General features: G+C 52.0%; 15 protein-coding genes across 15 annotated transcripts; 6 read left to right on the top strand and 9 right to left on the bottom strand.

Annotated features, from left to right (window-relative positions):
* Positions 1-1920: 1920 nt before the first annotated feature.
* Positions 1921-2745, bottom strand: GCG54_00002716 (Cytochrome b-c1 complex subunit 6; the record flags this gene model as incomplete). Its single annotated transcript, XM_045402799.1, has 4 exons — positions 1921-1985; positions 2069-2185; positions 2380-2491; positions 2659-2745. 4 exons carry the CDS (start codon positions 2743-2745, stop codon positions 1921-1923), a joined length of 381 nt encoding a protein of 126 aa, XP_045269417.1.
* Positions 2746-2769: 24 nt separating this feature from the next.
* On the bottom strand, positions 2770-4792 carry GCG54_00002717 (UPF0664 stress-induced protein C29B12.11c; the record flags this gene model as incomplete). The annotated part of the gene is made up of 5 exons (XM_045402800.1): positions 2770-2833; positions 3446-3936; positions 3994-4263; positions 4468-4604; positions 4651-4792. Coding segments are annotated over 5 exons (1104 nt in total), but the record flags the coding sequence as incomplete, so codon positions are not given.
* Positions 4793-10178: 5386 nt separating this feature from the next.
* GCG54_00002718 (uncharacterized protein) lies at positions 10179-10932 on the top strand (the record flags this gene model as incomplete). The annotated part of the gene is made up of 2 exons (XM_045402801.1): positions 10179-10592; positions 10657-10932. The coding sequence occupies 2 exons, from the start codon at positions 10179-10181 to the stop codon at positions 10930-10932; spliced, it is 690 nt and encodes a 229-aa protein (XP_045269419.1).
* Positions 10933-13150: 2218 nt separating this feature from the next.
* Positions 13151-15768, bottom strand: GCG54_00002719 (GTPase-binding protein rid1; the record flags this gene model as incomplete). Its single annotated transcript, XM_045402802.1, has 2 exons — positions 13151-14114; positions 14165-15768. 2 exons carry the CDS (start codon positions 15766-15768, stop codon positions 13151-13153), a joined length of 2568 nt encoding a protein of 855 aa, XP_045269420.1.
* A 1274-nt stretch (positions 15769-17042) lies between these two features.
* GCG54_00002720 (uncharacterized protein) lies at positions 17043-19157 on the bottom strand (the record flags this gene model as incomplete). The annotated part of the gene is made up of 3 exons (XM_045402803.1): positions 17043-17786; positions 17839-18187; positions 19147-19157. 3 exons carry the CDS (start codon positions 19155-19157, stop codon positions 17043-17045), a joined length of 1104 nt encoding a protein of 367 aa, XP_045269421.1.
* A 180-nt stretch (positions 19158-19337) lies between these two features.
* Positions 19338-21860, bottom strand: GCG54_00002721 (putative acyltransferase; the record flags this gene model as incomplete). The annotated part of the gene is made up of 2 exons (XM_045402804.1): positions 19338-21383; positions 21636-21860. 2 exons carry the CDS (start codon positions 21858-21860, stop codon positions 19338-19340), a joined length of 2271 nt encoding a protein of 756 aa, XP_045269422.1.
* A 5430-nt stretch (positions 21861-27290) lies between these two features.
* Positions 27291-28100, top strand: GCG54_00002722 (uncharacterized protein; the record flags this gene model as incomplete). Its single annotated transcript, XM_045402805.1, has 1 exon — positions 27291-28100. The coding sequence occupies one exon, from the start codon at positions 27291-27293 to the stop codon at positions 28098-28100; it is 810 nt and encodes a 269-aa protein (XP_045269423.1).
* A 4094-nt stretch (positions 28101-32194) lies between these two features.
* Positions 32195-34382, bottom strand: GCG54_00002723 (Fatty acid amide hydrolase; the record flags this gene model as incomplete). The annotated part of the gene is made up of 3 exons (XM_045402806.1): positions 32195-33956; positions 34004-34081; positions 34213-34382. The coding sequence occupies 3 exons, from the start codon at positions 34380-34382 to the stop codon at positions 32195-32197; spliced, it is 2010 nt and encodes a 669-aa protein (XP_045269424.1).
* Positions 34383-36548: 2166 nt separating this feature from the next.
* On the top strand, positions 36549-38291 carry GCG54_00002724 (uncharacterized protein; the record flags this gene model as incomplete). Its single annotated transcript, XM_045402807.1, has 3 exons — positions 36549-36581; positions 36657-37296; positions 37345-38291. 3 exons carry the CDS (start codon positions 36549-36551, stop codon positions 38289-38291), a joined length of 1620 nt encoding a protein of 539 aa, XP_045269425.1.
* Positions 38292-39421: 1130 nt separating this feature from the next.
* On the top strand, positions 39422-40404 carry GCG54_00002725 (uncharacterized protein; the record flags this gene model as incomplete). The annotated part of the gene is made up of 2 exons (XM_045402808.1): positions 39422-40161; positions 40221-40404. 2 exons carry the CDS (start codon positions 39422-39424, stop codon positions 40402-40404), a joined length of 924 nt encoding a protein of 307 aa, XP_045269426.1.
* A 213-nt stretch (positions 40405-40617) lies between these two features.
* Positions 40618-41744, bottom strand: GCG54_00002726 (uncharacterized protein; the record flags this gene model as incomplete). Its single annotated transcript, XM_045402809.1, has 2 exons — positions 40618-41495; positions 41696-41744. The coding sequence occupies 2 exons, from the start codon at positions 41742-41744 to the stop codon at positions 40618-40620; spliced, it is 927 nt and encodes a 308-aa protein (XP_045269427.1).
* Positions 41745-42331: 587 nt separating this feature from the next.
* On the bottom strand, positions 42332-43939 carry GCG54_00002727 (NADH-ubiquinone oxidoreductase 51 kDa subunit; the record flags this gene model as incomplete). The annotated part of the gene is made up of 3 exons (XM_045402810.1): positions 42332-42504; positions 42580-43567; positions 43667-43939. The coding sequence occupies 3 exons, from the start codon at positions 43937-43939 to the stop codon at positions 42332-42334; spliced, it is 1434 nt and encodes a 477-aa protein (XP_045269428.1).
* Positions 43940-44338: 399 nt separating this feature from the next.
* Positions 44339-44968, top strand: GCG54_00002728 (uncharacterized protein; the record flags this gene model as incomplete). Its single annotated transcript, XM_045402811.1, has 2 exons — positions 44339-44728; positions 44777-44968. 2 exons carry the CDS (start codon positions 44339-44341, stop codon positions 44966-44968), a joined length of 582 nt encoding a protein of 193 aa, XP_045269429.1.
* A 1721-nt stretch (positions 44969-46689) lies between these two features.
* GCG54_00002729 (Zinc metalloproteinase nas-7) lies at positions 46690-48009 on the bottom strand (the record flags this gene model as incomplete). Its single annotated transcript, XM_045402812.1, has 3 exons — positions 46690-47448; positions 47510-47656; positions 47710-48009. 3 exons carry the CDS (start codon positions 48007-48009, stop codon positions 46690-46692), a joined length of 1206 nt encoding a protein of 401 aa, XP_045269430.1.
* Positions 48010-55365: 7356 nt separating this feature from the next.
* GCG54_00002730 (Digeranylgeranylglyceryl phosphate synthase) lies at positions 55366-56322 on the top strand (the record flags this gene model as incomplete). Its single annotated transcript, XM_045402813.1, has 1 exon — positions 55366-56322. The coding sequence occupies one exon, from the start codon at positions 55366-55368 to the stop codon at positions 56320-56322; it is 957 nt and encodes a 318-aa protein (XP_045269431.1).
* Positions 56323-61431: the final 5109 nt, after the last annotated feature.

Here is a 61431-nt window from a genome sequence, read left to right on the forward strand (position 1 = left end):
GTATAATAAGTAGTATATTAACTATTAACTAAGTACTAGTAAACTAGAAAGAGTTATTAATAATATTAATACTAATAGGATTATAAAAAAACTTAATTAGAGGGTTAAATAGCTTAAATTTATTATAATAGTTAACTTTAGAGTTATATAGATTAAATAATTTAATTAGTTAATCTATTATAGTAAATTTTAGTAGATTTTTTAATATATAAAGTGAGGGGTAATTATAAGTTATAGTAATAATAGTAGTAGGATTAATCCCTATATTATTAGTACGTAGATATCTCTAATAGGCTTAAAAAAATAGGTAAGTATTACTAAGTCTAGTTAGAAGTACTTAGTATTTAAAAAATATAGTTTTAATAGCAAAAGAGAAGTACCTATACTAATAATGCTAACTAGTTATAATTTAGTGGCTTTTTTTCGTAGGTACTGTGGGGCGGGCCAGAAAAACCTATATCTCAGGGACTAAGGAGATAACTGAGGCGGAACGGCTTTAGGGTAGGTTGTTCATGTTCATGCGAAAGGGGATGGACCATGATCGCTGACACGAACCGGTGCATAAAGACACTCGAACCGCTGCCAGAAACCCAAAATGCTTGACATTCTTTCGTATGGTGTGGCGGGCTGGAGAGGGAGAGAGAGAGAGATAAGATGCTCACGCTTCACATGTCGTGTAATGAAACCACCTGCAGAACAATCCAACCACCACCAGCACACTCAGGGCCGAGGAGATTGGGGCGTCAGATGGCCCGTCGCAGAAGACGTCCGTTGGCTGGAACCGAAGTCCTGCGACGGGCCTAAACGGGCATAACCAGCTCGACGTTGCGGGGAACGAGACCGGGGGCCGGCTTGCGTGATTGGCCCGCTTCTCGGCCGATTTGATCGCTTTTGGGGAGGGTTCCGGGCGGAGGGACGGACGGAACCTGGAGGGAGGAGGGTCAGCAGGGAACGGCAGGCTTGCCGAAGACTGAAGTTCTTTTTTGATGTGCCTGGTCTGGACCCTGTGCGCCATTGCTACGACGGCAACTGCATGGTGCTGTCGATATGGAGTTGCTTTATTTTGGAGGTCGTTGCAGAACGATTGATATCAGGAACGAATATGTCCCATATCTGAAGACGTTTTGGGAGGACTTTTGGTGTGAGATTTCTCTTGATAGAGGCCGCTGTTGCGGTGCTTTGCCGCAGGGCAGCAGATGCCCTAGCATCGACTCCATTGCTTCACTCCTTCATCGCGCCATTCTTGCTCGTTAGGCTTGCTCTGAATGGATCTACCTTCTGCAGCTACTCCAGGTAATCATACGAGTTTCCAGATTCGGTTTTGCGGTCGTGATGTCTCGAGCTCTGATATCTCATGGCGAATAACGTTTCTGGCCAGATCGAAATCTCACGAGTCGTCACTCTCAATCTGTAGTTGATCGAGTGATCACTGATAGATCATCATCTCATCTCACCAAAGCCTGCCGAGCAACCCTGATTCAAGCCTGACGGGGGGGAAAAAAACCATTGCTCTCGACGACAGTGCTTCTCACCATGCACATGGCCGCGAGTAAATCAAGAGGAATCTATTGCGGGCGATGCCTATGGTACAAAAGACAAGGGGGTTCTGGCGCCGCATCAAGCCGGCCGGGCCCGTAACAGAGCCGCAGGCCAAGCTCGACGCACACACCTATTGCGATACAGATTTGTCGATCCCGCCGGCGGGGGGAGGGGAGGAGGCGGGACCGACGATTGTGCTTTGCTGAAACGGTCGTCTCCGTCTCGTCGCGGCATCAGCCACCACGTCTTCACATCGTTGCGGCCCACACCTTCTATCAAGATCTAAATGCCGATGCCGCTCCCGTTGGTGTCGTTATGACCGACACCGTGACACGAAACTTCGCCGACGACCGCTGATTATCGTGACATGCGAAGGCACGTTTACTTGAGCTGGGCCCAGAGCTTGGGGGCGGCGCATTGGGTGGCGCAGTGGGCGAGGTGGAAGACTAGGGAACATGTCAGCCATGGTCCTGTTCGACGGCCCTTTGATGTTCTGGGGATGCTGGCGAGCATCCGTCTCGCAACTTACACTCCTCAACGCAGTCCTCCTGGGCACCGTCCTCGGAATCGGCGGCCGCCGTGACGCGCTCGACGCACTCGTCGTAGTGATGCTTGGCCGGTGCGCAAGCCTTGGACTCCTTGCACGCTGCACACGCCCAAACGTCAGTATTTCTTATATTCTCCATTGCGATGTTATTTCAGTCCGTCTGCGCGGTGATCCGATGACGTCCGCATCTATATTGCGGCATGTACGCAAAATTGCTCATGTGCGTCATCGACTGGTATATCGCGATGCGTAGATTCGGGTTCGACCGCGGGGGGCGGGGTAAGAAAACCGACCTTCCTCGATGGTGTCCTTGGGGTCGACAACCTCGTCATCGTCCTCCTCTTCCTCCTCCTCCTCTTCTTCCTCCTCCTCGTCCTCCTTGGCCTCCTCGGCGGGGGTCTCCTCCTGCGGACATGGTTAGCGGACGCCCTGTGGCACTGCAACTGCACAAAATAGCTGCCGCAGCCTGCGTGATCGAGATCGTTCGAGAACCGCAAGGGTCGCCCTTTCACCCCGGGCCACGGCAACAATTTGCGCAGAAGGCTCGTATCTTATTTTTTTTTTTCTCTCACCTCTTCGGCGGCAGGAGCCTCGGCCTCGACGGTGGCCCACGGCATGGCGGCCTCGGCGAGGTCGGTGATGGTGTCCCAGATACCCATTGTGGCAGAGGTTGTGCGGCTCACTCAATGGCTTGACGTGATGTCGTCGTAGATGGGGTGGATGGAAAAGGTGGTCGGGAGCTTTCGGCTGGTTGAGGACGAAAACTGGGTGTCTGAATCGGCTCGTAAGTTATTCCCAATTGGTCGCTTTTGATTGGCTGCGGTGGAATGGCTCATTGACGAATGACTAAGCGGAAAGCTGAGGTGCAGCCACATGCCAGCACCAGCAGCGCCAGCCACATCACTCGCCAGCTGCCACCACCTTCAGTGCACTGCATGTCGCGCCTCAGTTTTTTCGTGGTTCAAAGCTCCAAGCTATGTACTGTCACCGTCACATGAAAAACGCTGCGCAGCGCGGCCAGACAGGAAAAGTTATCGCGTGGTCGCGCATGCTTGCGTACAAGCTCCAACGTTAGAGCCGGTCGTGGCGGTCCCGACCAGCTATTTCTTACAAGTCACCGTACGTACAATAGAAGTGCCCGTTGCCCCTGGGCATGCACCGTCTGCTTGGCCATATCCATTCTCTACTTTGATGTTCGTTAAGAAACACAGGTTCCGCCGCCGCTAGTGTAGATGCTGTCAGGAGAAGGAAAGTAAAACGAAAAAAAGTACAATTCTGTAGGGAGCGGAATGCAGCAAGGTATCGATGCAAAACGTCAAGTCGTGAGCCGTCCCGGCAACCCATCATGATCTGTCCGACTCCTCGCGAATGTGGTCTTCGAGTCGCATGCTGAGCGTCTGCGCCTGCGCCTCGTCGTAATCTGGTGGCGGCTCGTCCGGTCGTCGGTTCTGGCTGCCCGAGCTTGCTGACCTGCTCACCGGCTGCTGAGGGGCGAGGTTGCTCGATGCTTCGGCGCCTCCGCCCTCCGTCGCCTCGTACGCTGGCAGCGGCTCGTCCGGGATGTTGACCGTTTGTCCCGTCTCCTGCTGTAGTCGCCTGACGTGCTCCAATCGCTCCTTCAGCTCCTCGAACCTCTGTCTGAACTCGCTGTGTCCTCCCTCCTTGAAGCTCAGCTTCAGCTCGACCCTCGGAATGTCGGCAGGTACGCCGCCTCCAGGGACCGGCACGACGGTGGCAGACCAGTACCAAGCGCCGAAGAATGGCGAGCCCACATACGTGTCGACACAGTTGAGAATAGGCGCGTGAAACGACTTGAACTCGGGGGTTGGCCTTGCGGGAATGTAGATAACCTGGAAAGAGCTCGTCAGCCAGCGCCATGTTTTGGGGGGCCATCGCGAATTACGTACCCGTTGCGTTGTGATGTATACCGTCCCATCACTGCTTTTTTGTGTGAATGGGGTCCGGCCTTGTTGCAAAGCCTTGGGTACAGACAGGTCGAGGCTGATTTTCGCATTGGACCTGTGTCTGATGTGCTCGTGAGGTAGAGGGTTGATATCACCCGTCTGGGTGATCATGACCCAACTATCACCATGGTCAGAATCCAGTCGGGCCTGGGCGAGCTCTCGTTCCCTCTGGACGGTGCGGGCAATGGTAAGGGCGTGCTGCTCTTGCAGATACTGGTCCGTCATGGTGGACGGGGACCGTGTGGGGTGGGAGAGCGAGCAGAAGAGGTCAACGGCGGGGTACCACGGATTCTGACCGGGATGCCGGCGTGATGATGGGGCTTGGGCGGCGTGGGACGGAAGGGTGAAGGGGAAGCAGAGGCAGAGGCAGAGGCAGGAGTAGAGGCATAGGACAGGACCGGACACGGAGGGACGTACTTTATTGACATTTTGAAGGGGAACGGCTCTCGCAGCTGCAGCGCAGAGCTTCCTAGTTCGTCTCAGCAGCGAGTTGAGGGTTGCGTGGGAGTGGGCAAGGTCGGTAGCGGCAGGGCTTGCAGAGAAGCTTCGGAGATCTGGATGCTTGTGGTGGGGTGGATCCCTGAGGCACAGGGGAGGTACCTAGTAGCAGTGGGCGTGGTGCCGCGTTCTGGGCAGCGGCGGAGGCGGCGTCGGCGGCGTTGGCGGGTGGTGGTGAAGGGCCTTGGACTCTGATACAGGTTGAGAGAGGGAGGAAGCAGAGGCCGGTCGATAGCGCCAGGTAGCTGCGGATAAAGAGGGCAAGGTAAGGCAAGGTGAAAGTCAGGTCGGCAAGGTAAGGTATGGTAGGGTTAAGGCCGGCAGGGTTAGTTGCGTGAGCCGTGAGCAATAGAGGTAGGCAGGTACACAGATACTTGGAGAAACAGCGCCAGTAGGAGTTGAGGTTGGAACAAGGCAGATGTTTGGATGAGGTACTGCTCTGCTCTGCCTGCTAGTAGGTGGTGTGTCTGTCTGCCCCTCTAGGCCTCAGAAGGGCGACAGTCCGAAGCTGCTAGTAAGACGACGGTGGCTGGGGAAGTTCGGATGCGTAGGTAATAGAGGTGGGGGCAGGTGCCGTGACAGACAAAACAATGGTGTGATGGGACGGTACGGCCAGGCGGGCGGGCAGGCTTGTAGCAGTCGACGCTCATCAACCTGAGGTGAGATGGGCGTGTATGCGGATAAGGTCGACAAGGTGACAAGGTGATGTACGAGTGCGTGCCCTTGTTGAAGGTGACGGGACTAGGTGAGGGAGGAGACGGGAAGTACCTGGCGGTACGAACGAATGCTGCCCGGATAGACAGCGGTAGCGGTGCCCGGACGGAAGACTGCACAGAACGGGCGGATCCAATGGGGACGGAGGGCGTGGTTAGTGCTCCTAGGTTGGTTGAGGTGACTGGCTGATGTCTCTGTATGGCTGAGTCTTTCTGATTCTGTTTGTCTTGGTCTGGGGTCTTGGTCTGAAGGTTCTGGGTTTGAGTCTGGGTCTGGTTCTAGGTCTAAATCTGGAGAATGTTGGCTGCAGCACCGTGCTCTGAATCTTTGCGGCATGGACGGCAAGTGACGACGACATTCATCGATTGGGGGTTGTTTGATGCCTGGTGTTTGGTTGTCACTTGTTTGCTCCCGACATATCGTCTTTCCCTCTCTCCCCCTCTACCGCTCTGCCTGCCTGCTTACTGCGTCCCAGAGTTTGTTTGGCAGTAGATGCTCTCTGAGAAGTGACTGACCCAACCTGTCCCCAACCTTTTTTCACGGATGAAGAATGATGGAGAGTTTGGTATCCGTGCGAATAGAATCCTTCTCGTTCGTCCACCAGCTGCAGCTGCAGCGAGAGAGGTGTGGACGAGGTGCCAGCGACATGGGCCCTGCTGGTCAGAACTGCTGCAGCCCAGAGAATCTGGACGAATAGGCTGGGCGCTTGGCCGGGGTTGGCTGGGCCGGTTCTGTGCGACCGCTGCACGCGCAGAACCTGGGAGACTTTACTTTTGTAGCGGCCACTATCCTGTGTCTCCTCCTGGGCTGGCTTCTGTGCCTGTGCGCGCACACTGCGTCTGCAGCTACATACATGGCGTCCCACGTCCGTTGTTAATGCAATTTTGGTGAGATGCGGAGCTTGAGGCGACGTCGTCCCTGCAGCTGGCCAATCGACAGCGCCCGTGGTCTGTACTTGATCTGATCCAGACGTCCCGCGTGGTAGTCGAACCGCAGCCAACCTGCCTGGCGGCGCATATGTGAAAAAGGTGCTCAAGTTGCCCCGTCCCCTCTCCCGGGGAGCCATGTCCATGTTGATTGCTTGCCGTGATAATAAGACGTGACTAAGGACCGAGGACGGCGTCATGACTTGGGGTTGGGATCTCTAATCTCCAATACCCAGCAGGCCTTGTCGCAACAATGACCGCAGACCGCAGAACCGGAGACAACATGTCGCGACTACCTATCCGCACCGACCGAAGGTAGGCGTCCTGTCGTGTATCCGTATCTGCAAAGGTACGATGGCCTGCGAACTAGGGACCTCGGGATGGACGCGCCGATCCTTTCGCACCCAACTTGAGCCAGGAACCCTCGTCTTGAAACAAGGTCTACGAGGGGCAGCCGTCATGTGCAGGCCGTCGCATGGCATAGCATTGCGTTGATGTCGCCGCCGCCACGTCTGGATTGGCTCGGTGAGCCGCACTTCACCGTGATTGCAACGACAAGTTAATGGAGGCTTCCCGTTTGTTGCTTCGTGCCAAGGCATGGGCGTCTAGCTTGTCTCGTCGGATTTCCCAGAATGGAAGTGAACCATGTCGCTGATGGACTCGCCGAGATGATGGCCGCCATGTGAATCCAGGGACGTCGTTGTCTTGGTGCCTAAAGCTCACGAAGTCCTAGGGCAGACAACAAGTACCCGACGCGGGAGGATGACGGCTTGATAGCGAGGGAAGATACCAATCTGGGGTGATGAAGAGACACCAGGAGGAATCTGATATTGGGCATGAGTCTAGTGCCAGACCTGAGGCTTCTGTAGCGGCCTCCGAGTGTAAGGTGGTGGCTATCGACGCCCCAACGCCTTCAAGGCGACGCAACGCGTGGCGCGGCTTGTCTCATGCGGACAACTCCCAGAGTTGTCAAATCGTCCCGCGTGTTTTGGAAAAAGAAAGAATTCGCGCGCATCTGAGTCCTGGATACTGACTCGTAAATTGAATGGCAGCGGTTCAGATGCAGGTCCAGCTTGAACCCTCGGCTCCCTTTCGACTCTTGCGGCTTCTCTAGGTCTCTAGACTCTCTAGTAGGGGTAGTGGGATATCGTCCAGTGTTTTGCCGTCAGGCACGAGGATGATCTTCAGCGGGCCGGGACATTCCTTGACATGTCGGTTGGCATTGGGACAGATGCACCATCGATGGACCATATGTTGGAGAGAGACTCCAATAACGGGGGCAGATTTGCGGTTGCGGTTGCAGTGCGAGGGCCATGCCATGGGCGACGCCAACGAGGTGTTTCGCTCGGCGACATGGCTGGCTGATCCAGTGACTGGTCGATTGGACTGGACCCTGGGCATGTCCAGCACCAAGGGCTTGTCCATGTCCATGTCCCTGGCGAGTGAGCGTGGGCGTCGTCCCGCTCAGAACCCGGCAACAAACGGAGATCTCTGGGGGCGTAAGCAGGCCCTAGATGAGTGGATGGAGGTCAAGGAGCAACAAGACTGGAGGTGGTTGACGGTACCAGACGGGACCTGGAGGAGAGGACGTCGATGGGGCCAGTGACGAGAGTCCCGTGTCATGTCGTTGGAGTCTCTGGCGACCTGGTATCTCCCGTCGATGCGCGATTGGTTGTGGTTGGTGAGGGGTAGGGCCAGAAATTGAGGCCAGTGTTGCATTGCCAATGATGGGCGAGGTCGATTTAGAAGACCAGGTGCAGCGGTTGCAGATTGCAGGCCGGTGAGGTGAGAGCGACAGCAATCGCATCACATTTGAGATCTCGGTCAGGAACTCTGTCTGGGTAGACCCTCCGCGGCAGGTCCAAGGAAGGGATTGGATTGGATACCACGCTGCACTTGAAGTTGCCTTTACTTTTTTGGCCTTTACCGAAGGTGTGCGTGCGCACCTGAGATACCTACGGAAGGTACCTTACTTCCAGACAGGCCCATTGAATCGTTGTTTCCGTTTGCTTTTGATTTCCTCAAATCACGGCAAGAACTACGGATACCTTACCTGCCCTGGGTATGTATGTACCTTATTCCATGAATGGCACGAAATGGAAGGGGCGGCACCTGGCCAACACCCGATGCAACCGCCTTCTTTCTGTGGAGGGAAAGGAAGGGAAGGGGAGAGGAGGAAGGGAAGCCGCTGCTCCTGCTGGTGGATGTGACAAGTGCAATTGCAACAGCAACTGCGACTGCGACTGCAACTGCCTGCACTCTGTGGTGACTTCCGCTTAGAATCATGAAGTGTGCGGTGAATGTGGAGCTGCAAGTGCGTCCGCCTATCGCCACGTGAGGCCGGTACGATAAGATTCTTCCTCTCGGAGGCAAGAACATGGACTCTACGGATGCGTATGTAGGTCTTTCCATGTCTAGAGGAGTAAGTGAGGCCGGAACCTAAGGCAGTCAGTCTTCTTCCCTGCCTTGCTTGCATCCCGTGATCCAATCCGTCCAATTGCTTTCTTGTTCCTGCACCGCCATGAGTTCAGCTCGCTCGGCTCGGCTCTGCTCTCGCACAGAAAGGAAGGGGCGACAAACTGCTCCTGGCCGCCAACGACGGGAATTGCAGGGTGTGTTGCTGCTCGTCTCCATCCAGCCGCAGCAACTCCCACAACCAGACGAGGTAAAATCTAATACCTCAGAGGTACCCGACTTTCACCAGCGGATCCAGACGAGTCCGCCCTGGACCAGCCAACTCATTCTTCGCCTCTTCATTCGTCTGTTCCAACTTTGACCGCCGGTCCGCCTGCTTCTGCTTCTGCTCGGTGCAGGTTCTGCCCGCCCCCTTCCAGGAACAGGAAGACGTTCCCCGGGCCACAGTCTCCATCTCGGACACTTGCAACGGTCCATTTCCAAGACGACCTCTCGACTCGTTGACCTTGCTTGGCTGATTCCCTGTCTGCTTACTCGACTACGGATACTTCCAACAAAATCTTGTCGTGCGGCGCAGCGAGCTGCATGGGAAGCGAGCGCACACAGAATATCGACTTTGCGCATTCCCCCCGCCATACAAACCTCACTGCCATCGACAGCCAGAATCAGAACCACTCCCACTTACACCTGCACCATCACCGAGTCACCATTCACCCAACCATCCAGGCAAGCTTGCCAAGGACGGATGATACCTTACACAAGAACGGCTCGCAACACACAACACACGTTGCTCGGACATAATCCGCCAATGGCTTCGTGTGTCATGTCCAATTGAGCAGTGCAGCAGCCCCCGATGCTGCTGCAAGTTGCAACTGCACTCCAACTCCACAGTCTCACTTCGTGCTCGCCTACGCCTATGCCTTTCCGGACTCTATTCCGGTCCGCGTCTGTTCCCTAGACCCGGTTGACGGGCAGCGGGCCACTGCCTGCTCCAGCAGCGCCTTATTCAAATCAAATCCACCAACGTCGGTCGCCTCTCTCGCACCACAACGGAGCAGTCGTCGGCCTGCTTTCCACTCTAGGCCGCCTTTACCAGGCCAACGCTGCTGCAACAAACGTCGACCAACGCCCCTGCAGGGAACCATTGCGCGAAGCACCTGGAAGGCCGCGCACCCGCCAAGGAGACACTGCATCTGTTCGAACCTGCCACAACGTGCCTTCCACACGTCCGTCTCCCCACCATACATAAGCCTCCAACCTGCATTCCAGCAAGTCCACACTGGCTTCTGGAACCGCCTCTGATTGGGCGCCGTCTGCCTCGGCGGCTCCCGAGCGTCGAGGATCCCCGAGCCCCGTACCGTAGCCGCGGCCAACTTCAGAGAGCCAACAACGCTATTCAATGGTCGTCACTTGATGCTGCTGAATCCTTCTCCAAATACTTGCTATCAATATCGCCTGACCGATCCTGCTGTCTTGATAACGCCATTGCCAAAGTCCAATTTTCTCGGTCGTCTCTCGCATTTTCTCTTCAGCTCCTGTCTGCCTGTTGTTGCCCATTGGCCGCTTTACGTCATAATGTCCGCCACGGAAGATGCCCGCATCGCAGCTCTCCAGAAATACACCGCCTGTGACATATCAGACGCCCTCGTCAAGCTCAAAGTCCCTGGGGCTGGATTCTTGCCCGACCTCCAGCTCCTCGGCCAAACAACCCCTGCAGATGCTCCCATTACCATAGCACCGGCGTCCACCATACTATTTGCAAGGAAGGGCGAAAAGCTGGAGTCGCCCCCGGCCAACATTCCCAAAGACACCCATTGGGCAGACATCACCGAGCCGGGAACCATTGTGATCATCAGGCAGCCCGATGGTCAGAAGAACGCCGTCTGTGGGGGCATCATGGCCATCAGGATGAAGGTCCGCCAAGCCAAGGCGGTCGTCGTCGTGGGTCGTGCGAGGGATCTGGACGAACTGACCAGTACGGGCCTACCCGTGAGTTGAGTCGATTCATGTTGCGTCCGGGCGGACAGCACCAACAGTGGCTAAATGACTGCAGATCTGGTCGCGAGGCATGTCCACCGTCGGCGCAGGGGCGGAGAGCTCGCCGTGGGCAGTCCAGGTGCCAATCGCCGTTGACGGGACAGTCGTCAACCCTGGCGATCTCGTTTTTGCTGACCCAGTCAATGGAGTCGTTGTCATTCCCAAGGACAAGACCGACCAGGTGCTGGAGCTCCTGCCGAAGCTGACGGCAGCTGACGACAAGGTCAAGGAAGACGTGCTGAAAGGCACGAGCGTCTTTGACGCCTTCAAGGCTCACCGGAGCAACCTGTAGCTCCTCTCTGCTACTGCTGCAGGTTATGATTGGATTATGCAGTCGAGTGTGTATGAATAAGGCGGTCAGACAACAGAAACATTCTCTGGACGAAGACGATCCCGCCAGCCACCGCAGACTCCTCCATTCAGAGCTCGAGTGCCCGTCACCGCGCTCTTGTGCCGTTGATCCTCCGTCATCGACCTGTCCTAATCACCTCCCGAAGAGGTGGTTGAAGCAAAGACGTCCATTCCGAACAACCTCCCGTCTCCGCCCAACCAGCCAAGACCGCTTACAACCCTATATCCCCTGCCCGCCCATCGGCGCCCCAAGGAACGCACTGATCTTTTCTGTGTATTGGTAGGTATCCATCCCAAGAACCCTACCGAGTCCCAAAGGTCCCTTTCGCCAAACCCAAAACACCGACTGTTGCCGGCTTATTCGGCATCAGGGCCCTCGTCGTCGGGTTCCAACACACCAGGGTCTCCAGGGTACCGGTCAGATATCACATTCCCAGCGACGGGGAATAATATCGAGGCCTGGGCGCTAGGACGTGGGAAAAAATCCCTCTCTAAGAAAAAAAAAGACACACAAAAAGGCTCCTCTCGCTTGACAGAGTTTCGATTGGCATGGTTACCTGATCACATGGGCCCGGACTGGTTAATAACCCTCCGACTCATGGTTCCGGGGAGGGGGCCGAGATTGATATCACAGCCACTTTTCGGGAGTCATGTCCTCGCTTTTCTGTCCCGCCGTGTACAGCTTTCCAGTAACGTAAACTCTTCCATGATGCTCAACGTTCCTGACGTTATCGTGTCTGTGTTCTCCTGCCTGGCCATCAACACTGCCCATGAAGCTTGGACAATCGTCTTCTACTCTTGATAAACCCCAACCCAGACGGCGCCAGCAGCTCACAGAAAGAGGCATTGACGTGGCAAAGATCGTCGTCGAGGACCGCAGGCTGGTCTAGTCACATCGTCTCGTAGACATGATACCATGCAGTAGTCGAACGACCCCAAAATCTAGGGTAGATACCACTGAACCCGCCCCGTCACCTGTCCTCAGTCACAGGCATGTTCACCGGACCCTTCGCAAGAGACAGCCCGGTGTTCCAGCGTCTGCCCGGCTACAGTTCCCGTGTACCAAGCAAGGCAGACACCCCTGCAACTGGATTTCGATCAAGAATAGTAGCAGCTGAGACGACGATGGTAGACACGCAAATAACGACGAGAGGCAGAGGACATGTGAGCCCACAAGAAAGGTAGTCGCTCTTGCACAGGTCACTCGTCAGCCACGCAGCAGCAGCAGCAGCAGCAGGCGACAGAGTTAAAACAAGGCCATCACAATCACCTAGCTAGCTCGTCGTCTTAACCTCGCCGGCCCTTGTTCTTCCAATGACAGCCGCGGCGTCCGAGACCAATGTGTGACAGAGCTAGACAAACCTCAGCGGCGTGAGAACAGCAGTACATGCATCGCCATCCCTCAATCGCTGTACCCGATAGCAGTATTTCACTTAGTCTTGAACTGACTCCCACCGTGACATCTCACACAGACGCAGCGTGCCATCATACATCATCATCACCAAACAAGCAAGATCACAAAAAGACCAAGATTCATAAAAACGAACGGCGCAAAGTTTGCTTTTTCTATGTATGATGATCATCAATTCATAAACGTTGCCCATTTCATGAGAAGCATTAGGCAGCATGATGGCGGTGGCGTTGGCGTTGGTGTTGTGTCCCTCTCCGTGTGCATGTGCGTGTGTGTTTGTATAAAAGAAAAAAAATGGAAAAGGAAAAACCAAACTCTGCCCAATGTTCCCAACACCCCAATGCAAGACGACACACACACACACACACACACACACACACACACACACATCACATACACACGGTAGAAGGAAAACCAAGCGGGGGGGGAGGAAGAAGAGACCAATAGACCATGAAACAAAAACACACTCGACATGAAAACTCCCCCAATCTCCCCAAATCAAATAAAAAAGTGTTCCTAGCAGAGCCAGCGCCGGGCTGAGCCGCGATTCGTCTCCAAGCGGAGGATGACGAGGGGCCATGGGCCTTGGCGGTGGTGCTCTCGAGGCATTACTGACACTGAGGGGGGAGCTGACGATGTCAAGCCAGCTCTCTCCCCCATCCTGTTTGTTCATTTTGGTCCGGATTCATCTGATGTACAATAGTTGAGAGCGTTTTCCGGGCGACTCTTTCGGGGAGTGACGGCGTTCCTATGACAGCCAGACGTCCCTCTCCTTGACGGGGGTCCGTCCCGGCTGGCGGTCCAACCCGAAATCGAGCTTCGGGATCTCAATCTTGGGCGCGGGCTCGACGGGCTTCTTGACCGGGCTCTTCTTTGCGGGACTAGCGCCCCGCGACTCCGGGGGCGGGCCGTAGCGGACGTCCCTCGCGTCCCAGCCGTCCTCGGTGGCGGCGGCGACCCAGCAGCGGAGGGCCTCGTGCACGCAGCCGTAGAACTTTTCTTTGCAGAGGCGGAGGCTGCCGCCGAGGACCTTTTCCCAGCCGGAGATGCGGAGGTCGTTGCGAAGGGCGTTGCGCTGGTCCGCCGTCGGTGTGCAGGCGATGATGGCGTTCATCAGGTCGAGGTGGGAGGCGAGGTAATTCGTTGCGTCCCACTCCACGCCGCCTACGTATGGAGCGGCCGGGACGGGCGGGCGCTCCGAGGGGAAGTGCCTATGCATATAACCATACGGCTCGGGAGTGCTGCCGTTGATAATGGCGCTCAGGGGTGCGCCGCCCTTGGTTGACATCTCCGAGGGCAAGGCGATGACGTTAAGGTGGTGGAGGAAGATCCAAAAGACTTCTTTGGTGACGCTGACGACCTCTTTGTTCCAGACGGTATAAGGGCGGTCTTTGCGCATCTCCAAAACGAAGCCGAGGGGCCGCTCTTCTTCCTTGGGCTGGGGATTGCGTAGGTAGCCGAGCATAGTCTTGGCGCGGACGACGCGCTCTGGCGGAGTGGCGGACTCGATGTATGTAAATAACACTGATGTGATGATGTTCCGTGTGGTGAATTCACTTGGACCCTTCTTCTCGGGGTCGAATAGCATATGCAGAAGTTTCGGGAAGAGGTCGGCATGAATGGAGTGAAGGTACTGCAAGGCCAGGGCCGTGGTGCACAGGGCCTTCAGGCAGAGGAGGTTCTCATGGAGGAGAGCATCTTCATGTTCCTCTCTGTTGCATGTTAGTCCATCATCCTACACGTCACTAAAGGGTAAACGCACCTCCACTCGACTGCCAGAATGCGGTTGAGCAGCCCGACTATTTCCTCCATACCGCCCTGCTTGATGAAGTCCTCGGTCCAGGAGACCGTCTCATTCCTCAGCAGCAGACGCAGCTTGTGGAGCTTCCCGACCTCGACGAGTTCCGGCTTCTGCACCTTGCGGAGGTACGAAACATAGTCGCCCGGCCCCTGGCCGAACTTGATCTTAGAAAGGATGCTGTTGCTTGCGTTGGAGCTCGCCGCCGACACTGGCCGCTCGCTCGTGACGCTCTCCGTCGACTTGCTCCTGAAGTGGCGGCCAATGGATGAAGAATCGCCCTTTGACTTCTTCGTCGGCGAGCTGGACGCAGACTGGTCCTTTTTACGTGAGAGGGTGAAGCTCCTTCCCCTGCTGCGTTTGGACTGCGGGACCTCTTCCTTGTCGGAGCCCGCGTTCGGGGCAGCCGAGGCTGGCTCGTTGGTGCCTTCGTTGCCGGCTGCCTCCTTTGCCGCCATCTCGGCCCAGTCTTGGCGGATAAACTCCATCTTGATCGTGTCGGCGAGGTTCCGCATCTTGTAACGCTGGTTCTCGGGGATGTTGCGCCGGTCGAGCATAGCCTCCAGGTGCTGGTCGATCTCCTTGGGATCGATTGGGCGGTCTGGGACCTCGGCCGGTGATTTCGTCTTGGTCGTCTTTTGGGACATGGCCGAAAAGGCCGTGAACAGCTTTGGCCGCTGGACTTTGCTCGTGATCCTCTCTGACGAAGAGGGCTCCCGACCGTTAGCCGGTGGCCTACTACGCAGGTCCTGCGTGGATTCACGCTTCGATATCGCCGTGGACGGATGATACGACTTGGGCCGCTGCTTCTTGGGGGCCATGGCGTCATTCGACGACGCCTCGCTGCCGTATCGCCCGCTGCCGTGGTCAAACGACTGTTTCCCTCGCAGCCCCGTACTCCCGAGGTCCTGGCTGCAGAACTGAGCGTATATGGGCGGCGCCGGCCCGCCGACGCCGTTGGCGGACATGTCGGCGCTCGACGTCGAGCTCGGCGGGGTGCGGTTCTCCTTGTCCTTGGCCATGCGGCGCTCGTCCTCCTTCTCCTTGGAAGAGGTCTTGTTGAGGGACAGCGTCGACTTGGGCCGCGACAGGAAGCCGGCGAGGTTCGTGCTGGACTTTGTCTTCTTGGGCTTCTCGGGGGACACGTCGCGGGACTTGCGGGCTTCCTTGGCGAGGCCCTTGAGGGACAGGGTGCTGAAGGTGGATTTTGTCGGGGAGCGTGATCGGTCGCGTCGGTCGTCGTCTGGCAGCTTCCGCGGGGAGCCGCCCTGCTGGGAGTTCCCGTTCAGCTCGCCGAGGGCGCCGAAGCCTTCGGTGCGGAGGGGAGACGGCGGGGGCAGCATCTTCCCCTCGAGGCGGTCGTAGGCGGCTTGGATGTGTTGGGAGGAGGTGGTGGTTGTTGTTGTTGTTGTTGTTGTGATCTGGACGGACGGCGGGGAGGTGAAGAGCGCGGAGCCCTCAGACTGGTTGCGTCGGTGGATGAAGCTTTTGAGAACGGAGGACCTGGGGCGGCGGCCGCTCTCGACTGCTCCTCCCCCATTGTTATCGCCTTCGGCAGCGGAGCCCATTGTCGTGGGAATGGGCTTTGGCTCGCGGGGGGTGGTGGAGGAGAGACAGGGTCCTGCTGGTTCAGGTTTGGATGAAAACAATGCCCGGATGGAATGCTAGCCAAGTTTTTTGTGTGATGGATCGTCGCCCGTTGCCAGTCTAGCGGAAAGGATATTGGAGAAGGGTGGGCGGCAGTTGGAAAGTAAAAACAAAAGACGTCAGTAAGTCCACTGCTTTCTGTGTGATGATGAAGTTTTGCCCCGAACAGCTGCTGGTGCTTCGTTCGGCTCACACCATTGTTGGGGAAGAGGAAGAAGATGATGCTGCAACGCTCTTTTGGGAAGCGGGAGATTGGCGTAAAGCCAGACTGTCGACCCGGGTTGCGGAATTGCTATTGTTTGTCGTTGCAATAAGAAAAGTTTCGGGGGGAGGACGACGGGGGGAAAGGCGTAGGTAGGATTTTGGGGGGGCGGCAAGATGGGACACACACACACACACACACACGGGTAACGGGACGGGCTGGCAGTGCGGTGCTGTGCTGTGGTCGGGTGGTAAGGTAGTCGGTGAGCTACTCGTACAATGTGGTTGGTAAGGTGCTCGATGGTGGCCAGCGATGTTTATCCTGGCCCGTCGCCTGGGTGACGGGTGGGCCTTCCCCCGTTGGACGTGCCCGCCTTATCTTATCGGCCGTGCAACGCGCCTGCAGCTTGGGGTTCACTGCATTTTGGTCTGTTTTTTTTCGTGCGGGGCGGCCCGGCAGGAGTGGGGCCGCGCCGGCAGAGTCGGCGTCGAGACGGAGGTTGTAGTCTGGCGGGGACCTTTCGTTTTGTGTAGTTCTTTAAACGCCAGAACGTCATCAGGGTCCTGACTCTGGGGCTGCTGGGCATGGAAGAATGACGGGCAGTTGATGTTCATTTTGTCGGTGTCGTACAGATTGCAAAGCATCGATGTGCTTGTACAAAGGAGTAGGACTCGGATTCTTTGTTCAACAATGCATTGTATGTTACCCTTGGCGAACGAATCTGTACCTGGTAGATGCGTTGTATTCTTCTCTGATCACCACGATAATTTCGGAATGAAAACATCATCATCGTCCGCAACGCTGGCGTAGAGCTCTAAATCTTGAATTACCATCTGGCCTGCGAGGATTCACCGAATCCGTGTCTATATCCACCAACGCCAACCCAATGGTCCGGTTCTATTTCCATACCATCCCGCCAGTGCCCGTATCTTCACAACCCATGACAACAGTTCCTCCTGACCAACGTCTCTCGTCGGTATCTTCTAACCCGCCCTACCAACTCATCAGCCCCTTGGCCCGATCAAACCCGCCCCTCAACTGCGTCTCCGGCTTCACAACCTTCCCCTGCAAAATCGTATACCGCACCAGATTCTCACAGTCCTCCGGCTTCACCCTCGCCAGCCAGATACACTGTGCCGCCCCCACATCCTCCTCCTCCGGCAGCACCACCTTCGGCGTCACCTTGATCTCCTCCCCCTTGGCCCTCTCCACGGCGTCGAGCCCAAACGCGTCCGGCCGCCGGTACACCATCACGTTCGCACTATACTTATGCCCGCCCACGTGACTGATAAAGTAAATCCCCACCCCGCCGGGCCTCTCGTCGTCCATGTCGCGGAACAGCCCCAGCGGCCGCAGGTGTCGCTCGAGCTCTTTGCGCAGCAGCGGTGCCGACTGCCCGCAGCGCGCGTCGCGCGTCTTCTGCGAGCAGAGCAGGATCAGCGCGCTGTGCGGGCACGGCCGGCGGGACATCTGCGGGGGGATCGCCAGAGAGGAAGCGTCGCCGGTCTCGGTGCCGTTTGTGGATGCGACGGGGACGGAGGCCGGCAGGGCCAGCGGCGCGAGCGGGTCCGTGTTCGTGGGCGCCTTGTCGACGAACTCGGTGATGAGCTCCGGCACGCGCTTCGGGGTGACGTGGTCGATGATGACGAAGGCGGGGAGGAGGAGGACGGTCGTGGGCTCGGCGTAGTCGTTGTGGTGTGTCGGCGTGGGGATGTTGGACGCGGAGAGCATCAGTTTCTGCAGCGGTCAGCTTTGTTCTTCTCCTTCACACACTACAAGCGTAACATACCCCATTACTAGGCGCCGCAGCCCTCCCGATCGCCTCCATCACGCTGCCCTTCTCGTCCGCCACGTCCCTTACCCAGTCGCTCTTCCCCGTCGCCACGAGCGCGTGCGTCGCCCACCCCTTGACGTGCCCGTACAGCTCGTCGCCCTCGTCGATCTTGAAGCCCTTGGGGTATTTGACGTGGCAGCTCTCGCAGTCGTGCTCGCACTCGTCGCCGTCGACGGCCGGGTCCGTCTTGGCGAAGAGCTCCGTGGCGGGGACGCTGGCCTCGCCGAGCGCAAGCTTGCGCGCGCCGTTGATGAGGGTTTTGAAGACCATTGTTTCGTTGTCGCGGTTGTGGCTGTCGGTCTCCCTTCCAAAAAGAAGAAAGGAATGTTGTTGAATGGAAGATTACCCCCTCCTGGGCAGAAAAAGGGAGGAAGCAAGTAAGAAGTCGGGGACACTTAGGTCCTTTAGTGTCGAGAGCCGCCTCTTCGCCTCAGGGCTGAATCGCGCCTGCCTTAAGCCCGTGGCGGGGGAGGATCGGGGAACGGGCAACTGCGGCCGGCCCACCCGTTCGGACACTGGAACACCCTCAGGTCGCAGTAGTGCGTATCCGTTACCGTAGCTGTAGTGGCGGGAAGTGGGGTGGAGGGGGAATTACGAACAATACCGACGGGATGATTGGACAAACAACACAACCCCTCCAAACAAAAAACCCCAACACAACCCACGACTCAAACGAAATCCGGAGGTAGCTCTTCGGCTTGTTCAACCGGCCGGTGCAAGTGGGATCTCCGCGCGCCGAGCCAATGGCCATCTCCTGCTTTTTTATCGCCGGGTCAGAGACAATCGTAGTCTTCTCTAAGGACTGGCACCAACTCCCGCGCGGCTCCTTATTAATGCTTCCCTCCCCTCCCCATGGGGCCTCGTATCGCCGAGTCTGACTCGGACTTATCTTGCTTTCTCAAGCCAAAAGACAATCTACAAAAGAATGTGGCTCACTCACTACAGCCTTTGCGCCGGCATTCCGTGCCGGGTCGAGGCCACGCGTGCGATTCGTCTCATATAGCGTCATACCAGCCACCCCCAACCGTCTCGAAATGTCCGTGACCTGGCGTGCCTTGGGTCCTTTGAGTTATCAGATCCTGCCAGACGGCGGAGATACTCGGCGTTCTCTGTCTCCATCCGGGGATAACTGTGTTGTCGCCCCGGTCATCCCTCCATGGGCAACATTACCGCCAACATTGTCATCTCCAAGCATGCCATTGGCTCTACAACCAACCACTGGCGTGTTGCGAGCCGCACGTTTCAAAACACAAACCTGCTTACGTCTTCTTCATGGTTCAAGTTTAGCCATTCAACTAATGCTAATTTGCAGATGAAAAATGGGAATCAATACCGTGTCATCGCTGTCTATACACACACACAACACCTCTCTCCCCCGAACCCGTTTTTGTATTAGTCGCACCGTTTCGTGCCCCTCTCCGTGCATCCCTTAAATTGTTGAAACCTGGTATACTTTATGTGTTCTTCTTGCGCGCCTCATTGTACTCCTCGTCTTCGCTCTCGTCAGCACCCAGCTCCATCTTGTGATCTCCGCTCTTTCTCCGACGGAGCTTCATGGCTTCGCGGATCTTCCGGCTAGCCTCGTCAAACCCGCCGGCGGAATCCAGCGTGGTAAAGCCACTGATGGGGAAACCGCCCGAGTTGAGACCGCCACCACTGCTGCTGCTGCGACTTCTAGACCGGGAAGGAGGCCGCGTGGAGAAGATGCCAACACCGCCAATGTTGCTGTACGACTCGTTGCGGGGAAGACTGCGGCTGGACTGTGTCGTAGCCCTCCTCGCGGAGGGTGGGGTAGCCGAGTCGTAGGCGCTGGATGCGTCGCTGTCGCGGCGCGCCGGAGGAGTGCGCGGTCTGTACGGGTCGGCAACCAGGCGCGTCTTCTCAAAGTCGGGGAACATCTCGGGGCCGAGGGTGTTTATAAGATCAGTAACCTGGCCACTGAGCTCCGCCCGCTTCGCACGGAGCTGGTGGATGTTGTAGCTGGATGTAGGGTTCAGGCACAGGACCAGAGGTCTCAGTGACTTGAGGATGTCCATGCCGACCTCGCCGAATCTCAAAGCAGCGAACGTGATGCCCACCATCAGTGGCCACATGACGAGGTAAGTCGTCCACCAGGGCACCCATTCGGGAACGTGTCCCCAGAGATGGTCCTTCCACACCCTGTACGTGACAATGGCCGAGTAGAAGTGGTACAGCGTGGGAGCGAGGAAGATGGCTACGAGAAGCTTCCAGGTCGCCATGACGTCGCGTCCCTGGACCTTCACCGTGGAAGCAGCCAGTGCCTGCTTCGCCTTACGAACGCTAGTGACCTTCGATGCGATAAAGACGGGGGCAAACAGCACCAGGCCAGGGAGTACGCCGACCGAGAGGACCAGGAGCTTCGCGATGCGGTAGAAGAGGGTGAAAATGACCTTGGGGGTAGACATCTTGGCGTATTGGACCTGGTGGTCGCGGAGGTTGACGTAGCGGAGCTGCTTGTTGTATTCCTTGACCGACTTCATCACGTCCTTGATGCGCGGGTCGTCCTTGTATCGTTCGTATCCCATGGCGAGTCTGCGGTTCAGCTCCACCACCACAGGCAGTGGAAGCTTCTTTCCGGTGGGGTTGTAGAGACGGCGAGCGGCCTGGAGCATCATCAAGGTGTCGTAGTCGGGCGTGGAGACAGTGACGGCGCTCAAGGACTGGTAGACGGTGTCGAGAAGCTGGCCAATTGCCTCTCTTCTCTTGTTGTTCTTGTACATGTCGACCAATTCAGGGGCGATCTCGATGGGGGGGCCGAACTCGATAACGGCACGACTGCGGAACTTGTGGGCATGGAAGTAGTTCATGCCAACGGGGACGATCTTCAAACCACAGTCGGGAGACTCGGCAAGGGCACCCAAAGCCATGATGGCGACACCGGCCTTCAGGGGCAGTAATTCGGTACGGTCATGGCTTCCGCCCTCCGGGAAGATACCAACGCAGCCGCCGGACCTAAGGCGGTTGAAGACGGCCTCGTACACCTTGGTCTGATCAATGTGGGGGGCAAGCTTATACTTCGTGCCCTGGAAGCCCTCGGCGCAACCCTTGATGTTCTTGTTGGTGAAGTTTCCATTCTCGTCGATGTCATCGCGGCCGGTCAGCTGTTCCATGGGCAACTTGCCCTTGAACGGGCGCTTGAGCCGAATTTCCTCGGGACCAATGATTTGCGCAATATCCACACTGGCGCCTGTCTGCTTCTTGGCAGAGGGCAAGAAGAGCATGCCGTGGACCTCACCCTCGCCCTGGCCGAACTTGGTGCCGACGCCGCGGATGAGTGTAGGGTCATTGATGGGATCCGGGAGGTAAATGACACCGGAGGCGGGTTTGGCGGCATCCTGGGCGCGTCCGACGGGGACGGAGCCGACCTGGCGCGAACCCCAGCCGATGAATCCATGGACAGATTTCTGGGCGATGAGCAGGGAGACTCGGCGACCGGCTTCGTGGCGGAGGGTGCGCTGGAGGATCAGAGCATCGACAAACTGCGAAGCGAAGAAAATCGGTTAGCATGTGATGGACGAAAACTGGGGCAGGTGCAGGGATCATGAAGAGATCATTATCGAGGGCTCGACCTGCAGCGCGCAGTAGGCTGAAGAGCTATGGGCTGCGGTGAAGTGCAGCCATATGGTCAAGCGTATCCGGCTGGAAGACTCCAGACCGAAGAAAACAGGGAGATCGCATGAACCACCCCAACTCCGAGGACGGTAGGAACGACAGGGAGGGGAGTCACCAACCTGATTCGCGTGAGGCGCAGCGACGAAGAGGATAGGACCCGTCTTGGGAACCTTCCAGGAGCCTCGAGGGTGAACCTCGCGGAAGAAGAGGTCGACGAGGACACCAAGAACCCAGAGGAAGAGGTCGTACTTCCAGTTCACCATGGGATAGAGCTCCTTTGGCGGGGTCGGGTTCGACACGCTCTGCGGCGCCGCAGCGGCAGCCGTTCCAGCGTGGTCGGGCATATCTGCGACGGCGCGTGTATTCGTATGTGTTGTGTTCGGCGAGGGGAGCCGATATATGGAAAAGTGAAGGGAAGAAAAACTCTCGTGCGCGCCGGTAGTTCGCTCGAAAGTTGCGCCACTCCCTTAGGCTCTCATCCTCGGCGGTGCGGGAACCTTCGGGCTGGGCGGCAGTGACGGCAGATAAGTATTCGAGCCCGTATCAGTCAGTCGTCGCAAGAGTAGAGGCGATGGATGAGGCGGCGACGTCGACGAGAGGCGGGTGTAGGAGGGGAAGAGAGCGGGCGACTGTCAGCGCCGTGGTCGTCTGGTGATGTTCGCGACAGGCGATGAACAGGAGATGGGAAGAAAATGGGAAAGTGACGAAAGGGAAGTTTCCCCAAATTTTGGGAGGGATGTGGCCTCTGGCGACCAGGGAATGCGCCGATCAAATTAGGCCCGAAGCCAATTGGTCCCGGTCCGGGGGGCCCCTCTCATGGTGCCCTTCTCTTTTGGGACGCCTCTCTTCAGAAGGGGCCTTTCCGTCTTCCACCTTCCACAGCAGCATCCACCTGCTCTTCTTGTCTCTTCGCTGTTTTTCTGCCTGCTTCCGAGACACAAACCGCGTGTTGGGCGTCTTGCTTTCTTCCTTTTCCCTCTCCTTCCTCTGCTAAATCTCGCAGGTGGCCAGCCTTGCAGGACCCTTCTCGACTGAGGCTTACTTAGGTATCTCCCGTCTGCAGCAAAAAAAAGCCCGGATCATCTCATCAGCGCTGAACAATGCGGGGGAGCTGAACTAAAAGTACGGAGAAGCTCCCCCCAGAAGTCCATCGGGTTACAACATGCACTGCACGCGAGAAAGCTGGAGGCGAATTGGAGACACGCCAGGATCCTGCTGCTAGCTATATCACTGCTACTACTAAAGTGCGCCCAGTGTACCCCTCATTCTCAACCGCTACCTTTTCATGCATTTTGTTGGGACGTCGCAGACTCATTGCTTGCTTGGTTTGCATTATTCAACAACCGATCATCTGCAGTCCCCCAAACAGGCCACCAATTCCGCATCCCGAGAGTTGTCGCGAGCATCGTCTTCCGTATGCCCGTCGTTCGGCTACGGAGCGGCACATACACAACCTCGGGCTGCAAAACACGAGCCCGCCCGCTCTGAATCACTTGTCTGCCGTGTCTGGAAACGGCCCTGCACCTGATTGGACGAACATCCCGTCTGCTTTCCCCGTCTGTGCTGCCATTGTTCTCCTGCGCCATCATTTGCAGCTAGATCCTGCGCCTAAAGCCTGCGTTAAGGCTGCGAAGAATACACCGCGAGGTCATTAGTACGTCAGACTTGCGTGCCAGGGGCCGCACAATTGCCAACGGCCCTGCGTTAGACTTGGCGTGCCTGGTGCTGTTCTACAATGTGGTTGGTCGTGCCATCCGGCCAGAGATGAACCTGTTTTGCTAGCCTGCGCTGATGCTGGCCAATCTGCATGTCGAACCACATAGGATGACCAAAGCTGTGAGTTGGCTAGGCATAGAGAACATTGACCTCGCATGCATTCTCGGCCTATGTCTTGGCGTGAGGTAAAGGAGATTCAACGTCCACAACTCTCGTTGAATGCTTATTCAAGCTACATGTACCCTATTCTTGAAGCTAAACTAGGTAGCTGATGTCTAAATGAGATCGCCTCACTTTTCTATGTCTGCGCGGCTAAATATCCTGCGACTTTGCGGGAAAAGAAAGGAGGTCTCTTGCTACACACGTAGATATGCGACTGAACAGGATGTCCTGCGCCCGAGCAATTGACGAAAGTTTCATATTGTAGGTCGGACAATAGATTCAAAAGCGGATAGGAACTGCCATGCCTATATTAGATGGATACGTAGCTGCTTCAACAGTAAGTTTACTTCAGAAATATTACCAAAAAAGAACGGTGGGCTGTATGTGTCTCCCGGTGGATGCCAGAGTAGGCCGGACGTAAAAAACTTTGATTTGTCATAGAGGCATTGAAACACGATCTAATTGAAAAAAAAACGTATCTTCGATGCTGTTGTCAATCTTCCCTGTCTCATGAGTATTCGTGATCGCGCCAAATCAATGAAGTTGATACCCGACACTACCGGATCACAAGACTCACAGTTTTCCCTCGGGTTCTGTGCCGAGAAGTCATTATAACGTAGGTCATTGCTCCTCAAATTCCCATTTTCCGATCAGAAAATCCCTTCACAGTCCATTGGGTCTGTCAGGCTCGAAAGAGAAGGTCAAAGGCCCCCTTTAACGGAGCGTCGCTCCCGTATTCATGGAGACAGGCCACATCGTGACCTTCCTCGTGGGATGGCATCATTCCAGAATGACGTGCTTTTTCATGTTTATTATAACTGTGCAATTCTTGCAGTACGGCTTATGGAACAGGAATGATTCCCTGACATCTGCGGACCTCAGATTGGAAGTCTCATGAATAACACGGACAACGTATCCGCGGTCACAACCGCCAAATCCCACCAGGAACGCATCACTGATGTCGTCACCGAAAATGCTGTTGGTCATGATCCTGCTATTATTCGTTTCGTAGATAGTACGAGAAGCACCCACGTAGGCCGGATCATCATACGCAAGCAATGCACAATTATGTCTTGTGCCGCATGGGTAGCCACAAACAGGGTCACTGCAACGTCATAGTGCTGATATATTTCCTGCGAAGCTGAACATAATCTCGCGGCAGAAATCAACCTTTAGATGATCCCGCCCATTGGACTTCCATGTTGACCTGACTTGACGAGCAGGTGAGCCTTGAGCAAACTCGTCAAGCCTCAGCCTTTCTCCCCGATATTTAAATAACCAACACGTCGAGAAGAAACCCAGTTCAAGCGCAAAATTGAGAGGTAATCCTTCTTTTAATCCATAATCATGAACCCAATGGACTTCTTTGGCGATGTCCTTCGGAGGTGTTCGTTGAACCGAGAGAGAACGCGGGTCGTTGCAGCGGCCATTTCCCTATGAAGTTGCCGATAGTCATTTCTCCAGGCTACGTATTCATGGGATTATCCAAATATATCAAGTTGCACACAGACCAGGTAGCATACCTTGGTAGTTGCCCCAAGATCATGGTGAACTCAGTGGTTTGTGCTAAACCCCAGCTTATTGACAAGATATACGCTGCGATGCCACCCCTTTGGCCTGTAGCCTCTGTTGAACCTTTCAACATAGATTTATAAGCCCCTCAGAATCGACTTAATATGGTTCTGCAGGTTGAAGAAAGCCCAATACGTTGTCAACCATCGCACAGGATGCAAGCGTATTTAAGATCAGGGGTTTGGGTCCGTTTTGTTGGCTCCAGCACCAAATTTCGTTGTCTTTTGCCACTGTATCGTTCAAGTGCAGCACGATCACCCGCCGCCCTAAGATCGCGCGATGCGGGGTGAGCGGGGTGATCTAGGCACGCCTGCAGGGTGCTGATTAGTGAAACAGGACTTCTGTTGTCAGTAAGTATCCACACACACTCTTTTTTCTGGGTTCTCGCATGTACTTGGGGTAACAAATTGGATTTCAGCGGATAAGACTTGTTATGCGACGTCCCCATCATCCATCTAACTCAAGGGGACAAGCAGACATTCGAAACGAATCAGCGTGCCGTTATGAGAAATGTAGGAGGTTGCCGGGAGGAAAAGAAACACTGAATAGTCAGCCCCTTACATTTGACGGGGCTCCAGGTCTCCCTCCCATGGTACACTCCCAATGCGCTATCATGCACATTATCTTCATGAAATAAGGAAGAGAAAGGAGGAAATGTTGGGATACAAATAGAGGGGAAAGAACAAGCTTGATAAACAATCAGGGACCTTAACCGTCATAAACAGGTTTGACAATCACTGGTGCTTTCCACATGTACAGACTGTCCCAGTCGCACTGGATTTAGAACACTTCGGACAATTACAATCCACAGTATTGTAACCAGAAGCCGTCTTGACCCACTTCTTTGTGGCCGAGTTCCACTCCTGAGTGTATTTTGTATTTTTCCAACACCTAGATAAACAATTAGTATACAATAACATTGCATATTGTGAGACAGAAATTTACATTGTAGAATCGGTACTTGATATTGTCAAGTCTATGGCTTTGGTATAACTTCAGGAGCGGAAAGGTCTGAATGATACTCGATCTCTTGAAATATCTTCAGGGGCAGAGCGTTTGGAATCGTAACTAGCGCAAGAAGGGGGTTTGAGGTGCCTTGAGAATGAGTCTACCTCACTATTGAGAAAATGGAGGTGAGATTCAAATATTAATACTAATAGTAAATAAGCTGGCCAGCCTGCCAGATTAAACAACTTGAGGCTCTGCGGCTTTCCGCGGCACAAAAAGGACCTCGTTTCCTCATCTTCTTGCCGTGTGATACATACATGTCCATACGATACGAGTTGGGCGTATGTGTTGTCATTTTTCGGTCAGACAATCCGACCAAAGTTGCACAAATGTGTGGGTAGCAGGACTTTTTGGATACAGGGATGTGTAGGTACGCTGCAACATGTGCACCTTAGTACCTACGGTGCGTAGGAGACATCAGGCTGAGCGGGCATGGAGTATTAATGGGTTGATTAGATCTGACAGATATTGAGCGTCTCCACCGGCTTCAGCCGGATGCATATCCTGCTTAGTGCAGGCTTACGGGCTGCAGCCTCAAAGAAAAGCCTGTGTTTGTGCCGTCAGGCGTTCGCTTCCGAACGGTCTAGGCTCATCTTTATGCATTGCGTCTCAGCCTGATAATATAACGGCGAATTAAAGTCGTGATACTCTGTGACTGTTAAGCAAAAAAAAAAGTTGTTGCAGTCAGCTGGCCTATTGACAGGGGTTCACGGGTACATCAGACGCAAATGGGTGGCATGCGTCAATCAGGCTGCCCTTGGCTATCGCTATCGTGAGATACCTAGGTATAAGTACGTGCACCAGTATTTATGGAGGATGGTCTTATCATTCCTCTCTCTTCCCTTTTTTTTGTTCCCTTATTTTTTTTTCCTCCTTGTTTTTCTTGTCTGGGAAAGGCAAGGGAAGAGAACGGGTAACAGGCTTTGTGTATTTGGTTAGAGATCTTGGCTACTTACTGCGCTATGCGTCGTGCTGCCGCTGGCCCGAGTCACACCCCGTCCTACAGTGCAGGTTGGCGTGAACAGGGGGGTCATATTGGACCACTGAGTTCGGTGTGGGAGCACAAAGAGTAGGCACCTCTCTGTACGGATGCCTCTACTGTCTTACGTTTGCATTACTGACCCCGCCCGCCTTTTCTATTTGGGGCCTCAGCAGTCCCGTTGCTGGCTGACATAAAGTCGTCATCCTCTCTACTCTATGCTCATCAACTCCAATATCAACATCAAGACCACATCAATTTCACTCCCCCAATTCACCCAACAGTCTCAAGTCTAGTCATGGAAGACAGTGAAAAGCCCGACAAGCCACCTCCAGCCATGCAGCCAAAGTTACCCGCGGTGCACAGCCTCATGGATTTCAATAGTCTGATGGAGTCCTTCGAGGAAAATGAGAATGGGGACTTCAAGTTCAAATGCACCAAGTTTTTGCTGGTCGACAAAGATGAGCACACAGCCTGGATTGGTAGTATCGAGATTCCCAAAAAGCAAGTCAGTTTGGAACAAGCTATCAGCTGTCTTCGCCGTGTTCCAGACACCGAAATCTACCCCCCCTCGTTACCAGATGCAGATGCAGTTGACGCTTCAAACTTCACTCTTGCCGATGATATTTGGCTCAAACGACCTAATATCGCTGTCTACAACCAGGTAGCAGGTACCAGCGTGATTGCCGACGAGTTTCTCGAAGAAATCGCAGTATATCAACGCATTCAACAAAATCCGCACCCCAATCTGGTCGAGTTCAAGGGTTGCTTGCAGAAGAACGGACGCATTGTTGGGGTTCTGCTGAGGCGCTACTCAATGACTCTTTCAACACGAGTGGAGGGTTATGGTCATGCTCCTGTCCCCATAGCTTTGTTGCTTGAAGGCATCCGGGCTGGTGTGAAACATCTACATCATCTCGGCTTTGCCCACAACGATCTGAACCCCGAGAACATCGTGCTTGATGAACAGGACAGACCTGTCATCATTGATATGGGCTCTGCCAAACTATTTGGGTCGGAGCTATCTCAAATGGGTACACCTGACTGGAATGATGGGTTTTTGGAAGTGTCAAGCAAGGTTAATGACGAGATTGGGCTGCAAAAGATTGAGGAGTGGCTTCTGAGTTGCAAAGGGAAGATAGCCTGAGACAGAACCTCCTACTTGGTGACTGCCTTTGGCGAGCCACAGAAATGTAGCAACAAATACAAGGTGCTATGTCATATTCCCTTTCTTATTACTTAACATCGAGAGCACTCTTGATTTTATGTTCTGTTGTGGTTTCTGTGGAATAGCCGAGGCTCTAACGATGGCTTTTTATTCTAAGTATCCAGAACTAGCGCCGTGGTAGATTCACTTAGATACAATTTGAACCCGCCAACCCACCAAAGTTCACACGGCTATTCTTCCGATGACCAAATGTGACAGGTAAGAATTTCAAGCTAAAAGGAACACCGACATCTCGATTCTCGAGGCCAGGCCCGCACTCCGCTATTCAAACTTCTCACCTGAACGTGGGTCGTGTCGCGCTAACTTCGCTGCATACGATGAAGATCATATTCCATCCTCCATGCCAATACACATGTCTTACACCACCATATAACTCAGCAGGTAGCTGTTCCATGCTCGCTTCGCTCGGCCTGCCCACCTTGCCACCCTAGTTAAAAGCGGCCACCAAAGTAAGCAGTAGGGAGAGGCAACTACACCTGAGCAACGGACTATTACGGTGCATTTAAAACAGGGAGAACATGTTGACGTCTCAGAAGTCCTGTGATAATCTTAACATCGGTTCCAGTCTCTCTAACTTTCGACATGGCTACATTCTCGGTTCCCAACCTTGACTTCACTCACTGTGAGATACCTCTCCGCCCTTCCATTAAGGGCGAGTACGTTGAGAGTTCAGGCAGTGTAAAGAAGACGACTGTGTCTTCTGTAAACGACAGAGTCGTAACAAATGGTATGCTGAATTTCTGAAAGAAATCTGCAGATATCTGGTCACATCTATTTTCTCCAGGACTCCAGCGCTCTACTGCTGAGGACTGGGTGGTGCTGTGATCTGGGAGCATCTAAAGGAAGGAAATTGGGCGAGGGTGAGGGAGCTGGTGCCCCAAAACACGTACGAGCTCGCCTTCAGTTCGTACGGAGACTTTGCTGCTATGTCCAGCTAAGCACCTAGCGATTGCGAATTGAATGTTTTGCTAAGTGCTAGCGGAGGCGACTGAACTGTCCGCCGACGATACGCGCTATGTGACAAATATTGCGCCCATGGTGTCGTGAGTATCGATTTTCTCCTTGTATAGACAGAAAAGCTAACGTAAGACATATTTACTTCTTACACAAGCTCAACGTATAAAATATCACACAGAGAGCAGCACGCACGTACTAAAAGCGAAGAGGCCCCCCCCCTTTTTTTTTATCACTTTTATTATTTGCTTTTTTCCCTTCCAGTCTCAAATTGTTCGAAATTATGCATTTGTGCTAACGTGGCGCTTGGCATCCTGCCAGAACCCGCCTCATTAGGAGGGCTGAATACGGATTCATTTGCGAACGCTTACTGATGCGCGCCTTAGGCGAATCGCTATTTCGGTTCCGTGGTCCCCTATCTAGCTAACATATTTTCACTCTTAACAGCCTGGGAGAGAAGCCGGGTAAATCAGGACGGCTGCGATGGCGTGGCAAAATGATACCGAGTGGTGGTGAGAAAGGCTGCTATGCAGGACGAAGTCGCAGTGTGATGATCTGGAATTACACTGCCCCAAGCTTGGCATGTCTATGACTCTCAGCGGCCTCAATACTCCGGAAGAAATACTCAGAGGCGAATATCTTGAGTTGGCAAAGTGGCGCGAAGACAGAGGGCAGAGTCTATTTCTAGCGCAACTTATGGTCTTGGCTAATAGCATACCCAACTTTCCAGGTCTTGCCAGAGCATGGAATGGGAGCGTGCTTCAAGATGGGGGAGGTATTGGTGGCGTTCGGCCCAACCCTTTGCCAGCTAACAATGAAGCGCGTCGGTTCGATGTCGGGGGCTCCTCCGCGGTACATATAAGAGTTATTGAGTTTGCTTGAATGTTCTAGGGCTGTGGGCTTTAAAAAAAAAAAGGCACCATCGTTCCTTCTCGACAACACACGAGTGCGAGCAAGCCTTGCAAAGCTTAAGTGGCGCTTGCCACTACGTGAATCGACCGCATTCTCCAAAGTCCGAGACCATTGCAGCTTGCGGTTGATGCGAGCGAGCCAGACAGATAGCATGTCTCGTCTTGAGGGCCCGTCGTCGCTCATTTTCTTATCAGGTGAGGCGAATACTTCAACTTGGCGGGAAAAAAGGCAGCGCTTGTGTCTACAGATTTGTTCAAGTAGATTATTTACCTCGTTATGATTTGATAGAATGCCACAAGCTAAGTTTGCCTTCAAGGCTGCACCACAAATGACCGAAACGGACATTGCGCCATCTAGGGCTGAAGAGAACGCACCATACAAGCTTGAGTATATAGTGATATAATCTCAAACTCCTTTTGTGCTCAAGACTAGGCTTAGGCGAGTGTAGTCGCTGGCTCTGTGACTGACTACTTATGTGGGTGGTAGGATGCGACTGAGCCGAGTCAAACACACTGGTCCTTGCTTTTTGAGCACTCAGCACCAGCTTTGCGGCATGGTTTGCAACTGGTAATTTTATGAGATTCGTTCTTCGTAGTCTCTTGTTTGTTTCTTCTACGGCCTAGAAGACGTCTCTTGCCATGACTTGGCAGCGTGCTGCTGTCTAACTCGTTACCGCACTGACGAATATAACATAGTAGCCACCATGAAGTCACCTAAATCTTGAGAGATGGGAGAAGAAGACCAACATTTACGCGATACAATGGGCAAGTCGACGGCATACATATCTGTAGACTCTTACTATCCGGGGGAATGGTGATAATGGACAATAGCAATGGAAATTTTGCAGATAACAATGACACAACGTTAATGACGACGAAGACGGTGGTAAACCAGCTTGTAGGTAATATGTATGAGTAATTGTCCACCCAGGCAGGTGGAAGTAGTTACCCGGATAGCAAACGTCTTCTAAAAATATCCAATTCATCCTTCCGCTGGAACTCCGGTGCCGATACCGAATCCGCGGGGCGATCTCGGGGCACACGGCAAGATCGCCGCCGCCACTTGACAGAAGAAATAGAACAACATCGTGCGATGAAGCTCATGTTATTACTAAACCCCGTCCGTGATTCGGGGCCGAGGGATTCTGGCCGACGATCTCTCATAAAAATCACCAACCCAATGGCTCCTCCTCGAACTCCCGAGCGCCAGAGCTCAGGGAGCACCAACACGGCACAAGCACCCCGTTCATCCTGACTGCCTCCCTCGAAGGAACAATCCCTCCGGACGGGAGCTCGGCGACTGTTCCTCGGCACGGATGAACGAACCCAACGTCGATGCACATCGCTACCGACCAGCCAGAATCTCGCCGTCCTCAGATCCATCGGTGCTCCTTTGCCCCTCTCCAAGTGAACCGCCCCTTTACCCAGTATCTGTTCGCAACCCCGCCGACCGTGCCTCCCTCGCAGCATCACCGCGCAACGGCACGGTCGGCGCATGGCACACAGCTCGCCCGCCCAAGCTTGCGTTATCTGTCTGGACGTAGTAAGCAAACGAAACCTTGTCGCAACGTTATCCAGCCCAGCCCAGCCCAGCCCGTCCAAGCCGTGTACCATCCGCATTGTGCAAAGAGCAGAACATGCGTTGCATTCAACACAGCCCTGTTCCCCCTCTCTAGCCAGGACGGAACCTTTCATCCGGTGTGTAGTAGACAAGCACTATGCAGAGAGGCTTACGTGCATACCTGTCCAAGCTCCGGTTGAGATGGTCCGGGGCAATGCTTTATGCTCCAATGCTTTCTTTTCCCTCTGCAATGGGTTAAAGTCAAGGAGAAGGAGAAGCACAAGCGCGAAATTTGCTCCGCGCCTGGCCTCCCCGCCTGCTCCATCGACTTCTAGGCCTCGAAGCTATCGTCAAGCACTCTATGGCGTTTTTCGCATGGTTCCCTCGCATTGATCTACTCAGGGGGGTAGTAATCTGCCCGAGGGAACATCCTTGCTTCAAACCTGTGACAGCAAACAACTGCCCCTCATCACTGCACTCACCACAAATCACCAATAATCTAGCATGAATTCAGACCCGCATGATGCGCTGTAAATCATAAGATAACTGTCTTGGTATATCAGAGGAAAAACAGGAAGGACAGGCATCTAAATGTCTATCAACGCAGCCTCCCCATCCTTGGCCATCTCGTCCTTGGCCCGCTGAATGACGTCAACCCAGTTAGGCGGCCTGCACCGCTCCTTGGCAAACAGCTCCTCGGCATCGAGTCCGAACTCGAGTAGGCTATGCTCATCCGTCCACTCGCCCATTCCCATCAGCCCGACGGGGATCTTGCCCTCCGTATCGGGCCCGGCCTCGCTGCCGCCGCCAGGCCGGTCGTGCGGCACGACGTAACCCGCGGGCACCGTGACGCCGGGCAGCCCGCAGAAGTTGCCCATCCAGACGTACTCCATGCTGCGAATGGTGCGGTCGCCGTCGGAGAGGCCATGGGTGAGCTCCGACTTGGACATGATGGGCCAGCCGGCGCAGGCGGTGGTGGGCGTGACGATGATCATGCCCGGGTACGTCTGCCAAAGGTGCGCGAGGTGCTGCATCAGCAGGCCGCGCAGCTTTTGGGCGAGGAGGTAGTCCATAGCGGAGGTGACACGGCCGATGGCGAGAAGGATGCGGTTGCCGTGGGTAAGGTTCTTGGTTTCCGGGAGGAGGGTGGCGCCGTCGGTGAGAACGGTCATGGCGTGCGCGGACTGGCCCTCAACGAGGAAAGGGATGTCGATCGGGACGGTGGCGTAGCCGTGGCGCGAGACAAGGCGGGCGATCATGGAGCGGCACATGCGCTGGATGGCCGGGTCGGCCTGGGCGAACCAGGACTCGGGGACGCCGAGGATCTTGCCGCGCTTCTCGGAGGGGGAGAGGACGAAGGGGGAGGCCTGGATGAAGTTGGAGTCCGGGTGCGGAGCGCCGATGGTCTCGAAGCAGGTGGCGAGGGACTCTATGTCCGCGGCGATGGGTCCGTTGACGGCGCACGAGTTGGAGTGGTTCGGGCAGGGGTGGAAAGAGATGCGGCCGTGGGTGGGCTTGAGGCCGTAGACGCCGCAGAGGGATGAGGGGATGCGGATGGAGCCGCCGCCGTCGGAGCCGAGGGCGAAGGGGACGAGGCCGGTTGCGACGGCGTAGCCGGCGCCGGATGAGGAACCGCCGGTGTAGTAGCCAGCGTTGTACGGGTTGCGGGGTGTTCCATAAATTGGGTTGTTGCCGGTTGTGTCTTGAACAGTTAGTACCATGAAACCAGAAGGGGAAAAGATGTACCCACCGAGGCCAAACTCGTGCATTGAGAGTTTCCCAAGAATGACGGCGCCTGCAGATTCTAACTTCTTGACGCACCAGCTGTTGATTGACTGTCCTGGCTCGACCTGTGTGGTGTAGTCGTTGCGGGAACCGAGGCAAGTCCGGTAGCCGTCCATCTCGTACTCGTCCTTGACCGCAGTCGGGACGCCGTCCAAGGGGCCCAGCGGCTTTCCGTCCTTGTACCGCCTCGTCGAGGCCTCGGCGGCGGTCAGGACCTGGGTAACCTTGGTATCAAACCACGCGATCGAGTGCTCGCCTGGCGGGGCAGTGTCACGGCGGATCAGGGGCAGGATGGCGCGGGCGACGGCCAGTGGCGTGACCTCGCCCGAGAGGTACATCTCGTGATAGTCGGCGGCGGAGTAGTACTTGAAAGGCCGCGGCTTGGACTTGACGGCGCTCTCGCGGTGCAGGACGGCCGGGTCTTTCGCCTCGTCCATAGGGAAGGGCAGGACGGTTGGGTCGTAGCGCGGTTCCGCATCCTCAATGTGTTTGCGGATCTTCCGCACGCCGCCAAAGCCTGCGTTGCTCCAGATGAAGGCGCGGATGAACCAGAGATATTCCATACTGTGACGGTCAGAGACTTGAATTTCCATGACGCGCGACGGACTTACGCCCATGCTGCCAACACCAAGAGCCAGCCCTTCAGGGGCGGGTTGCTTCCTCGCTCATTTTTGTACGGAATGGGTGGCCTGGCGAAAACGAGTCAGTCTACCGCACTTTTATACGATCTCAACAAGAACGGTGGTTCGTGCATCGCGGCGAACACATGGTCAAGACAGGCGAAGCCTGACACGAAGCAGAGACAATCGAGACAACCTACCCGGCTACAGGCACAGGGTAATTGATGAACTTCTTTCTGACTTCGGAGCTCATGTTGGACCTCTTGCGGACCGAGCTGGGAGGGGAGATGGAGCCGAGTCCGGCGGCGTCGTGAGGGGGTGGTCGTTGGGATTCGGGATCAGACTCCAGTGTTGCCGATGAACATGGCATGGTGGTTTCGATAAGGCTGGGCGCCCGCGATGTGATACTCTGAGACGGATGGGCGATCCGGACCGGGACAAGCTTATATACCTTAGCTAGAGCTACCCGGCTGGAGCTTAATGCGGCGGTGGAAGGGGAAAAGAAAAGCTAAGGTTGATGGGACGCGGGCTGACGCTGGGATGCAGGTTGCGCCGGGACCTCCCTCGTCTGCGGATGCCGGGCTCGACCATGCAACAGGTTTGCGCCTGGGCCGTGTGATGCTCGCCACGAACCAACCGTCAGGGAGGGGCGAGTGGGAGGGCCGGATGGACAGGGGCAGTCTCTCCAACGGTCGAGGCCGTCTGATCTTGGGTATCCAATCGCGGGCAAGGGGTCGGACGGGCAGGATGGCAGCGTTGGGTGTCGTCCAGCCCGGAGGATGTCGGCCGGGACGATCAGCAGGAACCGTCGGTGTGCATACGGTATGCCGGCGGCGGTGGTGGGCTGTTACTATGTAAAGCTGTTCCCGGGTAGATCTGAAGTGAAGCTCTGGGGATGTGTTAATGCTGATGCAGTGGGCGCGAGGCTGGGCGTTGCGTGTTCGAGTTGACTTTTTGATGCTTGAGTTCGGGATCCTCGGCCGGCCGCATTGGGAAATCCCTGCTCTTTGGACGTGCGGTGGTACCGTTCTGGACTCCGCGGCCTCGGTATGGGCCCGGATAACCTAGGTGATGAGGTGAGCGAGCGAGCGAGCAACTGCTTGTTACTGACGGGAGACTGAGCCTCTGGAGACGAGGCGGGCCCAGAAGGTCATGTCATGCAAGGGAGATGAGTTGAGGCGACGTGAAGGTGTGTATCCGCAGAGGTTAATGACTGGCGTGAGCTTGTTCGGGTTTGGCTCTCCCGCTGACGAATGTTCGGCCGTGTAAGTGTCTGTCTCTCTGTACCTTGTGTGGGAGCTGCATGTCTCACTGGGAAAATAAACACGCGGCGCACTGCATCTCAGCAGATCTTCGTCTGGTGACAAGCTTCCATCCAAGGACAGGGACGGAGGCAGAGACAGACGTGGAAGGCGGCATTAGTCGCAGTGGTGGGCAGTGAAACCGTGAAACGACCAGGCACTAGGCACTAGGCACTAGGTAGGCACTCGGGAGCGACGGATCTCGCAGAGGACTCCCTGCTGCAGAGCCGTGATCGCCGCCATTGTTTCTTGTTTGCGGAGGCTGTGAGGTGTGAGGTGTGCGATGTGTTGTTACTGGTAGTGGTTAGTATGGGTAAGGTAGGTGGCATAGCATAGATAACAACCCATCCAATCCCAGCTGCCCGTTCCAAAAAGAAAAAAACGTTGCAGTTGCGGTCGTAGCTGCTGCGTTTGCCAGAGATTCAGTTCAGCGGACACGGACGCCGGACGAGACGATCAACTGCTGTTGCTGCTGCTGCTCGGCCTCGGGACGGCAACCGCTAGTGTTGCACTAGAGCCAAACGGGAATTTCTCCACAAAAGCGGGCCACTGACGTCGTGCCACGGTGCACCTCAGAGAAACACTCCGCGAGCTGGTGATTGGGCGCCGCACTGCTGGCATCAGCCACATTGAGCGAGCAGTATGAGCCACGTTCAACATCAGCCACAACACCGCACGTGCCATGGCGGGGCTTCAGTCTGGAGGGTTGCAGTGCTGATGGCTTTTCCTCCGTGCTGAGACTCATCGAGGCGACCCAAAGCAATGACGGCGTGACCCATCCTCCTGGAACCAGCAGAGTCATTGACTTTCGCCCTGAACAAAGCGGACTGGGGAAACATGCACCTCGACTTCGACACCCCTATGAATCATCGACGTCTTCTGCCAGCGCGTGTTTGAGTTTTCCAGCGTCCTGGTAGCGCGAGTCCGGCTCAAATTTCGACGTCCGCACCCACAATCGGAGAAAGCCCCGCAGCGTCATACTTCACTGGCGTCGGCCATCAAAACCCCAACCAACCTCATCGCCGTCCATTACTGTTTGCTGCACTTGTATCGCATCGTACTACACGTCGAACAGAACCACAGCATAACCGCCCTCTGTCGCCATCGGCCAGTCTCTATCGTCTTGGCCCGACTAACTCAGTGAAACACCAGTGTCTTTCTCCGTCTCAGTATGAGTAGTTTGCTTCTTTGGATTTCGCGACAATACCTCGAACCCTGAAGCCTGCCTGTATCTAATGGCATCATCATCAAAACTCGACGACCTGGTGGTAAGTCTTCTTTGGCTCATGCGTGCATACTTCAAGCCACAAACATCTTCTATACTGTTGTTAACCGCATCCCAGGCGGAGTTTCCCCTCCTAGACCCCACAGTTGTCATTGCAATCGCAAGTGAGCTGGACCTCAGCGATGCCGGCCAGCTCAACGACGTCCGGGGCATGCTACAGAGCCTTGCGCAGGACGTTCTGGCTGAAGAGGCCAGCGGCTTCAACGCCAGCGGTGTACCCGATGCTCTCAGCTCTAATGACGCTGGCACGGACACCAGAGACAGCTCGACCAACATCTCTGACGGTCTCCACCTGAGAGACTGTGATTCTGCGAGGACTGGCGTCACCAGTCCCCCTCCCCCAGACGAGCTGGAGTATGACGTCCCGCGCATCAAGACCTTCGATGGCGACTCGGAGCAGGAGAAACTGCTGCAGCTGCAGGAGATGTTCTCCGACCTGAAACCCCACGACGTCAGCTTTGCTCTCAAGAAGGCACTGGGTGATTTCCAGTCCGCTCTGGAGACGTTGCTGAACATTCAGTTCCTCGAGTCCATCGGCGAGCGGCCCAAAGGCATCGACGGGTTCTTCCAGCCGGAGCAGTCGAAGCCATCCGGCAAGAAGAGGGGCAAGGGCAAGAAGAAGAAGGACCTGCGTACTGATCTCTCATCGAGCTCAAGCAGCATCAATGACAGCTCGCCAAACAATGAAGATAATGACAGTAAGTTCAACAGCATATTGATGAAGGGCTGAAACTAACTCGTCCCAGGAGTTGAAAAGATCCTCTTCATCGTGGAAAAGCTGGACCTACCCTTTGAAGAAGTCTCTGACGTGTTCGACTCCCACAAGGGATCCGTCGAAGGCACCATCATCGAGTTCCTGGAACGGTACATCAAGCAAGGGGTAGTCGTCGACGACAGTGATAGTACCTTCGGAAAGCAACACGTACACGAGTTGAAGAAGCAGTACCGCCATATACCTGAAAGTCTGCTGTCCCCGCTCGTCGAAGTTACCCGCAGCGACCACCAATGGACCGAGGAAGTTGCTGCCTTGTTGAACCGGTACTTTGGCAAGCTTCCAGCGCAGCGCTTGAACATCAGCTACAAACTGGCCCCCCTGGCGAATGAGGAACTGGAGGGTTCGTCGGAGGGCTGGCAAAAGGTTGCATCGCCAAAGACGTCACTCACGTCTCCAACCGGGCGACCGCTTAACAGCCCGACGCTCATGAACAGCCCAACATTCGGGCCCCGCACTTACAAACAAGCAATGGACACCGCCGGTATTCACCGCGATGCTAGCACCCATTCGTTCAGCACCGCCGGCCAGGTTTACAAGAAGGGCCACTTGTACAGACAGGCAGCAGGATTCTTTGCCGAGCGCGGCCGCGAGGAAGCAAGAAGCCTCGCCAAGGCCAAGAGCGCTGCTGCCGACATACACGTCGGCAGCACGCGCACCGCAAACGAGATCGATCTTCACGGTGTGGAGGTGGCCGACGGCGTCCGCATCGCGCGGGAGAGTGCGTGGGACTGGTGGAACAACCTGGGCGAGTATAGGGCGCGAAAGGCTCAGGAGGGCTTCACGATTGTTACGGGCCGCGGCCTCCATAGCGCCGGAGGCGTCTCGCGACTGAGGCAGGGTGTTATCGCCGCTCTGGTCAACGACGGGTGGAAGATCTCAGTCGGGACGGGTAGCTATCGCGTAACCGGGCGACGGTAGCGATCGGTTGGAGCCGATTTGGACAGCGGTTGGTTGCTTGCGTCACCCCAACTGCATGCGAGACGCTCGGAGACTTTTTGGTGCCAGGCAACAGCATTAATGCCCCGAAACTCGCATATCCCGCCGGGTTCTGCATGATTTGACAAAAGAAGGGATTTAGAGCAGCTTTTGGTTTGGACACGACGGGTGCAATTTTTGATGTCAGCAGCGAAGATACCATTGGGCAAGAAATGTTAGAAGGAGAAGGCACATGCACAGGGAAAGATGGACTACATTGAACGGATATACTTGGACGACGCCTTTACACATGGAGTCAATAGGTTTGACAGCGGATCTGTATGAATTTATTGGCTGTCATCAGCGATGCTATCACGCTCTCCGCGTCACGAGACTTGATCATCACTTTTTCAGCCGTATCTCGAGTCCTTCCGATTCCTCCAGGATTTTCGCTCAGCAAGTGACTCTCCCTCTTGCTCAAGTACGCGTGTCGCCATCAACCGTTGCATGGCTGAAAATGAGGCAAAGCAGGGGGGACTTTGGTCGTCGATCACCGCACTAACTTGTCTCGTACGAAAACAGCAGACAAGATTCTCACCACCAACACCACCACGACGCAGCCCAATTGACACTCGACCGCTTGGGATTGACAACAAGCATCAAACAATGGCGTGAACGAAAAAGGGTCGCTCGCCCCCTTGCACCGCCCAGCACCCCGCACCCGCCGGCCGCGTCCAATAAGCGACCCGCGCCGCACCAACAACAACACAGGGGAGGGGCTGTTTGCACGTACTCCAGGCAACGAGATTCCACAACACCTCACTGGCTACAACCTCCGCACCAAGCTTTTGACGACATGCTTCCAACAGAGTGGTGCAGTCAAGCCGGGCGAAAGATGCGGCTCTCTTTCTCTCCTGCATTCCTCGCTTGCGGTTCCGACTTGAGGGGAGGGGCTGGGGTTCAGTCTGGAACTGGGGCACTGCCAGGTCGCCTCCTTGGAAGGACTTTGGTTCCCTCCATCCATCTAGGAGTTTGAAACGCCGTACTTGAATCGCAAAGCCTCAGCGATGTGAGAGGAATCTGCTATATAACCAGTCCGCCCTCCGCCGTGTTCTTCAGATGAGTCCGTGTCAATGCATAACCAGCTCAACAACTCCATCCCATCATCCACCCAGGACACCTACCCTCACTACCCGATCGACATAGAAACCACCAGAGAAGCATCCATCAAGTGTCTCGGCACCTACAAAACCATGGCCTCGCCGACATCCACCTCGCCCGCGCCCGCGCCCGCGCCCGCCGTCGCCGCCTCGCCGCGGCCGCTGCACCCCAACGTCTACCGTCCCTCCACGCCGCCCTCCCCCGCCGCCGCCGTCATCGCCCCGTCAAAACCAGCCGCCAACTTCGTGATCCGCACCGTCGCCATCCTGCGCGCCCTCGCTCTCGTCTTCGCCATCGTCCTACTCGTCCTCGAGTTCGAGGGCCAGAGGCACTACTCCTTCGCCACCTTCTTCATCGTCGTCGCCTTCTTCCAGCTCTTCTGGCTTGCCTTCTCGCTCCTCGCGGAGATCCTGCCCGCGCAGCACCACGGGCGCCGCAAGGGCGTGACGCTCGACTTTGGGGTGGTGAAGTGCATCTTTGGCCGGAGCGGGTACTCGGATGATAGTGATGATGAGGAGGCCGGGATGGTGCTGATGGGGTTTGCGGGGGACGTGCCGCGCAAGTGGAACCGGCGGGATCTGCTGTTTTCGGTGGTGGACTTGGCGCTCGGCTCGACGACGTTTGGGATTGCGGTGAGGAACGTGAACGGGAATGGGCCGTGGTATGCGTGGGATACGTTTCATACCATTGGGGCGATCGCCCTGGTTGTCGCGTGAGTTCTCTCCTCTGTGATCGTTGAGAAGAGTGAGGTTTGCTGACTGATGGAGATAGGTCGTTTGAGTTCGTGATTGCCGTGGCGCAGCAGATTGCCCTCCTGAAGCGGGCCAGAATCCGCATCTCGCACGATGAGGAGGGCGATGAGGACGCCGGATCGCACAAGTACCGCATCCGTCTGCCCGAGAGCCCGGAGCGGGGCAGGCCTGCCATGTCTGTCGCTGCTCACACGGCGATCTGATGTTGACCCGTAGCGGACAATAACTACGCCGGCGTTACCTGCACGGAAGCATCCAGAGTGTAGACAGCAGTATCCTAGACAAGTGTCGTCTAGACAAGTAGACAAGGTGGAAGTGTGTGTGCGCCGGCAGTGCGCAGGTATCCTTCCAGACAGTCTATAAATCTATAATCTACATCTACCATGAACAGTGCCAATATATCCTCTCACCCATCTCTACTGCGTCAAGCCCCTTTTAACCGCAACATCAGCACCGCACCGCTCCCAAATATCCCTACTCGTCAGCACAGTCGTGACAAGCATCGCAATCCCAACAGCCCCGGGCCCGATATTAACCCACCCCAGAATGACACCCGGAATGAGGCAGTCCAGCGTGTCGGACACCACCTTGCGGCCGAGCGTCTTGACCTTGAACGCGACCTGCCTCCGCCACCTCCTCATCCCCTCGCGCCTCTTGACCACCAGCGCCTTCAACCGCTGACGCTCGGCGTTCAGGTCCATCTTCTCCGGCTCCTCCCCCTCTCCCTCCTTCTTCTCGTCCTTTGCTCCCAAATTGTCGGTATCCACCGCGGGGCTCTGGCCCGTGCCGTACCCCTCGCCGTGCTGCGGGACCGGCGCGTACGCAAACGCCTTGGTCATCCTCACCACGTTCGCCGCGATCCCGCACGCCAGCGCAAGGAACCAGAAGCGCTGCGCCTCCACATTCAACGCCTTCGTGCGCGCGGCGCCGAAGGGCGCGAGACCGGGCACGCCGAGCAGGTCCGGTAGCGTGAGAGACTCGAGGCCGCCGTAGAGGCCGAGGAGGGTGAACCGCAGGATGTCGAGCCACACTTCGGCGCCTTTACCCACGCCGACTGCTTGGGAAGGGGCGGCGGTGTAAAGGTTGTAGGACGCGCCGAAGGAGTTGAGGAACCAGAAGAAGCGGATGAAGCGGCGGGTGAGGTTGAGATGGCCCTTGAGCGGGCCGAGGGCGCCGAGGACGAGGGTCGGTTCCAGGGGCAGGCCTGCTGCCGGGAGGAGGGCGAGCAGGAAGGGGTAGGTTGTCAGGATTGCCGTTAGGGATTGGAGGCCGCGGAGGATGCGCTCGAGGCCGGCTGGAGGATGTTAGTTTTGCGCTTTTGGGGAGATTGGGGGTTTTATGACGGGCTTGAGTGAGTCGGATGAGATGAGATATTTCTGTGTGGGATTGGAGGTCTTGTTTTGGGATCTGACGCGGCTCACTGACTTCTCAAGTGAAACCAAATTCGCAATGTTCGGCACGAAGAATAAAAAGGAATAAAACTGAGTAACTCACCGCTATCCGAGCCAAAGGCGACGAACTGGTCATATTTGAACGAGGTCATCTTGAGACACCTCTCCGGTCGGGCCTGAAGAAATCACTGTATCGTAGCAATGCTCCCTCAATCAATCAGACTATTGCTGTGTGCCCGATCAAGATCTCATCCGACGTTCCTGCGAGGCGGTCAAGTGAAATCTTCAGGCCCCGATGGTCGTTGAACAACAAAGAGGCGCCCCGCCGTGGCCGTGGTCGGAGGGTCTTTGGACCGGGTTGAGCCGAGTTTGAGGCGTGCGGTGTCCGGCGCTGTGGACCGGGATCCTTGCTGGAGCGGATGCCAGCTGGTCAAATGCGGTCCTCTGATTGGATGGTGGACTTAACGCCGACGGACTGAAGAATGTCGGCAGCAGATTTGTGTATCTGCGACTATGGCCTTCTGGTGTATCGCCAGTATAGATAACCGGACGGCTCATTCACGTTGCACCCGAGAACAGACATGATTTAACGAATTGAAACCACATTGCTGATAGAGTACAAGCCAGGTCTGTCTGAACAAAGGAACGCCTGCGCGTGAGGGCTCTATCACAATGTACGATACTAATATATACAAGCCCTCTGGCGCGAGTCTACCACCATGCGAACCCCCTCAGCCTTTTACTGTCCCGGCGCAACCAACTTGCCCTGGGCCCGGGCATCAGGGTCCCAGCCGCCGGCCAGCGCGTTGGCGCCGCCGTTCTGCTGGGCAAACTCCTCCATCCTCTTCTCGAGCTCGGGGCGGAAATGCCTGATGAGACCCTGAATGGGCCAGGCGAAAGCCTCGCCGAGAGCTGCAGGTCACGTTAGCATTGGGTGCAGTCAAAATCGTTGACATCATTGACGTCATGGAGGCGAGTCAAACATACCGCAAATGGTGTGGCCCTCGACCTGCTTGGTAAGCTCCTGCAGCATGTCGATCTCGCGCGGCCGGCCGCGGCCCTTCTCGAAGCGCTTCATGATCTGGTCGGTCCACTTGCTGCCCTCTCTGCACGGCGTGCACTGGCCGCAGGACTCGTGGGCGTAGAAGTGAGAGAGACGGCTGATGGCGCGAACGACGTCGGTGCTCTTGTCCATGACGATGACGGCGGCAGTGCCGAGACCGGACTGGCTGTCCTTCAGCGCGTCAAAGTCCATGAGCTGGTTGTCGCAGATAGTCTTGGGGAGGATAGGGGTGGAGGAACCGCCGGGGATGACGGCCAGGAGGTTGTCCCAGCCGCCGCGGACACCACCGCAGTGCTTGTCGATAAGCTCGCGCAGGGGTATCGACATCTCTTCCTCGACGGTGACGGGGTTGTTGACGTGGCCGGAAATGCAGAAAAGCTTGGTGCCCTGGTTACGCTCGCGGCCAAAGCCTGCGAACCAGCTGCCACCGCGTCTGCAGATGGTAGGGGCGACGGCGATGGTCTCGACGTTGGCGACGGTGGAGGGGCAACCGAAGAGACCGACGGCGGCGGGGAAGGGAGGCTTAAGACGGGGCTTTCCGGGCTTGCCCTCGAGGGACTCGATAAGAGAGGTCTCCTCTCCGCAGACGTAGGCACCGGCTCCGCGGTGGATAAAGACATCAAAGTCGTAGCCGGAGCCGCAGGCGTTCTTTCCGATCAGACCGTCAGCGTAGGCCTCGTTGATGGCGTTCTGGAGGACGGCGGCCTCGTGCACGAACTCTCCGCGGATGTAGATGTAGGCGGCAGTGGCGTTCATGGCTCTGCCGGCGACGAGGCATCCCTCGATGAGCTTGTGGGGGTCCTTTCGCATAATCTCGCGGTCCTTGCACGTTCCGGGCTCGCCCTCATCGGCGTTGACGACCAGATATCTCGGCTTGTTATCCTTGTCCCAGTCCTTGAAGTTCATAAATGACTGTTTGGCGATGGGTTAGCATCAATTGTGACCCGGCGGTGCCTTCCCTTGATTGCCGCGGCAAATAATCCGCAAGCCAAAGCGCTGTGGCGACCTTACCCATTTCAATCCGGAGGGGAAGCCAGCGCCTCCACGTCCTCTCAGACCAGAGGCCTTGACCTCGCTGATGATCCAGTCGTGGCCCTTGAGAATGATCTCCTTCGTCTTGTGCCAATCGCCCATCTTCTTCGCCGAGGCCAGAGACGGAGGCAGGCGGCCGTACAGATTCTGGAAAATACGGTCCTGGTCTTTGAGTCCGCCATAGGTTCGTACTGTCGCAAAGTTTCGGGCGGCCTGCGCGGCCTGCGCTGGTAACCGCTTCGGGGTGGCCATCGTGGGCGTTTGGAGGGGAGAGGTCGGGGGTGGATGGGGACGGTTGGGTCGGTCGGAGGATTTCGTCGTCGTGGGAAGCGAAGCTCTGCTGGGCCGGGTCGATGATGCTTAGTTTCTGTTGGCGTTGATTGGCCAATGCGGGTCGCTGAGTCAGCTGGACAGTCACGTGTAGGTCATCCATGCATCAACCGGGGTTATGCACTGGGGAAGGCTCTGGGGAAGAGAAGCTGTCGCTGCCCCACGGCAGTCAGTCACTGCTCATCCATTACGAATTATCGACGCGTCGACAACAGGCATCTTGCAGGGGCCTGCGATCGTCGCGCGGCTCAAGAATGCGTCTTTTACCGCCACGAAAATAGACATTATCTGGGCCGGAGCATCCAGCGCACAACGTTCAAAATGTCGTCTAACAAGCGGCATTCTATGCTGCCCGCCGTCTCCAACACCGGCCCGCGACCACCAGTCAACTTCTCCTCCTCCCTCACCGTGTCCGACAGCGCGATTCTTGTCGGGACGCACTCGGTTACGATCCAGTCCGAAAGCGTGCTGCACCCCCGATGCAAGCTCGAGTCTACGAACGGCAGCATCCTGATGGGCCGCCGCTGCATCGTCCACGAGCGAGTACACATTGGCGCAATTGGAGATGAAGAAGCCAGCGGAGGCATTGCGCTCGGCGACTACGTGATAGTAGAAGTTGGAGCTGTTGTCGAGGCAGGAGGCACAGAAATCGGGTCGGACACGGTGATCGGAGTCCGATCTCGGATCGGCCATGGAGCTATCATTGGCAAGGTTGGTGCGACGCCGTGTACGACAGAAGAGAGACATTAACGGCTGTAGAACTGCACGATATCGCCCCTCACCGTCATCAAGCCCGGCGAGAAGATTCCCGACTTCACCGTGGTGTATGCGAACGGCCAGAGACGGACGGATCGACGCGGTATTGCAGATTTGAGGCACAAGGCGCAGGCGCGGCAGATTGATGTGCTGAGGAGGCTGATACCCAACAAGGCTGAGAAGTGGCTGAGTTAACAAAGTACCATGATGATACCCCGAATTTACGTCCATTAAGCTTGCACTTTGAGAAGATGATTCAGTATCAGGGGTGCCTGCGCAAGGCAGGTGCTGCCCAATTGTGTCCCCGGATGTCAGCAGGCTATCGTCAAGCTTGTCCACGGGGTCGTCAGGGAGCAGGGCTGACCTACATGAGATCGAGAGCAAGGGCATGGACCCAGCTGTTCCTCTTGCTTCGCCTACCGAGACCTTTCATGATGATTCTTAGCCTGCCTCTACGCTGGTGAACCACATCCTCACCATCGGAATAGGGGCTGGTTGACGCCAGCAATGAGACTTACTTTGCTCCATAACAACAGCATCAACGAGTCTCCCTGCTAGATGCACCCAGACAGTATGGAACCACAGAAGTCCAAGGTGTGGTCTCTTCCAAGCTTTCCAATTGGAACCTATTTAGATGGAGGGCCTTGGCAGGAGATTCGATGCTTCGTATTAACTGCGTTTGTTTACTTCTGCCCTTGCCGGCAACTGCATGATTCTGAATGTATCACATCCTGGATCACTGACGGCCCGAACATTTCAGCATTACACTTAGACTCTCGTTATCGCAACAAGAAAGCCGATTCCAGACTTTCTAACAACAGTCAAAAACGACAACCTCGTCTTAGGTCGTCGTCGTAAAATAGGTGTCTTAATTGTCATTGTCTCTGAAACAAGGTTAATCTATCACGGCCCAAGCTGAGGAACACCACCTCCAAGCTGGCGGTACCGTTTGTATGCCGCCAACTGCAAGGAACATGATGTTACCAGTGTCGTCATGAGGTGGTATAGTCGCCGGTATGTCCTTGTACAAGGCAAAAGGCGTCAGTCTCGTCATGTGCCATATGATGGTGGAATCAGCCATTGCTAGACCAGGGTTGTTCCTCACCATCTGGGCGGGAATTCTTGTGGGGTTTCTTTCAGCAGTTTTGCGATCACGCGAGAACGAAATAGACATCAGTGACGACGGACAATTGTATCAATACACAAGGATCCCCAATTCGGCTTCGCAAATCCCATGTTGTCCGCGAGGCTCCTGTCGTCAACACAAGCTGTGATGAATAATGGATGCATGGCTCTAATTCTTGGCAGCCCTGCGACAGCCTGACAGGCGGGACGCGACCAAAAATAGCCCCTCCTTTCCACTGCAGAACCAGGTCTTAGGGGCAGTTCGTCTCTTCTCAAGCGCGCGAAGTTTAAATAGACAGCCCTAGCATGACACAGCTGGACCATCCTTAATCTCATAGGGCGCTCTGGGCAAGCTCCATCCCGGCCAACACAGGCGCAGCCGCACAAACACGGATCGCATTCAATCTTAGCATGAAAGCGGAAAGAAATTGCAACTTCAAGCAGCCTGTTCGAATTGCAAAGTTGACTAATCATGAACAACGGGATTGCATTTCCGATGGTGAAGACATCATTCGCAAACACATTCTCAGGACGCTGCGACCACGCTCAGACATTGAACTCTCGAAAGATGCGATGAACTGTTTGAACATGAAATATGGACTTGAACTCATATTATCTACAAGATTAAATCGAAGCTCCGGTTTCCAGAAAGCCTGTCCGCCGAAGAGGAATCTTTGCGCGGCATCTTAACCAGCCCACCGATCAAATTTCACGGGAACGCCGCAGGACCTCCTGTCGCCCACTCGTTTTGAATCCGGGGAACCCCTGTCCGTATGGTGGGGGGCCTGGATTTAGTGCGGATGGCAGACCCAGAGGGTGTTGTCCGTCACGTCGATAGCCTTGCTGTCGACCTGCTTGCCGCTGCCGTCAAAGGGGCACACGCGGCGCAGGCCGCACTTGATATCGCAGGCGCCCTCGTTGTCGCCCTTGCAGAGCGCGACCTCGTAGCGGCTGGCGTGGCGGTCGTAGTCCTTCTTGCAGCGGTTGGTGGTGACCTTGTACTGCGCGCGGGGCCCCCAGCCGTTCAGCGTCGTGAAGCCCCAGTTGTCCGTGTCCATGTCGTTCCTGTTGGCGCGGCAGTTCTGGTGCACGCCAACGTGGGTGTAGCCATTGTTGCGCATGTACTCCTCGGTGAAGTAGTCGAGAATGAAGGAGTACGACGAGAAGTCGCCGTTGGCCGGGATGGACCCAGGGAGGCAGTCTGCGACCTTGCGGGTGTAGTACTCCTCGCAGCCGTAGCCCTTGTTGACGGCCGTGAAGTCGTTGTCCGTGGGGGAGTCCCAAGGGTCGATGTTCTTGTCCGTCACCGTCTCCATGGTGTGCTTCATGCTCTTCTCGCCGACGAGCCATGTCCACTTGGTGTCCTTTGCGAAGCCCTTGGAGTTGTACAGCATGATGGAGTTGTAGTCAAAGGGAACGGAAGTGTCGGCACCGGTCCGGATGTCAAACTGATCCAGGTGGTCCTTGTCGATACGATCAGGCAGAATGCGGATGTACTGGTCTCGGTCGGGCCGCTGGTGCTCATGGGTGAGGCCGATAACGTGGCCCAGCTATTGTACGATACGAGTCAGCTGAGTTTTCAGCGAAGCGCACACGATGTTTGTCACGAACCTCATGACCAGGAGTGCCAGCTTCTAAGCAAGCCTTGTAAGTGCCGACACTGATGAACTTCTCCCATGCGTTGGGGTAGTCGAGGTTTACAATCATCTCGCCTGAGCCAGGGGAGCCAAGTTGCTGCGCGTAGCAGCCGTCATCATACTAAATTAAACCTGTGAGATGGCGATCTTGAGGTACTTCGGAACCTTTCTCACCTTCTTGAAGTTCACCCAAGCCTCGTGGTTTGTCTTGGGAACGAAGCGGATGCAGGTGGACTGTTCCCACTGCCTCATGGCACCTCTGATTGAGTCGGACAAGTCGTGGGGGAGGCCCTCCAGGATGTAAGGAACGGTCGCAGCATCCCACAATCTATAGGGTGCCATTGAGCCACGCTTTTCCATCGACATGGCCTCGATTTCAGAACGGTTGAAGATGTTCTCAGGGAACACAGCGGCTCGGGTGGGATGCGCGAGCGCCAGGGCAACCGCCGCCCCCTTCATGATAGTAGAAGCCATATTTCGAAGGATGTAAAAGAATGACGATTTAGAAATGAATGACAGATCTCTCTTAAAGAATGATAGAGATCGGAATTGATGTTGTTCGCACAAGCGATAAAGAGGCAGAACTCTAGCAAAAAACGTAGGCTCGCCAGTACTTATACCAAACTTCAAACGGAACGATCGGGGCTTCAGGAGAACGGAGTTTGCGGACCTTCAGTGCGAAATGGCAGCATGAACAGCCAAGAAGCCGCACGCAAGCCGGCACTGCCACGCGAGCCCGGATCCGAAAGAACTCCTCGTGCTTGAATCATGAGAGATTCTACGAGTGGAACACACACACCGCGCCTTTGGCGTGAAGTCAAATAAAGATGTCACGACTCGTAAGGCGCTCCCGGACCAGGACTCGTCCTATGCACGCGATGGGATACCCCATCAACAGTTGATAAACCCCAGTAATTAAATTGACGATCTACCAATGCGCCTTAGTCCACGAGTCCTCCTTTATTTTGAATAGCGACCAGTTCAGCAGAGTGTCAACCACGTCGTCGATCAAACACCATTTGGATTCTCCCCCACCAGTCGGAAAACACCGAAAAAAAGCTTCGAACGTAAGCCCTTACTCGTGTCATCGCAGCGGATAGACCAGCGTCAAAGATGCTTAAAGAAACACTTTAAACATACGTTGTTCTCGCGTGGAAAAGTTCCGATGTTTGGGATAGTAAGTAACCATGGGAAATGGGTAATGCAATCAATCAACAGCAAGTCAACGATGCTGCTTACCAACACCATGAAGGTCTAAGAACGTGTGTGACCATTCAGCCCTCACGATTGCGGCAGAATGCGATGGAAGATACGGGTCTATTACGAGATCTGTAGAAGTGAGGCGAGTCTTGCTTGGCAAGGGAGAACTATGTCGCCTGTGTCAATTTGAAATTCAGGTCCAAGGACCTACTCAAGCAGGCTTTACCAAAGCTACTGCCCAATCTCAATAAACCAGCATAGGCAGATTATTCGCTTCATCTCTGGGGTCTTCCAAATCATTTCAGGGAAAGCTCACACCCCGTTCTTCAATGTTCAGTTGTCTTGATTGAAAATTTGTTTCACTTACATGTCCTCCCCGCCCGAAAAGTCAGGAAGCATGCTGTCGTCTCACACTGATGTGATTTGTTCAAACAGGATGAGCTTTTGCAGGACCGCGTTGTGTGAAAGGAAGACCGGTATTACATCTATCTAGTCTGCGAGCCAAATCTTATTCTATCTATTTTATGTGTTCCAAGCCCAGGAACGTCGGACTTGGATCTTGTTCTGTATTGACTTTTCTTTAATCACTTCATGCATAGTACTGCGGAAATCATTCCAACACCAAGGGTGCAAGTTCCGTTCATTTGATGTTCATGATGGAGTTCCATATACTCCTACAAGGGACGGTTGTCGCCAGGAGCACTGTTCAATAGACAGCTGACGAAGTCCTCGAGCTTATCCGCATGAAATTTTCGGCAGCGCCAACAATGAGCAAGTGACGAGTTTTTTTGGTAAGGGGACTTCCAATGGACAAGATGCATGATGACCAGTTGGCGCAAGTCATAAGTCTGAGTATGAGTCAGAGACCCGAGAAATTTCTCAATAACTCAGCTGACGCCCTTGTGTCATTTTCATCCTTGTCGCGGTGAGCAGCGAGTCGCGACCAAGATGTTGACCTTGGATCTGTTGATCTTATTGGTTCACGGGGGGTAGATTGTAAGCTTCCTCTTAGCTGGGGTCTCCTATAAAAGGTCCTCGTGTTTGAACGAACGTCGGGTGGTTACCTCAGCTGAAAGTCAATATTTGTGTGTTCATAGGAGCCGGTTGAGAGTACGGGCCGAGAATCTCTCAACAGCAATGATCATGTCAAACTCGAAAGGTTTAGGCTTCGCCATGGTTCATTGGTTGCGTTAGACTCTCGGATGGGCAATGAATAGCCATAGGTGACCTAGGAGATCGAATATTTTGTTCCTCTTGAGCGCGAACTTGAGCTTCGGCACGCTGGTTTGAACAATAGTGTCGATGTTGCTAGTATAACGGTTTCTGTGTCCGTGAATTCTCAGAGCTAGACCACCAGCCACTGGCCACCGAGTACCATTCTTGTCAAGGAGCTAACCGAGGGGGACAATGTGCCGGATTGATACCGGACTCAGGAGTCTTCTATACCATTTCTATCTTTTGTGGGTTGAACCAGCCGTTTTCAATGTCTCATCCGGTGAGGAATTCCCTCAGAGGGTGTTCAATCGGCTACATATTACATTCGTTGGTAGGCTTTAAACTACCGATTCCACGGGTGCCCATGGTTATCCACGATCTTGGGGTCTTCCTGATGGGCACCCATGGGGGAAACAGACCTATCCATGGATACCCATTAATGACCACCCATATGGGTACCCGTGGGTATTTTAACCGCAAATTCGAGACGCTCTTTGCCGTTGATTCCACGCTCAGTAAAAGCGATTTGATAGGCAGGCTCGCAGTCCGTAGGAGGGTTCAGATCTCTGCTGGGTTGAGCCCCGAGGGGGTGAAATTTGCTGTCTTGGCGGAGAACTACCTACGTCAGGCCCAGTAGTCACTATTTTGGTTCAATAGTCTTATTCTATCATTCTGCTAATTTAATACTCTAATTACTCTTACCGTCCCCGTCCTAGTCGCCATCGTACTAGTTCCAGTGGTCTCCGTCGTTGTCCTCGTAGTTGTGTATGCTCACTACCCAACCAAATAGGGGATCTCATAGCACATGACTGAGGCTGAAGTGGCAAAAAGACAGGTCGACGTAACCAAAGATTCGTTCAGACTGAAAAAACGAAGGTGTAATCAATGAATCAAATGAGATGATCCCCAAGGAGTGTAATGAGATTGCAATCCTCCCAGGTTCAAGGAGTGAAACGAGCGACTGAGACGTGATAATCAGAAAGGAACCCACGAGACGGCGAGCATAACTGATGACATTTACACCACTGAGACACTCCAGAAACAATGTAACTCATATGAGAGTTTCTCGCAGGCTTGGTTCGGAGTATCCAATTGGTGTCGCTCACCAGATTCTCAGCCCACGCTGCCAGACTGCCGAGACTGTCCTGTTGAACGATGAGCCAGACCAACTTCGCTACGATGCTTTCATCACTGAGAGAATCACAGGCCGTCTCACGGTCATATCCAGATATCGACGTTTCTTCGTACGTGGGTTGAGCATCTGGCAGCAACCCTCAACTAGACACGCCTTCGCGAGATACACAGTCTTGATATCTTCGGTTCGTGAGACTTATCAATGTAGCCGAGCGTCATTTTTGCCCTCAGATTCATCTTCAACCTCAGGATGCGCGCAAATCGCGTGTAGAAAGGGTTTCGAGCTGTCGACGGATCGCTCGGGATCGATTAAGTTTGAGACTATGGGGCCTCTGCGGTGGGAAGGCCCGGAGCGCTCTAGCGTCGTCATGATCGCCGATCGGGACTCGCATTGGTATTGAAAGCAGGCTTGCACACGATTGACTAAACGCATCAAGTGGAGACCGGTTGTGGACGACTGTATTTGGCGCGTTTATACTGGCGAGAGTTACTCCGGCTGAGACTTCGGAGTCTTGGCTGGCTTCTTCCAGGCCGTGACAAAAGCCTGAAGACAACTTGGCTTGCCATTAAGCCTTGAAGGTAGTGAATTCTCAAGAAATATTGCATTGAAAGATTTGCAAGATTCTTTGACTCTTGGCGTTTTAGTCCCGCAGTAGCAATGAGCCAATTTCCGTTTAGCGTAATTGCTATTTGGAAACGCCATAGCCACGGGGCTCGTGTCAACGGAAACTACATGCAATAAGAATGCTGTCAATGATATATACCAAAACGATATCAATCTATGATAGATATGAGACCAATACAAAAAAAGACAAATCGACGACTTACACATTTCTTTGCTGTCTTAGAAAGCTACAAGACTAGCTAAAACCAAGATCCAAGTGGCCCAAAGGGCATCCGATGATACCTTCAGTCTCCAAAAACAACATCATATATCATAACGACCGGAGACAGAAAGGGCTTAAGAGTTTGACGGCCCCGTCAACAAAGCATCAAGTATGTGTATGCCCCATTTTTTTCTTGCAGCGATCTTGCTGCCATGACCTTCAATACCACTCGATTTCCCATAAGGCCTTTATTCGAAATCCATATGACAATAGACTTGCTACGTGGATATTGGAATTTGTTGGACGCGAGAAAAATGTGTGAGGCAATTTGGGGTTAGACAACGTATATGTCACAAACTTTAGTAACATAGGAACAAAGTCTGGCTATAATTATCAGTTTGATCTTATTGAAAATGATTTCTTAACTACCAGTGTTTGAAATCTCAATATGACAAACGCATCATCTGGGAGACGGGCTCTCACGCAGCCTTGGAGCTTCATTCGACTTAGGAGAATATGACGCAGGAGAAATTCTCGCACTTCCGGCGCCAGGGCACCACGTCAAGTTCGCCCAGTGCGTGGACGCTGTTCATCAAAGGGTTCCTATACGGGCACTTTGACCAGCGGTCTCTTCCACGAGAAGGATACATTATAAATATACTGCTATGATGCAAGGAATACAGAGAATGAAGGAGTCTTCAAGACAAGTTTCTGCTGAACCTTTGCCTGTTCACTGAACTGGCATAAGACACGGAACTGCAGAAGAGTCAATTTACGACAGGAGGGTGAACTAGCTATTCTACACTGGATGCATGCATTCGTCTGCAAAAAATGGTGTCTTGAGAACCCCATCAGTTTAATTTATGGTTATGGGCTTACTAGAGTAGGAGGTGATTTGGTAAGCCATTGGCGACACTAGAGTGAGCATGAAGCCGCGTCTACTGGCACTCTGTAACGGAAGCCGAGACGATACCGAAGCGCATTATTGGCTACCGTGAATTGGCCAACGCTGGAAACAGGACGATCAGAGTCGGTAAACGCGACTGCCAATTAGTGAATACGAGCCATCCGCATTCCTGCGCCGTCTTCTACTGTCAAAACTTCAGTCAGTTTGGTGCAGCTTCCAAGACTCTTTGCTGTGAACAAAAACAAGGTACGCAGTTTGGTTGACCGTGCGCTCTCTGATGATCTTGGCCAACTTGGGTTTCAACGCCCAGCCTGAACCACGAAAGGGGAAATGAAAACATTCGACGTTGGCCTGATTCGAACAGAGGTCGTCTACAAGGCAGAGATGCCAAAACTCTCGCGTAATCGTCTCATATCCCGGGGGATGAGACTCGTGCCAGTGCAACGTGCCAGTGCAACGCCGACTCCACCGCCCAATTTGCTCGCATCGAGGCCTTGACCTTGCCCTGGGGGCCTCTCAATGTTACTAGTGTATTAATAGACGCGTCGAATGTTCGAATGTTCCACGTGTCTTGCGATGCCAGACGTCCAACTTCGTGCCCGTCATTGTTGAGAAACGCCGGTCGTCGGATCTTGACTGACAATCAACGATTCTATCCTCGGCAAGTGCTGAGTGATCTTGAGGCATTTTGCGCATTTCGTATCTAATGCAGGTCAACAGGCAGCAGTTGAGAAGGGGCTGGGGGCGGCGTGGGCCATTTCATGGATAAAAAAAAATAACCACGACAGCCGACAACAAATATTTGGTTATCAATCCTCTCATGCGACGAGTTCGCTCTTCCCCAGTCAATGATCTGTTGATTGGCGGTGTCGGGCAGACATCATCGCCTGTTGGTTTTCAATGTGACGGATCATATTAGAACCAACAGAGTGTGACACCCATCACACGCAGAAACGATGCAGAAATGCCCCGCATTCGTCACAACCCCCAAGAGGCGCCACTAATAATTCTTCAGCGGCACTTGCCCCCCCTTGCATATCCGTATCGATTTTCCTTGGCCAACCAAGATGTTCACAACGGCGGATACGGTTCGTGCCGTGGGGGAAGCCGGAAGTCGCTGCACTGTGACTGCAGTCGGTCATTACTCGTGTGCATATGTCGACGTTCAAGTCTGGAGTCTCTGGACACCACTCAGGATTAATTACGGAGAGCGACTAGTTGCGTAGATGGTTAGAACCGTTGGAACCCGCATCGAGGAGCAGAAACGTGACCTCGGGCTTAGTCAGAAATCTCGCATCCTAACATCGGACTAACGTGAGAGATTGCCACACTTCAGGAGTGAGGGGGATTGAATCCATGAAAACAGTTCAAGTGTCAAAGTTGTCAACCACGCTGCTCAGAAGCTAGCAAGGGGATGAGAAGGAGCAGCAAAGAGGGGAAGAGCAGGGAAGAGGACGAGAGAGCAAGGGAAAGAGCAAGGAAAATGGTGGGAGAGTCAGGGGTGAGATGGCCAGAAGACAAGGACCAGAGGACTATCGTCGACCGGAGGCTGGTCCGTTGACCGTTGCCGGTTCCACAAACAGTGCACCGACACTCCAACGAGTCCCGACGAGAACAGCCCCGGTCCATAGCAGAAATTTCGGCGCTACGTGGCGCAACTAGCCCCCATTCCGCACTCGCTTCCCGCTTTAAACCGTTGAAGAATTCTGGGCCAAGCCTAGGGTTCCAAACGAATAGGATCAATGAGGAAGTCAGAAGGATCGAGGTGGATGTGCGGGCGAACCAAACTTCCCGATTCCATCTGATCATCGCACGCGTTCTGCGGAATCCCGAATCGCAAACCGTGCGTGCCGCAACGTTAGCCGCCGACGCCGAGGATGCCGTGATGCCTTCGACCGGCATCAATAGCATGTAACCCTAAGCGGGTTGGTTACCCTGCCAAAACGGTGGCCATCAAAACCAGAGCCGGGGGGCTGGGACAGACAGCAAGGTCAGGGAGAGAAGAAGAGGCAGAACTTCAGAAGGCACAGACTCGGGAACCAAACATCATGGACAAGCGTTCAATCTTATATGTGGTAACAAGCGAAGAAGCTAGCAGACGGTAAATACCAATAACCATATTACAAACGCGGACCGCAAACCCGAAACGATCGGTTCTACAAAAGGAAGAGAGAGCGAGAGAGGGAAAAACCTCGAATCCAGATGGGCCGACACGCAAAATGAGGTCCACACCCCCCGGTCTTGGCGGACCTATGGCGGCATTACCATGTCGCAGTCGTATCTTTTTTGCGAGCGGCTTCAGCGGTAGGTCGATTCAGAGTCTCCCGAGATATTGCGACTATCCACATTAATCCACCTGGCGTGAACTATAAATGATGAAGAGACCCAGGGAACTGGGAAGATGGCGTGTCCAAGGAGGATTTCGGATCGGCAATCTGGCGCCGTTGTTTCATGATTTCATTCATCATCAGGCCCTTCCGTCTTCGACCCTCGAGTCTTTGAACTTCTGTCGTCGTCGTCGTCATCTTCCACCTCCCGCAAAGTATCATGGCTGTCCAAACCCTTAGCCCGACGTCCTCCATCGCGAGGTTGCCTACGTCGGCCATCTCCAAGGTCAAGGACGCCTTGTCTCTTGCTCACCTCATCACCGAGAGCAACATCAAGGCCTATGTCCTGCCCGTCGTCCTCTTCGCCATGCTGAGCTTGGCGTCTGGGGGCGTCACCGTCAAGTCCCCCAGCTGGGCTGACGTCGCGGCCTCTTTCCCGAGGGCCCTGCTTTACATCTGGCTCTACGTCTTCCACTTCGACCTCAGCAACCAGAAGGACCCGGAGTCCGTCGAAGAAGATAAGATCAACAAGCCCTGGCGCGCCATCCCCTCCGGCCGTCTCAGCATCGAGGACGCCCAGAAGTGGTACGTCGTCGCCACCGTCCTCCTCCTTGTCGCTAGCATCGCCCTCGGCGGCTTCCCCGAGGCCCTGGCCTTCATGGCCGAGACCTGGGTCTACGACTACGTCGGCGCTAGCTCCTGGTGGGGCAAGAACATTATCAATGCTCTCTTCTACTCGACCGGCCAGCTCGGCGCCACCCGCGTCGCCTCGCACTCCAACAACATGGCCCGCGCCGGCTACGAGTGGTGCGCTCTACTCGGCCTCAACACCCTCACCACCGTTCAGATCCAGGACTTCAGAGACATCAAGGGCGATGGAGCTCGCGGACGCCGCACCCTGCCCCTCGCCATGGGAGACGTCCCGTGCCGCTTCCTCACCGCCTTCTTCATCGTCTTCTGGTCCATGGCCCTGTGCGCGTACTGGCAGTGCACCCCCCTTGAGTACATCATGCCGGTCATGATGGGCGGATACGTCTCGTTCCGCCTGCTCTTCGACCACTCTACCAAGGCCGACCGCATGACCTTCCACATCTACACCCTGGGATGGCTGCCGATCCTCTACTCTATTCCTTTTGTCAGCAAGTTGGGTTTCCTTAGATTTGGAGCATTGAACTAGACGGATAGACAAAGCGCTAGAATTGCATGCATTTGTTTCCTTGGGTGTAAATAGACGACGAACATGATACCTTGAATATATCTCAATACAACTAAGCAGTATCCTATCCAATCCAATGCTCTTTACGCTTAATTACTGTGACGCCGAATGGCGATCGGCGCCTTCACTATATTTCTGTTCTGCGCCGCTCTTTTCTTTGCTTTTGTGTAGTGTTTGATGCGATTGAGGCAAACTCCTGATAATTCTTAGCAGGGGTAGATGCCCAGACTCAGATAAACGTAGGCCGGGCGCCTCACTTAAAACATGGTGCGAATAAGGTGCAAACTCGTTTCCGTATTGCCCAGTCTTTCGGGCTTATAGAATTCAAGGCTGCAAGCTGACACTTTTTCAGGGTCGAGGGTCCAACCTGCAACAACAACAGCATGTGACCTCTCCGGTGCCAATCGTCAGATCCGACTGCATTGTGTTGTTTCACAACTACGGCATATCAAGACACTCTACTCTTATAAGGTAGTCTGTACAATGTATGTTAATTTAAAAAGGTTGTCAACGTATTTCAACATATCTGCGCTATCCTAAGCAGTAGGCCATCCAGGGATGTCTGCAAACCAACGTGCCTTGTACACATTATGCTCCACTCTTACCTTGGTAACACTTTTGCCCTGTATCACATTCACAACATCGCTAAAATACTGTCCCTATATCGCTTGAATATAAATTACTATTTTGTGAATAATTCTTTTATAAATACTTATATAACTAAAGGGAATATAAGGACCCTTTTTTTCCTCTACCTTAACTTAGGCTAGTCTCTTTAATTACTATATCTTTAGATAAAGGTAATAATAATAATTAATTTTTAGAACTATTTACTATACTTCTTATTAAATATCTTATTAATCTCCCTCGTATTATTCTTATCTTTTAAGTTCTTAGTAATCTTTTTAAATCTCTATTTAATTTAATAGAGAATTTAGTTCTAAGAATCTTCTAAAAACTTAATATATATTATAAGGAGGTTATTACAACCTATTATATATAGATAACAGTTAACTAACCTACTTAAGTAATAAGCAGCTAGAATAGGATATTTATACTATAAGATTATAGGAATAATAGGGACTTATTTAGAAAATAGAAGAACTATAGTATAAGTTATATAATAATAAAATAAAACTAAGTAGATAGTATAGATTACTAAGTACTTAGTAAGGATTACTAAGTACTTATTAGTAATTATTAAATATTTATTAGTACTTAATTAGGAATTAATAAACTAGATAAAGGAACTATTTAAGATTTATATATAGTATAACTTTAAACTTAGTTTATAATTAGATTTCTATAGCTTTTTAGTAATTAACTTAGTATTTATCTTTATAAATACTTTTAGCTTATTTTTACTATAAATTACTTATTAAGCTTAAAACTAATTATTTTAGTTTCTAAAAGACCTAATTTATTATAATTTATAACCTATAACTTAGACTATAACCTTAATATACTATTATAGTATATTAATCTTTAGTTTCTATTAGTAGACCTTACTATTAAATAGCTAACTATAATACTTTAATTGCTCCTATTTAGTAAGTTAACTATTAATACTTATTAATAGTAAAATAGTAAGTATATCTTTATATATTTCTACTAAGTTATTTATTTTAAAAACCTCCTCCTCTTTATAGTAATTAATTTAAAATCTAGTTAAAGAACTTAAAGGAGCCCTTATAATAGTAAACTTTAATAATAAAGTAATTTTAAAGAAAGATACCTATAAATATTTTTAAGCTAAAGTTAAGAAAGAAGATAATAATATTACTAAGGTTTAAACTATATATAATAATACTACTATAAAACTTTAAAGTTTTAAAGAAATAATATAATAACTAGGAAATAACCCCTAATATATTATAGACCTAAAAATAAAGTTATTTAATTTAGAGGATAAAATAGTAATATTAATATTAAAAAACTCTAAGAAGAAATTTATATTTTATATATAGTTACTAATATTATTATAACCCTTACTAGAGAATAATAAAAACTTAAACTTAATACTCTAATTATTTATAATAATACCTCTAAATAACTTAAGTTATTCTTAATTTAAGTTAAGAACTACTAAAACTTTTATTATAGAGATTTTATTAATTAAACTAAGAAAGTTATCTATATTACTACTTATTTATAAGAATAAGCCTTTAAATAGTTTAAACTTATTTAGAAAGAATTCTTTAGGTATAAAACCTTAAATAAATATTCTACTAAGATTTATAATATCTATAATAATTTTAAGGGATTTAAAAATACTTTCTACTCTCTCTTCTAAAACTCTAATAAGAAATAATAAGTTAAGAGAGATCTTATATAACTATAATAGATAAAATTAATAAAAAATATACTACTATATTTAGATAATTTAGTATCTAATTTAATTTTATTAAAGAAACTAAAATCTTTATATTCTATTAAGAATTTAAGGATAAAGTTAAAAATAAGATTATTAAAATTAACTATTTTAAAGACTTTTTTTAGTATACTAACCTTATTATTAAAATTAATAATTAACTTTTTAAATATTATAAAGAAAAAAGTAAAAAATAATAAAGATTAAACTTTAGATATAAATACTAATAATAGCCCTATTAGAAGTTTAACCCTTAGTAGAATAATAATAAACCTTATAATAACTAAAATAATATTTATTAGAATACTACCTATAGATAATATAATAAACCTATAGATCTTAGTATAATAATTAAACTTAATAATAAAAAGCTTTAGAACTTTAAGTATTATAACTATAATAAATAAGGATATATTACTAAAGACTATAAGTAACTTAAAAAGCTCTTTTAAAAGCTAATAACTAAATAACCTTAATAGGTTAATATTATTACTAAAGTCTTATAAGTATTTTAATCCTAAACTAAATATTATAATAATAACTATTAAATCTACCTTAAAGATAAGGAAATATTAAGATACTACTTAAGGGATAATAACTTTAAATAGTCTAAATATAATATAATTATACTAAATATATATCTAAGAACCTTAGTAATAATATATATTAGTAATAATAAGATCTATAGAAAAACCTAAAAATAACTTAATAAGATACTATAAGTATAATAACTTAAACTAATTCTTAATTCTACTCTAAAAATAACTAATAACTAAAATTAGACTAGTTATATACTCTTAAACTAAACTACCTATATAATACTAAAAGAATAAATAAAGGAAAAATCTAATAATAAGCTAGATTATTAATATAACCTCTTAGAAGAATAGTAACTATTTAATCTTATAAATAATTAGACTTTTAGAGAAGGAGAAAGTTCTCTTTATAACTTAAATAAACCTTATAATATTATATATTAATATACTTAAGTAGAGATTACTTATAAGTTTACTTTTAGTATAGATAATACTAATTCTAAAGAGGAATTTAAGAAAGATAATATACCTAAATAAATTATATATAAATAAATTAACTTATATAATAATAAATAGTTTATTAAACTTTATAGTATACTTAATATAGAACTAAGAATATATTATACCTTATAACTTAGAATTAAAGATTATCCCTATTTTAAGATTACTAACCCTAACTATTAATACCTCTTTTAGGTATAGTATTTTTTTAACTATTATAAGATCTATATAGGAGATAAATATAATTATTATTTCTAACCTAAGTAATATAATAATAATCCCCTATAAAATATCTATACTATATATATTCTTATTAAATAGGAACTTAAAAAGTTTAATAGTAATATTACTATATTTACCTCTAATTAATAATTCCTTATAAAATACCTCTATAATAAATAGATAAAATAGAATAAATATTAATATAATAAGTATTAAATCTATTATAAAGAAAAAGTATATATTTAGAGAATTATAAAGAATAAACTTTAACCTCCTTAGGTTAAATACTATAAAAATAGCTTTATAAAAATATAATAGGAAGGAAAATAAATTACTTACTTAGGATACTTAGAATAGTTAAAAAACTAAACTTATTTATTAAAATAGAACTATAATAAGTAATAAGAAAAAAGTTTATTTACTAAATATTATAAAGGTATTAAGGTAATATAGAACTTAAAGTTATTATTAATTAATAGATAATACTTATATTAATTAATAATAAAACTAAAATAAACTTTATTACCTCTTAAGTTATTAATAAACTAAAAGTATTATAGAGAAGAAAAGAATAACTATATTAATTATATATAGTAGAAGGAGAAGAATTTAAGTATAAAGGAGGTATTATCTATAATAAGATTATACCTCTTAAAATAAGCTACTTAAATTAGAAAGAAAAAATCTAATTTAATATTACTAATCTAAGAATATATAATATAATACTAAAACTATTTTAGTTATTAATAAATAACTTATAAATAGATTAAAGTAAAAGCTAACTCTATTAGGATTATAATAACTTAGTTCTTAAGTAACTTTATTAAAAATAAATTTTAAATAAACTAATACTATATAAAATAATAAGATAATATATCTATTACCTTAAGGTAAAAGAAGCTATATTATAATTATTAATTATAATAAATCTTAAATAAAAGGATAATCTACTTCTATCTATCCTAGAAGAATATAGAGTTTATAAGAAACTCTTTATAGCTAAATTAGAAATTAAACTACTTAAATATATTAGTTTTAATTATAAAATCCCTTTTAAAGAAGAGAAAGAATTATAATTTAATAAGATCTATAAACTTAACCTAATAGAAATAGAAATTTTAGATAAGTACTTTAAAAAAAACCTTAGGAAAGGTTATATTAAACCTTTAATATTACTAATAAGAAGCTTTATTTTATTTATACCTAAGAAGAATAGAAAACTATAACTATATATTAACTATTATATACTTAATAAAATAATAATTAAAAATTATTACTTATTACTTTTTATAAATAAAATAAAATAACTTTTATATAAAACTAATTAATTTATAACTTTTAATTTTAAAAAAGCTTATAACCTAATTTAAATAAAATAAGGTAAAAAATAGAAAACTACTTTCTAAATATAAAAAGGATATTTTAAATACTTTATTATAC

This window comes from Colletotrichum gloeosporioides, assembly GCF_011800055.1.
Source record: "Colletotrichum gloeosporioides strain Lc1 chromosome Unknown consensus_13, whole genome shotgun sequence".
Taxonomy (NCBI): Eukaryota; Fungi; Ascomycota; class Sordariomycetes; order Glomerellales; family Glomerellaceae; genus Colletotrichum; species Colletotrichum gloeosporioides.